At 43.6% G+C, this 72089-nt stretch overlaps 1 protein-coding gene across 1 annotated transcript; it reads right to left on the bottom strand.

Annotated features, from left to right (window-relative positions):
• Window positions 1-12202: 12202 nt before the first annotated feature.
• Window positions 12203-53136, bottom strand: MMRN2 (multimerin 2). Its single transcript, XM_066600454.1, has 7 exons — window positions 52790-53136; window positions 38094-38216; window positions 36397-36503; window positions 33210-33284; window positions 31267-31422; window positions 24241-26136; window positions 12203-16991 (listed from the first exon to the last, which is right to left on the bottom strand). The coding sequence occupies exons 1-7, from the start codon at window positions 53071-53073 to the stop codon at window positions 16609-16611; spliced, it is 3024 nt and encodes a 1007-aa protein (XP_066456551.1). The 5' UTR covers window positions 53074-53136; the 3' UTR covers window positions 12203-16608.
• Between the last annotated feature and the right edge of the window lie 18953 nt (window positions 53137-72089).

Here is a 72089-nt window from a genome sequence, read left to right as displayed (position 1 = left end):
GAGAGGAGGGGGGATACACGGTTTTATTGCCCTATGTGCCCATCCCAACCAGCCTCCATAATTACCCGTCTTTGGAAATACTACACAGTTCACATTATTACTTTTATCTAAGATTTGGGGAACGCCGAAAAGGGCGCGGAGGGTGGGGGGGATTTTAGGGAGTCAATTTTTATTCCGTACAAATGAGCAATGGGGCCTGGGATTTATTCAGTTATGCCCTGCAATCCAACTGGTGTTCCCTCCATTACAGGCCTTGCCATGTTTCCTGTAAGTAGATTAGGGCCACAATGGGTATGTTTTTGAACACGGGACAAACGGGGGTATCCATTTTGGGGTGAACGTCTTCATTCCTATGTAAACTGTACAAAAAAAAAAAGTTTTTAAATTGACAAAATTGCCAAAAAAATGAAAATTGTATTTTTTTTCTTCTGCTTTGCTGAAATTTATTCAAATACTGTGTGGTCAAAATACGCAGTACACCCCTGGATGAATTCGTTAAGGGGTCTAGTTTTTAAAATGGGGATATTTGTGGGGGTCTTTATAGTTTTGGACGCTCAATGACTCTATAAGTGGGCAATGGGGCCTGGAATTTATTCCGTTGTACCCTAAAATCCAACGGGTGCTCCTTCCATTATAGGCCTAGCCATGCGTCCTTTAAGTAGATTAGGGCCACAAGGGGTATGGTTCTGAACACGGGACAAACAGGGGTATCCATTTTGGGGTGAAAGTCTTCATCCCTATGTGTGCTGTACAAAAAAAACAGTTTTAAATTGATAGAACTGCCAAAAAAATGAAAATTGTAATTTTTTTCCTACTGCTTTGCTTAGATTTATTCAAAAATTGTAGGGTAAAAATGCACAGTACACCCCTAGATAAATTCGTTAGGGGGTCTAGTTTTCAAAATTGGATCATTTGTGGGGGTTCTCTGTCGTTTTGGCCGCTCAAGGGCTCTACAAGTGTGCAATGGGGTCTAAATCACCTTCATGCTAAATTTCTGTTCTGAAAGCCACCGACTACTCCTTTCATTTTGCGCCCCGTTGTGCATCCAGACAAAAGATTAGGGCCACAATGGGTATGTCTCTGAACACGGGACAAACGGGTATCCACTTTGGGGTGCAAGTCTTCATTCATGTGTGTGCTGTACCAAAAAAGCAGTTTTTAAAACGACAGAATTGCCAAAAAAACGAAAATCACAATTTTTTCCTTTTGCTTTGCTTCAATTCATTCAAAAACTGTGGGCTCAAAATGGGCAGTACACCCCTAGATAAATTCATTAAGGGGTCTAGTTTTCAAAATGGGGTCACTTGTGGGGGTTCTCTTTGATTTTGGCTGCTCAAGAGCTCTACAAAAGTGCTATGGGCCTAAAACTCCTTCAAGGAAAATCTGTGTTCTTAAAGCCACCGACTACTCCTTTCGTTTTGGGCCCCATTGTGCATCCAGACATAAGATTAGGGCCACAATGGGTATGTCTCTGAACACGGGAGAAACAGGGGTATCCATTTTGGGATGAAAAGCTTCATTCATGCGTGTGCTGTACAAAAAAAGCTGTTTTTAAAATGACAGAATTGACAAAAAAATGAAAATCACAATTTTTTCCTTTTGCTTGGCTTGAATTCATTCAAAAACTGTGTGGTCAAAATGGTCAGTACACCCCTAGATTAATTCGTTAAGGGGTCTAGTTTTCAAAATGGGGTCACTTGTGGGGGTTCTCTTTGGTTTTGGCCACTCAAGAGCTCTACAAAGGTGCTATGGGGCCTAAAACGCCTTCAAGCAAAATTTATGTTCTGAAAGACACCGACTACTCCTTTCGTTTTGGCTCCCGTTATGCATCCAGACATAAGACTAGGGCCACAATGGGTATGTTTCTGAACACGGGAGAAATGGGGGTATCCATTTTGGTGTGTAAATCCTCATTTTCATGGGCTCTATAGGAAAAAAATATGTCTTTAAAATGACATATTTGCAAAAATATGAAATTTTATTTTTTGTCCCCTAAATTGAACTAATTCCTGAAAAGAACTGGTGGGGTCAAAATACTCATGACACCCCTCAGTGAATACACTAAGGGGTGTAGTTTTTAAAATGGGGTCATTTGTGGGTGTATCTATTATTCTGACACTTATGAGCCTCTGCAAACTTGGCTTGGTGCAGGAAAACAAAGTGCTCCTCAAAATGCTAAAAAGTAATGTTAAATTTGTACATCCTCTAAATGGTTAAAAAAAACACAAAAGTTTTTCAAGTGTGCATTCAGAATAAAGTAAACAGATGGAAATACATATCTTATCAAAAATTTGTACAGTATGTTTGGACATATTTGAGATATTACGGTTGAAAATGTGAAAAAATGACAATTTTTTCAAAATGTTTCCAATATTGGTACTTTTAATAAATATACACAAATTATATCGGTCTCTTTTTACAATCTAAATGAAGTACAACATGTGGTGAAAAAACAATGTCAGAATCACTGGGATATGTAAAGCCTTTACGGAGTTATGCCACGTTGAACGACGCATGTCAGATTTCCAAAATTTGGCTCCGTCACTAAGGCGCAAACAGGCTTCGTCACTAAGGGGTTAAGTCTCCTCTCAGCCTTCTTTTTTGAAAGCTAAACATTTCCAGATCCTTTAACCGTTCCTCATATGACATGATTTGCAGACTGCTCACCGTCTTGGTAACTCTTCTCTGAACTTGCTCCAGTTTGTCTATGTCTTTTTTAAAGTGGGTGCCCAGCACTGGACACAGTATTCCAGATGAGGTCTGACTAAGGAAGAGTAGAGGGGGATAATTACCTCAGGTGATCTAGACTATATGCTTCTCTTAATACATCCCAGAATTGTGTTTGCCTTTTTGGCTGCTGCATCACATTGTTGACTACACTCCAAATATAATGGGAACAAACTGAACACTTGTAAAATAGACAGACACCGAAGTCCATTTCATTAATGACAGGGAATGGTTTCTTTTGTGCAGGCACCCTTTACAGTGCTATTTTGGGCAGCTTTACTGGAACTCCTTGATGTAATTCGACAGCATAGAGATAAACGCTGTGGGAACGCTCCCTAAGAACTTCTGCTAGTACTTTTTATGTCCTGTGGCGGGAAGGGGTTAAAAAAAAAAAAAAAAAAGTACATTTGGCTGAAAACATTACATTTTATCTCTGGATAACTTCACACTGGCGAGCGTGATACGGAGCCATGAATCATTACTCCATATCGCTCTCTCTACCATGTGAATTCTCTGAAGAGCTGAGGCGTTTTAAAATCAAAACAGCCCCACATCACTTCAGGGATGCAGCGATCCTCCGCCGCGGCTGACAGCTGCAGTGGAGGATTGTGGAGTTCGTCCTATTGTTTTCAATGGGAGACATCGCCTCACATGCACCTAGCACAGGGCACAATGCTGCCACCCGCCTCATTGAAAGCAATTGACACTGAGATGCGACATCACGCACAAGCTAGAACATGCCGTGATTTATTTCCTGCATAACATCACATCGTGGTGCCATACAGGAAAACATCACTCGTGTATAATTGTGCGTCTCGCCACGCACAAATCACGCATGATTTTCTCGGCTGTGTGAAGGCAGCCTAAAACACACCTGTGACAGGGATTCCGCTTTCCTGCTCGAGGAGCAGGAAATGAGAATCCCTGCGGCCAAACGATTCCATTCCTGGGTGGAACCAAACAGCATTGGGGGGGTCCCCATTAACTATAATGCGGTTCGCCCGCTTTCCATCCAGATGCCTATCTTTTGGATGGAAGAAAAAGTGCTACATGCAATGTGTTTCTTCGGGTATTTTCAGCTGAAGGTTCCAATGGAGATGTGAAACCGGCCTAAATTAGTTAAAGTGTGTTCTGACTCTGAACATGACCTTAGCCTTGCCTCCGGATTTCACCTCCATCTTGGACGCTAGTACTTGTGGTTAAGCCTCTAGGTACTAACCCCTAGTCCATCTTTTGGTTATGGTTTTGTCTCTTATGGTTTTCTGCATCCTGATTTCTATCTGCTGTTGATGGCTTCACTTCTACTCTGATTCTACACCAGTCATCCTCCACAATTGATGACTACTCTGAGGATCATGGCCTGAGAATACAACAGGCAAATACCTTCTTGTGGGGGCTTATAGTTAAGAACAGGGAGATTCTATAGCCTCTGCACCTCAGTTTGCCAAGCATCAAACCAATTGCAATTAAATGGATGGTTGAGCTCTAATTGATTGACCTATCCTCAGGATACCATTGACTGGTGGAGTTCTATGGCGTAGGACCCCCGCCATTCATCTGTTTGTCAGGCCGCTGTGTCAGAGCTGGAAGTGAATGAGCATATAAGCATACATGCATTTCAGTGCCCAGCATAGTATTGCAGGCAGAGTTGTCATTCAATTCAATGGGAGCTATACCTGCAATATGATGCCAGGCCACTGCAGTATGTACGGCACTTTGTGCATTGGTTTGGCAAATGGTTGATTGACAGGAGTCTGCAACAAAGGACCCCCACCAATCAGCTATTGATGTACTACACAGAAAAACGTTTATCAGTCATTTAGAGCTGGACTACCCGATTACGGTTACACAAGAGACCTGCGGATATAGCAAAGTATCCTTTTGACACAGGTTCCTTTCAGGTCATGAATATTGGCTAGGGGTAAATGATAATCTGTTCCACACATCTACATTTGGTGGTTTTTGCTGGATTTGTATGGATTTTGATAAAACCCATTCAGAGGATCTAACAGCCACAGACTTTTCTTTAACACACCGACCATATATGAATGTGCTGTTCCTCTGGGAAGATGCAGGGGTTGAGCCTTTGTAGGGTTAATTAATTTCTACTGCTATAAATCCACTTATTAACATCATTAGACTCTGTGAATTTTGTGACATTTGATTACGTTTTCTTGAATAAAAGAGCGCCATGAAATCTAGACTATTTTCATGTGTGATGTTTTTGCATTTCACCAGTTAGTGGCAGTCTTGAGCCGTGTTAGAGAACCTTTGGAAAATCTTAAATATAACAGCAACTGTATAAAAAAGCCCAGATGTGGGTTTCGGCACGACTTTTCCCATAAAGACTTATGTGGGTCCCTGTTTGAGAGAAATTCTCTATGGGCACCTTCTGGACTATATTTCCAACCGGAAAGCATGTATTTTGGGCTAAAAATCTTTTTTTAATTGAGTTTCAGAAAACATTTTCAAGCATTTGGTATTTATGTATCACAACATGTAGCAATATGCAGAATGCCATTCACTAGGAAATCCATCAGACTAGTTTGACTGCTTTCCCTCTAGCCCCTCTCTATCCAGAAGCATCCTCTAAGATGATTTAAGATTAAATTAAAGTTCATTGTGGATACTAGATGGACCCGATATTCGCTATGCGAACATAAAATGTTTACAAAAATGGTTGCAAATGTTTTAACCCTTTCCAATCCAATGTCGGGCCTGCTCCAACATCATCATTTCCCTCCACAGCTCTGATGTCGGGGCAGGCCTGACACTGCAATGCAGGAGTGCATCTGCACCCGATCATCAGACTCATCGGGTGCAGATGCACTCCTGCACTGGTCCTCATCAAGCACCCCCGAGGAGAAGGCAGAAAGGGTTTTTAACCCTTTCTGCCTTCTCCTTTACACATTACATAGCGCTCAATTAGCGCTATGTAATGCACAGAGATTCCGGCCCGCGGTCATGTGACCGCCGGTGTTACCTGACCCCCAGTGGTTACATGAACGCCGAGCCGGGAGCCTGCACCTTGGGGGGACCTGCTTACCTGACCGACGTCTTCCGCATTCTCCCTTCTGCCTCCCGGCCCGGCGATCGTGTGACCACTGGGTGCTACCTGACCCCAGCGGTCACATGATCGCCGAGCCGGGAGGCAGAAGGGAGAATGCGGAAGACGCCGGACAGGTAAGCAGGTCCCTCCACGGTGCAGTGAGCACCTGCACCATCCTGAACTCTGTCAGTTCAGGAGGGTGCAGGGAAAATGTACTTTTTCTCATCCATTCTCCCCAGCCCCAATTTATTTGCAGCTGGGGAGAATGGATGAGAAAAAATAAATGGATTGGAAAGGGTTAAGAACTGATTACTTTAATTGGCAAGGACTTCAGGATAAACTACATTTCCCCCAGTCGTCTCCACGACAGCACCAATTGAGATTGCCTCCTCCTGATAGGACAGGAACACACTGAGAGATTAAAAGCTCCCCCACTTTCCCCAGTGTCTTCCTGTCCTGCCAGGAGGCAGGATCTCTGAGAGGAGCTGGTGGAGAAGCCAGCCAGGATTATTTACAGGCTGAAGGTTCCAATGGAGATGTGAAACCGGCCTAAATTAGTTAAAGTGTGTTCTGACTCTGAACATGACCTTAGCCTTGCCTCCAGATTTCACCTCCATCTTGGACGCTAGTAGTTGTGGTTAAGCCTCTAGGTACTAACCCCTAGTCCATCTTTTGGTTATGGTTTTGTCTCTTATGGTTTTCTGCATCCTGATTTCTTTCTGCTGTTGATGGCTTCACTTCTACTCTGATTCTACACCAGTCATCCTCCACAATTAATGACTACTCTGAGGATCATGGCCTGAGAATACAACAGGCAAAGACCTTCTTGTGGGGGCTTATAGTTAAGAACAGGGAGATTCTATAGCCTCTGCACCTCAGTTTGCCAAGCATCAAACCAATTGCAATTAAATGGATGGTTGAGCTCTAATTGATTGACCTATCCTCAGGATACCATTGACTGGTGGAGTTCTATGGCGTAGGACCCAGTTTTTGTTCGGACCGGACCTTGACAAGATTCTAGAGAAGGCGGCTGACAAAAAGAAGGGATTCCCGGAAGAAAAGCCACAGAGAGGGAAGACCTTCTTCCGGGCCCCAAGGCAACAGCCAGAGGCCTACCGAGGCAAGGGCAAGACAGGCCGCTGGAGTTACCCCAAGGGGGGCAGAGGAAGGAACATCCTCTTTAACCCCCACCAGGGGGAGCCAAAGCAGAGACCCTGACGCCATCCCCGTAGGGGCAAGGCTGGGGGGGCTTTGTGGATCAAGGGGCTGCGATTTCCGAAGGCCCATGGATCCCAAAGATCTTACAGCAGGGATACCGGATAGAGCTGGTGTCCCTCCCCAGAAGAAAATTCATTATCACGGGAGGCTCCAAACAACAGTTACACCTACTAAGGCAAAGCGTTGGGGACCTGCAACAACTAAATGCAATATCCCCCGTACCGCAAAACGAGGAAACCCAGGGCCATTATTCCAGGCTCTTCCTAGTAAGGAAACCCTGTGGGAAACAGCGGATGATAGTGAACCTGAAACCTCTGAACACCTGCATCAGATACAGAAAATTCAAGATGGAGTCCATCTCCTCAACGATAAAGTTGATTCCCAAAGGAGCCTACATGGCATCCATCGATTTAAAGGATGCTTATTTCCACGTACCGATCCACGAGGGGTCCCGGAAATACCTAAGGTTCGCAGTGGATATGGGCAAAGGAATAGAGCATCAATTCAGATGCCTGCCCTTCGGGATCTCCTCAGCACCCAGGATCTTCACCAAAATTATGGCAGAGGTAGCCGCCCACCTGAGGAAGTAGTCAGTCCTAATAGTACCCTACCTGGACGATATTTTAATAATAGCAGAGTCCAGAGAACTCCTAACGAAACACCAGAGGATAGTGCTAGAACTTCTCCAATCCTTAGGATAGATCATAAACTGGGAAAAATCCAGCCTAGATCCCGACAAACAGAAAACGTTTCTGGGTATAACGCTCGACTCAGAATCGTAATGCTCCTGCCTACCCGAGGAGAAAATACAAAAAATCCGACGGCTAGTCAAAACCTTTTTACGGAGACGATTATGCACAATTCGGGAAGCCATGTCTCTCCTGGGAAGCTTGACGTCATGCATTCCAGGAGTGGCATGGGCCCAGGCTCACACCAGAGCCCTGCAAGCCTCAGTCCTATCCACGTGGGACAAAAGGCAGTCCTCTCTAGGGACAAGAATGTACATTCCAAGCGCGGTGAAAACATGCCTGCATTGGTGGACATCCCCAGAGAACCTGCGGAGAGGGGTTCATTGGCTACAAAACCCAGCCACTCACATCACAACGGATGCAAGCGCCTGGGGATGGGGAGCGCATGTGGGGAACCAGTTCTTTCAGGGCCCATGGCCTCAAAGGACAAAAGAACAGTCCTCAAATTACAGGGAACTACAGGCCGTATGGCAGGTCCTACAGCAGTTAGGGAACTCGCTACGGGACCAGCATATAAAGATACTGTCAGACAATATCACCGCGGTCGCCCACATATGACACCAAGGGGGCACAAGATCTCCCACTCTGCAAAACATTGCACAGAAAATTTTCCACTGGGCAGAGGGCCGGATCCTCTCGATCACGGCAACCTATTTGAAGGGGACGCTAAACCAAAAAGCGGGCTTTCTCAGCAGGAGGCAAATAGACCCAGGAGAATGGTCTCTCTCCCTGAAAACATTCAGAATCCTGATCAACCAGTGGGGGACCCCACAATTGGACCTGTTTACAACCAGGGAAAATGCCAAAGTAAGCAATTTCTTCTCCCTCCGGCCAGGAGATCGTCCGACAGCAGGAGACGCCCTAGGCCAAGACTGGGGAGAGGGGCTGGTGTACGCCTTTCCTCCTATACCAATGATCCCCAGAGTCTTACAACATTTCAGAACCCAGGTATGCATACTAATCCTGGTGACCCCCTTCTGGCCCAAAAGAAGCTGGTTCGGTTTTGTTGCAACATTGAGCGTCCAGGACCCAGTCATCTTCCCTACCTGGACAGATCTTCTATCGCAGGGGCCACTGAGCCATCCGAGCTTAGACAAGCTCCACTTAACAGCATGGCTCTTGAGGAATCCTCACTAAAAGAGAAGGGATTCTCAGAGAGAGTAGTAGAAACGTTAATGTCCAGCAGAAAAAAGACTACCCACCTTATCTACCAGAAAGTTTGGAGAAGGTTTTCCTCATGGAGACAGGGAAGGGATCGCGGGGATTCTATCCCGGACATCCCTCTAATCTTAGAGTTCTTGCAGGAGGGCCTAGAGATGGGCCTCTCTCCAAGCACCCTGAAGGTCCAGGTCGCAGCCCTTAGCGCCATATGTGACACAAAGTTTGCAGACAACAGATGGGTCAACAGGTTCCTAGCAGCAGCAACTAGATTACGGCCTAGGCCCATAAATCTTTTTCCAGACTGGAACCTTAATTGGGCCCTAAGGGCCATGACAACGGTACCATTCGAGCCGATCGAAGCACTACCCATAAAAATGCTTACTATCGAGACCATTCTCTTAGTAGCCATCACCTCCACAAGACGGGTTAGCGAGCTGCAGGCCTTGTCCATTCGCCACCCGTTCCTGAAAATCTCGGACACCAAATTAGTATTTAAAACGGACCTGGCGTTTATGCCAAAAGTAGTATCACATTTTCATAGGTCCCAAGACATAATAATCCCCTCCTTTTTTAGTAAACCTAAAAACGAGGAAGAAAAAACCCTAAGCTGCCTGGACGTTAGGAGAGCAGTCCTAGGCTACATAGAGGCGACAAGCCACTGGAGGCGGGACGACAACTTGTTCGTCCAGTTCAGTGGCCCAAATAAAGGGAACAAAGCAGCGAAAAGCTCCATAGCCAGGTGGATCTGCCTAGCCATCATAGAGTCCTATAAGGCCCTCGGGAAGGAAATCCCTTTAGCTCTTAAAGCCCATTCTACAAGGGCAGTAGCATCCTCATGGGCCGAACATAGCTCAGCTTCAATTGAGCAGATATGCAAAGCCGCAGTCTGGAAGAAACCCCACACGTTTGTTAAACACTATAGGGTAAAAGTGCAGCAGGACGAGGACATGGCCTTCGGCCGCAAAGTCCTCTCGGCAGCAATCCCACCCTAGGGAAACTTTAGTTGGTACGTCTCAATTGGTGCTGTCGTGGAGACGACTGGGGGAAAAAATGGATTATACCTACCTGATAATCAGGTTTCCAGGAGTCTCCACGACAGCACCCGTACCTCCCCCCCCCCTAAATTGATAGAAAAGAAACTATATAATATAATATAATATAAAAAAACATATATATAATATAATTTTATTAAACAAAAACAAAAAACCCCGCTTAAGGGAAAAAATTTAAGTTGAGCTCCTACCCCGGCAATTCGTTAGAATCCGCTGAGGAAAGTGGGGAAGGGGGGGAGCTTTTAATCTCTGTGTGTTCCTGTCCTATCAGGAGGAGGCAATCTCAATTGGTGCTGTCGTGGAGACTCCTGGAAACCTGATTATCAGGTAGGTATAATCCATTTTTTTCAGTGTACCAACTTCCATCTGAGCCTACCCCTTGAACTGTTCGCCATCCACGGCTTGGTCTTCCACGTTTCGGGACGTGGCAACAGTCAAACTAATAAGCACTTGATATGATTGTACCCAAGCAGTATGTAGGATAAATAATTATATATGTACAGCTGGTATAACGTATACATCTCCGTGTATATAGTGATATAGAGCATGCAGGTATAACCTGGGTACTCCCTGTATATAATTATATATGTACTAATGGTATAAGTTATACATCCTGTATATAGTGATATGGGCCTTGCTGGTATAATCTGGGTATCTCCTGTGTATGATTATATATGCACAGCCGGCATAATTTATACATTTCTCGTATATAGTGATATGGAGCATGCTATTATAACCTGGTACCTCCTGTATGTAATTATATATGCACAGCTGGTATAACTTTTATACATCTTCCTGTATCTAGTGATATGGGCAATGCTGGTATAACCTGGGTATCTCCTGTATTAAATTATATATGTACAGTTGGTATAAGTTATGCATCCTGTATATAGTGGTATGGGCCATGCTGGTATAACCTGGGTGTTAGGTGTGTGCTTCTGGGACCTGTTATGTGTTCAGTGTATATGTGTATGAACAGTGTCGTATTCAGTATCTATGCAGGTGGGTGGACATCAGATGTGAACAGGCATGTTCAGTGTTTACCCTTTCCACTCCACTATCTGACGTTTTCAGAATTCTGGTTGAAGGCTGTACAGCTCTAATGTCGGAAGACGTCTGGCAGGGTATTCTTACTGTATATTACTGGCCGCTCTGTTATCAGGGGCCTCTCCAGCATGTTGCATACCACAGTACTGGCTAATGGCAGAAAGAGAAAATCCCCTAGGAAACCCTGAATCCAAAATTAGATTGCAAAGGGTTAGTGGTGTTCTATTTTGCATGCTAGCCCTAGTATTGTTGGTGTGAACTGTGTCCTGTCTTGCTGGATTATGTATCATCTCTGGTCTAGTGAGGCCCTTAGGTTGCAGTGCAGGGCCGCCCTTATCGGGGCGATCACCCTGCTAGCAGGCAGGGTTCTCGTGGATGTTGTCTCATTAGAGTAGGGACCCGCATGACAACAAGGACCCTTTAAATGGCTTGCGGGCTTGAGTGACTTGGCCAATCCACGAACTAATGCCTCATACATTTATAGCAATTCCATCTGTTATGTGTGCAAGTATGCAAGGTGAGTGCTTTGGATTTTTGTCAGTCCTTATGTTATGTCTGTTTGTGAGTCCAGGTCCCAGTATCACTGTCACTTTGGTGTTCCAGCCAGTGCGTCCTGTTTGAATGCGATACCACTCCTGCATCCATGCTGCGGCGAGGTGTTCTCGGCGGATGTAACATTGGGTATCTCTTGTATATAATTATATGCACAGCTGGTATAACTTATACTAGCTATGAATACATGATTACATGCAGTGCATACCTCGTTGCAGTGTATGGTCTGCTGACTTTGCTCCCTGACATGTCAGTGCACAGTCGGCCAGACCAATCACGTGGCCGACAGTACACTGACAGACTGCAGTTGTGACCAATCACAACTGCACTCTCTCAGAGGAAGGGAGGACTGCATGGCCAGGTGAGTTTGCAGCCTGTAATTGGCTGCCGGTTCCCCAGATAACGTCCCTCACTTTCGCTTGTATTTTTGAACAATATAGTTGCATCCAAAAGCCCTTTTACTCAGACGTTATTTGCTTGAAGACCATCTGTAATTATCCAATATGGTTCCAATGTGTATACTAGGAAGAATTGTCCTTCAACCGAGTCCAAGTAGCCACCATGTACCATTCTTGGACAGCACCTCAGTGACCATTAGGGGAGGAGCTTTTTATTCCAAAAATTGAGACTTCTAAGTGATGATGCGGCAGGGTGTTAAGTGCTTCCAGAGCACCTATGTATTATACTTTATTATATTATATAATGTACACCTTTCACCAATACATAGAATATTTCCAGCACACAACAAACATTGTGTTCATCCACTTACATATACAGATTTTCAGCCTAAATTTTAATTTTCATATAACAAAAATAAAGGAAACAATAAAACATTGCATTCAATATTTCTATTCAGCTGCTATCTACATGCAATAAATAAGTGAGGAGGAAAAGAAACCGGTAAATGACTGACACAAAGGGTAGAGGATAGAGAGCAACTATATGTACAGACATCTAACATGATTAGGGACAATGGAGATTTTACTTGTAACTATCATGCTTAGTTAGTTCCAGAAATTTTTGACCTATATAAGTGTCAGTGGAACTAAATAGATTGCCGTTTGTATTCACTAAAGAGGTTTCCCATACATATATGAATTTCCGCTATTCTTATGCACAGCCAAACAGCTGGACCAATCTGCACCAACTTTGCCACATTGGTAAATCAGGTGCTTCAAAGGGTTCTAGACCGGCTTTCAGCTCTCTACCGCTCTCTACATAGGCTTAAAACATCAGAATACAAACATAAATATTAAAGGGGTTTTCTGGCTACCACAGGCCCCCTGTATTAAAATAATAAAGTGAACTATATTAAGAAAAAGAGAAGACAAAAGACACATTGGCTGGACATCATCAAGAAGGACACGGGAATGGACACCAGCCAATTGAAAGCAGCTGTAGAGAATAGAGAAGCATGGAGAGGACTGGCCTATAGAGCATCCAAGAGTCGGACAAGACTGAACGGATAGAATTGAAATATCTACCCTGCTACGGTCACTGGAATGCAGCTATGAAGCACTGCTGTGGTCCTAGTGATTGCTGTGACGGGTGATGTCACAGTAAATCAGATGACAGCTGCAGCATTACATTCCTGAATTCCTGGCATCATAGTGGTCAGGATGTGAGCACCGATGCCAGGAGACCAAGCAGTGATTCTGCAGTGGTCCACTGATTTGATGTTACATCCTCTGTCACAACAATTACCAGGAATAAAATGTGATAAAGACCGAGAGAGGTCGAAACATAGCTTTTTCTTAAAAATATGGAGGAAAAAAGGTTCTTTCATCTGATTTTCACAGTTTGCTGCCACTTTTTTATGTTTTCTATGAGGATTCACCAGGAACACAGCGGGACTGCAGAGCTGGATCCCAGCAGCCATGGAGGAGTAAATATAGTTCACGTAATCATTTTAATACAGGAGGTCCTCTCAAAGTGGGGGTCTCCCCCTAATTTAAACCCCCCTAACTAAAATGCCTTCGGGACACCACTTGCGAGAGTTCAAATTTTTGCACATAGCAACCAGCCATTTTTCTTTACTTGTGGTGGACGGACTGTACTTTATTTTGGTGGCTTCTTATCAGTAGCAAACTAAAGACCCTTTTACACTCAAAGATGATTGTTCGAAAGATGGCTTTTGAGCGATCATTTTGCATAAACTACTAAATGGTACTAATGCCAATTAGTAGCTTATTAATGTGTGTGAGCCGCAGGGAGCTATATTCAGAGTACAGCAAATGGTCTGTTCTCTGAATACATTCCCTTTGTTATACCGCAGGGCTGACAGTTAAGACAATGTTATCAGCGCTCCCCATAGAGAACACAGCGTGAAGTCCGTGCTATCAGCTCTTCTGCTGAACAATGGATTTTATGCTGAACATAAAATCATCGTTTGGCAGAAAAGTAAAAGATGGGCACATTTACACACAACGATTATCGCTCAAAAGATGGCTTTTGAGCAAATCTGAGCAATAATCGTTGTATGTAAAAGGGCCTTAAATTTTTAACAGCAAAAGGTTAGACCAAATAGACCTGTCCGAACCTGGGTTATTCTGCTAGTCCTAAAAGTTATCCCTTAGCAGTCTGTTGTGATCTACTTCTAATGATTGTCAGTGCCTTAATGTGTGTGCAAAGTATTTTATCATTGATTAAATGTTATTACACTATTAGTTGCTAATATATAAAGTGCAGAGTTCATAAGTGAATGCACTAGTGGAGCCCTGAAGGTTATGTACTCCTTTTACATCCATGTTTTATTGCAAAAAATGCATTTAAAATGAATCAATTTTGTAAATAGTCTTGATTCAAACTATCTTTCCCTATGCAGAACTAGAGTAACATATGACAAACATGCCTGGTGTTTAGAGAGTTACTGCAGTCATGAGCCTCACCTTCCTGCTGATCTACAGACACAAAGAGCTTAAACATATGGGTGTGATTTTGTCCAGTTATATGGCCGTGAATTCTCACCCGTTAATACTACATGCGAGAGGGACAGGACCTATCTTTCTGCTTTTTTTTTTTTTTGTGTAAAATTTTGCGTGCACTAGCGTGAAGTTTGAAGTCTGGAAAAAACCCAACCCTTCATGCATAACCATACGCCATAGCGGTGAGTGTAGTTGCACTTACGCCCAACTGAAGAAGCCCTAAAAAAGGAAGGAGCAGTAACACATAACTGCGAGATCACAATACGAAGACTTTTAGTCTGCAGCCATGAAGACGCACAAGTCTGCATAAGAGCTGTAGCCGGACACAAACGGCGCTGGTCTTTGCATGGCGTTATATATGTAATACACACAATTCTCTTGTTTTTCCAGTGTACAGCTGCCTCTGCTCATTGTCTGTAGAGGGCAGCTGAAACCTTCTCACTTTTTAGCACGTGGTGGAAAATAACAGGCAATATGATAATAAAATATACTCAGTCATGTTTAAGAATGGTTATAGCAAGTGATGAAGATGGCGCCCCTACAGTAACCACAGAAAGTCCACTACGGTAATTTTGTTTCCTGTTGTTAACGAAACAGAATTAATGAATGTTTCCGAGTACAGACAATTTCTTTAATGAAATGATTCCCATTTGGGCGCTTTACACGGGACGGAATTGTCCGCAGGACGCAGCACAGATGCAGATTTTGTCAACTAGAGCGGATTTTGTTGCATTTTTAACTATAGAATACGTTCTGCAGAACATGTTGCAGGATTTTTTGCATTCTTTTCTGCAGACTTTAGTATCTTCTGTATGTTAGGAATCGGCTTGAACAATTCCGCAAGACGTCCATAATTTCGCAGCAGAAAGCTCTAGAATTGAATTTTGTGGTTTTGAAGTAAAGATGTGCAGATTTTAACTTGTGAGTAATTCAAGCCCAATAGGGATAACATTGTGACGCAGAAATGTTCGAGCAGACTAATTCCATTCTTAGTGAAAGGTTCCTTAGACTGGCCTGAACCTAAAGAGGATCTATGGGCTCTGCTGACATGTCTGCTTCATTAAAGGAGTTTTGTCATTAGAAAAAAAAAATTCTATGCTTACCTATTCCTCCCCAGCAGACTTCTTTACAGATCTTCTCCTCACCGATCTTCTCCTGGCTCCTGAAGTCTCCGGGTCACCCTTCCTGTTATGGATCTTCTTCTTCCTGTTATATAGCATCAATTCACTACAGTTCACTTCCTGCAGGTCACTAGTGACATAGCGTTCACTGCCTAGTAGGGCAGCTTGCTTTAGCACCTAAGCACGGATTATTGCCGTAACTGCGCATGCGCGGTGTCTCGATGCGATAATTCATATAGTATATAGCATACGAATAGTATATGAACACTCGTGGAGAGGATTCGGCACTTCCTGCTAGACAGTGTAGCGAATGTACGCTACATCAGAGGAAGAAGAGGATCTGGCTTGCTTGCAGTGAGGTAACCTGGGGGACTGGAGGAGCCAGGAGAAGATCGGTGAGGTGAAGATCTGGTAAGAAGACTGTCTGGGGAGGAATAGGTAAGTATAGATTTTTTTTCTAATGACAGAACCCTGTAAATACTTACGCATCAACATTGTCATTTTCTGCAGAATGGGATCATACAGCATTCTCTTATTCCTTCTGGAAAAGTATGAATAAATTGGTTATTACCACTCCTCATCAATAAGGTGTGTCCATGCACATGCTAACACTGTCCACCCAGTCACTGCTGACTATGTAGACTGTGAAGGGACACACCTTATTGACAAGGGAAATGGTAATGCCCAGTTGTCATTTTAGTTCAAACATTTCCAGGAGGCGTAACAGAGGAGTAGCACAACACAAGATGACCCTAAATTATTTAATCAGGAATACCAGTAGACCAAAATAAATGTGTCGGGAAAACTGAAAGATCCTCATTAAGGAGGAACACATGATGAAAGATTTGGACTGGAAAGCATATGAACTGACAACAGCAGAATGTTTACTGCCATCCTTTGTGGAAGCAGGTTTGGTAAAATAAAGCAAACTGCATTCTGTTTTTCAGATTCGATGATCCTTAGAAGCAACTGTGGAAGATTTCTCACGAATGTCTTCTTGCTCTGAGCTCACGTTTTGAATACAAGATAGCCGGACAAAGTAGTTCCCAGCGTGTTCGTCTTAATTGACCCTTGAAGTAGTTCAAACCAAACCTTCTCCCCTTTTTTCAGCTCCACAACTGCAAATTGGTGCTTAATGCTTTCTGCTGGCTCAGTGCTGCTCTTGTGAAGAGCAATTCTGTACCCTCCATTAAAGACCAGATGTCCAAGCCCTTTACCAATACCAAAATCCACACTTATTGAGAAGACGTAAACTCCACTGTATGGAGCCGTGAAGTGGCCATCTTCTGAGGAAAACACATCTCCGTAATTCAGATCAATGGTATTAAATCTAATAATTTTTGCTCCTTCGGCACCAGCAGAAAAACCTGCACGGAATGCAACAAGAGGATCTAAAAGAAAACACACCATGAACAGTTAACTTGCAGACACCATACAATGCACAGCACATTACATTTTAGACATATTATATATAATATAGCTTTCTTAAAGGGTAAATTAACTCAAAGCACAAAGGCACCAAATAAACTGTCTATGTGGTTGCTATTAAGCCTTGGAGAGAGGGAAGCCCATATCAGGTTGGTCTGGCCTCCACTTTAGTGTGTGCTGAAAACCCGCACAAATATGTGCTCTCCAAAAGTGCTTCAATTCTCAATGCCATAAGTAACGGTCGCTTTGATGGTTTTTAACTCAGCTTCACCAGTAAAAAGGTTTCTAGAGGATTTTGCACTTTTTCTTGTAAAATTTCAACAAAAAAGTTGGGCTGCTGTGTAAAATGTAAATAAATGTGAAGGAAAATAGAATGTAATGATTTTGAAATTTCATCTACCCAAATTTTATTCACACTAAAACATAGAACATATATCAGTGGGGGAAGGGAGACATTTTTCCATTTCATAAAAAAAAAACTAATTTCGAAATTGATGGCAGCAACACATCTCACAAAAGTTGGGCCGGGCCATGTCTACCATTGTGTAGCATATCCCCTCTTCTTATAACAGTCTGTAGACGTCTGAGAAGTTAGGAGACCAATTGCTGGAGTTTTGGGAGAGGAATGTTGTCCCGTTCTTGTCTGATGTAGGATTCTAGTCGCTCCACAGTCCTGCGTTTTCTTTGCTGGATTTTTCTTTTTATAATCTGCCAAATGTTTTCTATTGGTGAAAGGTCTGGACTGCAGATGGCCGGTTCATCCCGGACTCTTCTTCTATGAAGCCATGCTGTTGTGATGAATGCAGTATTGGGTTTAGCATTGTCTTGCTGACATATATAAGCCTTCCCTGAAAGAGACATTGTGTGAATGGAGCATATGTTGTTCCAGGATGTGTAAGCTGCCCATACCATAGCACTAATGCCACCCCATACCATCATAGATGCAGTATTTTGAACTGTGCGTTGATAGCAAGCTAGGTGGTCCATCTCTTCTTGAGTCTTGTCTTGATATATGGTTTCTTCTCTGCTTGATACAGCTTTACCTTCCATTTGTAGATCGCTTGAAGAACTGTGTTCACTGACAATGATTTCTGGAAGTATTCCCGAGTACATGCAGTAATGTATATTATAAAATCAGGCCTGTTTTTAATGCATTGATGCCTGTGGGTCCATAGATCTCGACCATCCAATATTGACTATCAGCCTTGTCTCTTCTACACATGAATTTCTTCAAATTCCCTGAATATTTGCATCATAATATGTGCTGTAGATGGTGGGAATATCAAAACGCTTCTCAATTTTACATTGAAGAACATTTTTTTCTGAAATTGATCCACAATTTTAAGACAAAGTTTTTCACAAATTGGTGAACCCCTGAGACTCTGCCTCTCTAACATGCTCTTTTGATACACAATCATGTGATTAAGTAGAAAATTGACCCTCCAGCTGTTTTTCATTAGTACCATTACTTTTTAACCCTGTCCTAATGTTTTTGAGATGTGTTGCTGCCATCAATTTCTATATGAGTTACTTTTTTTAATGAAATGTCAAGAATATTTTCACCTTCTGATATTTTCTGTGTTCTATTGTGAATAAAATTTGGTTAGATGACATTTCCAAATCATTGTATTCTTTTTTTTCTTTTCATTTCTTTACATTTTACACAGCGTCCCAACTTTTTTTTGCTCACTGTAAATACTGGATGCTGAGACTTTTCAAATGCTGATTGAATTCAATAGCTTTGCATACATAATTTACCTTGCAGGAGTATGTAATTTGAGATAAATATGCACTTCTACAGGAATCAGAGATTGAAAGCAAAGCTCCAGCATTTGAAACACTTTACATAATTTATTAAGGAACCGCATAAATAGCAATTTCCTAATATGTCATTATTGGAAATAAATATGGGAGCATTCCTCTAATCTGGAAGAAATTTGAAATACTGCTTTTTACCAACTAAATTATCAGATGACATGATCTTTAGGGTGCATTAAGATGGGCAATTGCGAGATTCTCAGACGTTACTCGTATCGGACAGCACATGGACACATACCGCAGGTAGGGAACTTTGCAAGTCTGATTCTGGTCCATAAATCTTACCAGAAAAGAACATGCAGAAAATGCTCATGTGAATAGCCTAATTGACTGCTATGGGTCTAAGAGCGGTGTGCAAAACATTTGGACAACAGCAATTGGATAGGAGCATTGGCCATTTGAATGGACCCTTATTCTACAGCTCACTGATGGACCACAGGCTGATGTAATGAATTGGCAGATCTAAACGGCAAAGAAGACATTTCTACAGTTCTGTAAGTTGTCAAAAGTTTAAAAGAAATAAAAAGAATGAATTATTAGAGAATTGTTACTTATGAAAGTCTCAAGTAGATTACAAATAACTCCGTCTAGTCATATAGCTTGAAATTATCATGTTCATAAATAATATATGGCTAATGAAAAAGGGAAGAGTAGTTAATAATATACTACATTATGAGAAAGCTGAGTTGTAGGTATGGGAGGGGCATGTGCCCTGGGTATAAGAGGGCATTAACAAATCATTCTGCCTTGGTCAGGGTATATTGATAGAGGGCTAAGACAGCAAACTGACTCTGCCGAAGGTGAAGGGAAACCTAGCTACAACTTTAAGAAAACTCATCATATTTCATATAAAGATCATTGAACAGTGGCTAGACATATGTGGTGACCCGGATGGTCCACTCAGAATACAAGGCCCACGCGAGAGAGCTGGGAGGGTAAAGCCGTCATGGGTCATGGTGGCACCCACCAGTCTCCTTCCCATTGCCAGCGTTCCCTTTTCACCGGAATATGGCTTCGGCAATAATAAGACAAGTCCACACACTGTATATTAGTTAAATGCCTTAGTCCCTGGGAATGGTCAGGGCCTGGTCAAACTTTACAGTAGGTAACTGGAATACTTTACAAAAGCACAACAATACACCAATGCAGTTAACACAGAGAAAGAGGGTCTGGGAGGAACTCAGGATGGTCCCTGGCATAGCATGGTTCAGGGAACAGATCCTCTTCTTCTATTATTCACCACATGGAAGTTGATGGTACCCCCATGTGCCTGGCACTCCACTCAAAATCAAGACAACACCAGACCAGGTCAGAACGGAACCCCACTCTCTGATGAACTCTCTGACTGACTGACCTCCACACCCAAATCACTTATACTTATAATCTCAAGCATACCATATGACAGGGCATGAATTGTTACATCTGCAGACAAATCCCAGACTCATGCAGACATTAACTCTTCATTTGCTGCAGCTGTGCAATATACATAAATGACTAGACGGTTAGCACAGTGCATCTACACAAGATATTACATGCATGACATTTATGGAGGGGCCAGGAATATAGGTTCTGGGCCACTACACATACATTGTCAAATGAGCAGATGAGACAAACCCTCTGATAATACTTTTATAATTAAGGTATACTATGTGTCCCTAGCCGTACCTCTAATGCATTGTATAAGCTGCAAAATCATATTTCTATTTCTCTAGGATATTTTTTTAGGCCTCATGCCCATGGATGTGACAGACTCTGCGCAGCGGAGTCCGACATGGTGCCCCCAAACACCCCTACTCACCTCTCTGGATCCGCTGCGTGTATCTCATCTGCCGTGTCAATGTGTATGTGCAGTATAGCACATGATGCACCGGCAGTGGGTGATGACGTGGCCAGCCATGGGCGGTAACTAGAGATGAGCGAGTATACTCGCTAAAGGCAATTGCTCGAGCGAGCATTGCCTTTAGCGAGTATCTCCCCCGCTCGAGACTGCAGGTTCGGGTGCCGGCGCGGGGGAGCGGTGAGTAGCGGCTATCAGCAGGAGGGAGCGGGGGAGAGAGAGAGATCTCCCCTCCGTTCCGCCCCGCTCTCCCCCGCAGCTCCGTGCCCGCTGCTGGCACCCGAACCTGCAGTCTCGAGCAGGGGAGATACTCGCTAACGCCAATGCTCGCTCGAGCAATTGCCTTTGGCGAGTATACTCGCTCATCTATAGTGGTAACACATAATCACACAATACTTACGCTGTGCTTACAGCAAAATTATCGTGTGACAGATGGCTTCCATTATCTACAATGGAAGCCGGGCGAGCATTTTTCCGCATCATTTAGAGCATGCCGTGATTTCTTTCACGCTGCGGAATTCTGCGGTAGAATTCCACAGCATAAACATTGAGCTATTAGGTTCAATAGAACCTAATAGCTGCGGGATAGTGCTGCAGATTTCCGCTGCATGAAATGGGGCAGAAATCCAACAGTGGGCATTAGCCCTTAATCAAGCATTAGAAAATGGTCAAGAACATTCCAACATATTTACATAAACATTTGTTATGTCCCTTCCAAGTAAAAAAATAAATAAATTTATATAAAGGAGATATTTGAGTTTAAACATGACATGCCATAATTTTGCACCCCCACCCCAATACCTGCCCGGATTGTTTTGTGCCTAGTGCAAGGCTTGTGTGGCTTTTTTTGGAATCTGTGTCATGTACTGCCTCCTCTGACCCAACAGTTTCTAAGTTTTGTCTGTGGTCTTTCTTTAGCAATATAACGTCCTGCATACTTTTCATTGCCATATAATTGCATTTTGACATTATCAGCAGCTTCCTGCCTTTGTTACTTACAGAGTTCTCAGTTACATCTGAAAATAGCAAATCATTTCTCGGCAGAATATGGCAGAACAGTGTTCACCACTATTATTATATGTGATTTAAATAGTACCACCATATTCTATGGCACTATACACAGGCATTCTTGACTAAATAAGAACTTCTTGAATATCTAAAAAAAAAATCAAAATTTCTCACCTAATTGTATTGCTACAAAAATTTGTTCACCCCCTTAGGGTGGATTCACACGAGCGTGTGCGCATGCGTACATAGGTGCGCACCCATGTAGGCGCAAGAACATGCGTGTATGAAGGTCCGTACATTGCCTACAATGGAGCCACGGCTGCTGCCGGTGGCTCCACAGAAGGCAATGGTCTGCCAGCACCCCTGAAGTGATTTAAAGGGAAGAGCTTTACATATAAGCTCTTCCATGAAAATAATCCCTATTAGTGTAAATAAGTAAATAAAAATATATATGTATACTTACCTGTCCACCACTGCCATGTCCCCAGTGGGGATAAAGAACACATCTGCCACATGCGGCAGATGTTTTCTTCCTCTCCAGGGGAATAAAGAATTCCCTGCTGCACATGTCACAGATGTGACAGATGCGGCAAAGTAGTTTGTCATCACGGTGGGGAATAAAGAATTCCCTAGTGCAGCTGTCACAGATGACAGCAGCGGTAGAGGATCCAGCTGCTGGCACCCCTTAATTGTTTTTCAGTGAAGGGCTTTAAATATTAACCCTTCCCTGAAAAACAACCCAAACTGGTGTAAAAAGTAAAAAAAAAAAATCACACTCACCTTTCTTCAGCTGCCGGGGCTCAGCCGCATCCTGTCCCCACTGTCCCCGGCTCTGCACTGAAGTTCTTTCAGCAGGCGGGGAATAAAAATCCCCACCTGCTGAAAGAGCTGCTTCTGATTTGCTAAAGCATAGATGCGGCAAAGGAGTTTGTCATCCCCGTGGGGAATAAATAATTCCCTACCACAGCTGTCATAGATGACAGCTGTGGTGGAGGATCCAGCTGCCGATACCCTTTAATTGTTTTTCGGGGAAGGGCTTTAAATATAAACCCTTTCCTAATAAAAAAAAAAAACTTGAAAAAAAAACAAAAAACTATCTCCGTCGTCCCCAGCTCTGCACTGAAGTTCTTTCAGCAGGCGGGGAATTAAAATCCCCACCTGCTGAAAGAGCTGCTTCTGATGGCCGAGGCGCTCGGCCAATAACAGGCAGCTCTCGAACATTCAAATGTATTTTCTTAAGTTGTTGCATTCAAAGACCCCAAACAGTTTTGTTTTTTTGTCAACTATGCTGTTTGAGGGTTTTATTTTTGTGGAATGAGTTGTACTTTTTAATGATATCATTTGTTCATCCATACTATGTTTTAGCAGCTTTCTATTCCATTTTTTGTAAGGTACGATGGACCAAATCTGCTATTTTCACCATGTTTTTTGCATTAGTTTTCATGGCGTGCACCATGCAGATTAAATAATGCACTAACTTATTATGAATGTAGCGATATCAGATTTGTGATCTTTTTTTTTACTTAGTGAAGGGGAAAACGTGGATTTGACAGTTTTTTTAAATTAAAAAATATATGTATTTTACATTTTTTTATTTTTGTCCCTCTAGGGGACTTGAATATCACCATCTTTTATTATTCTTCTAATACACTACTATACTTCAGGGTGAAGATCCAGAATGTTGCTTTAAGGCTGAGTGCACATGGGACATATTTACAGCCAAAAATCTATAAAGATTCTTACTGCAAAATATAAATGCGTTCCATGGATTTCTGTGTAGCTTTCCAGTGGATATGCTGTGTACTTTTCACTTCGGATTTGCGTATAGAAAATACACACTACATTAGCATGGTGTAATTCGCTGTGGAATTTTCAGCTGCCAATTCTGCATCTAAAAACCGCATCAAAATCTGAGTCTTTCTGATACAGTATGTGCCACTGATCTGCAAGTGGAATTTGCCCTGTCAATGGGCAAAATCCACATGTGGAATTCTGGAACAGAAATTTGTGTTTCCAAGTCAAGAAGAGAGAAGACACAAATTAGATATTAGAAAAAACTCTGACAGTGAGGCTGATCATTGAGTAGAACAGGTCACCATGGAAGGTGGTGAGTTCTCCTTCAATGGAAGTGTTCAAACAAAGGCTGAACAGACATCTAAAGGGGATAACTTAGAGAATTCTGCACTGAGCAGGGGTTGGACCAGATGACTCGGGAGGTCCCTTCCAACTCTACGATTTTATGATTCTTAAGAATTGATATATCACTTCTTGATACAGAAAATTGTGGAAACACTTGTTTTTGCGTTGGAATTCCACACCTGAATTTTGGCCATTGACAGGGCACATTTCATTTGCGTATTGGTGCCAAAAACTGCAGATTTTGACGCAGCTTTTAGAGGCAGAATTTTCTAATTCACTGCCATTTCCACCGTGGGAACATACCCTAATGCACTCCAAATTTTCTGCATGCAAATCTGCAATGGAAAATGCAGAGCATAACATAAAATAGAAAAGTATAAAACAAGAATGGTAAAGCTGAAACTACAAACCTTGATGGGGTAGTGCTGTTTCATCGGATTGCCAATGTTCTTCATTGTCCTTTGTAGCTTGTTTTTTACTTTGTGTATCTCCTCCTTTTTGTCTTTTTTTTATTTTTTTATCAATGAATGATTTGAGCTTTTCAATGTCCAGAGGCACATCTGAGGAAATAAGAGCTTCATAATTTCCAAATATCTTATGGAATAAGTGAATATGTTTATTATAAAGCTCTCTTAAGTTTTCAATGTCCAATGTCATGGAGATAATTGAGCTGTTAAGCGGTTTTAAAGCATCTACAAAGGTGTCATTCTTGGAATTAGGTAAACTGGAGAAAGAAGACTCTAGATCATTCACCTTCACACGCAGATGATCAAGATCCTTTTTCAAGATCATAATATCATTGTATTCAGATTCATTAGCATCATTGTCTCTAGACGCTTCATGATTGGGCTCCATGTGCTCTAAACTGCCTCTCTGGAAGGGACCATCAAGTGTTTTTCCTTCATTAGGTTGCTCAACGTTGAAAATGGTAGAGGAATCAGGAGAATTTTGGTTTCCATAGTGCATCTCCAAGAACTGCAAACGCTCACTTAAGGAGTCTGCATTAAGCAGCTGCTTCTCGAGCATTTGCAAAGTGCTGTTAAGAACTTCATTCATTTTAATAACAGTCATATACATAGCTTCTGGATTATCTTCGGAGAGAAGTTCAAGAGCTTCTTCACCAAGGAGAGCTTCCAACACTCTTTCATGTCTTGTTGCATCTTCTAGAAGAGAACTGAAAGAATTGTCTAGATGATTAATATGGTTGTGGATTAGACCATTTTCCATCTTAATAAGTTTGACATCATCGGTAAGGTTTCTCATTTGGGTTTGCAGCTGAGACATGATCAGCGTTAACTTCCGTCCTTGTTCTTGTTGTGATGCAAGAGATTCACGGTTAAACTGTAGGGCTTGTGATAGGTCTTCTACAGAATATTGCAGATATGTTTTTGAACTTCCTTCCTTCTGTTTGACATCTTCTAGTCGATATAAAATATCTCTTAATTGATTTGAGAAGTTCCGTTGTATTTCCTCAAGAGCAATTATGTCCAAATTCATTTTTTGGCAGTCACAATGGTTGAATAACTCATCACTACCATTTTGTATACTGATAAGAGTGTCATTAAGTTCCATTATTTGTCTCTGTATTAGATCTTTGATTTCTTCCATAATGAGGCTTTTCTCCATGAACTGCATCTGGACTTTCCCAGAGTTCTCATTAAAATCAGTACGGAGTGTCTTTAACCATTTCTCCAGAATATTAATATTTTCAAAAGCTGCCTCTGACTCTGTCAATAAATCCATAATCTGCTTCTCGTGTGCCATGAGGGTTTCATTTACTTGGTAATTTGCAATGCAAGATGCCTCTCCTTGTCTTGAAGAACAAAGTGATGTGATATTTCGAGTCAAATCTACAATATCATCTTGAATTTGCTCCTGTCCTCTATTGAGCTCTCCAATGCTAAAGTTTAAATAGGAATATTGTGACTGTTGGAACTTCAAATTCCTTTTCAATTTTGCATCTGTATCAGCCTTCATCATGGTCAAATTATGCTGTATCCCAGTTTGTTGAGCGTGAAAGTTGTTATCTATCTGTTGTTTCAATTGTTCAAGTTTGTCAACATTTTCTTGAATTTTTGACTCAAATTTAGTCCCTAGCTCATAAAGGTCTTTCTTTGGTACAGAATTCTCCAGGAATATGTTCAATGTTCTTCTGTTAATCTCAACACTTTCAGAAAGGTTCTTGACCATACCAGTAAGATTTTGCAGACTTCTATTAAAGTTGGTCCATATGGGGATGAAATGAGCTTTGAGGAAATTTTCAACGTGTGGTAGTACTAATTCACGGACAAGCCGGTCATTTATTTCTGTAATATAAATATACACTATTGTAATAAATGCACTGCAATGCTTTAACAATATATATTTTTACACCTAGTTCTTGGAGTATACAGTAATGTTTATGCTGACCGTCACATACAATATGTCTAAGCTGTCCTCCACTCACTTTGTTAAATGTTCTGAATAAAAAGTTGGATTTCAACTTGAGATGATAGAAATAAATGATAATATAATCGGAATGATATAATTACCCATTAACATTTGTTGCTTGGCCCTTGGTTTTAATCCCACACCATTGGAAATGTACATTGCAGGAACAGGAGCTTTAATCCCACAATCTAGCTGTCATGTCCAAACTGGACACGCTGGATCCATGACCAGAAATACTCATATAAATGCACACCAAACAATGGTAACCTAAAAATACAACCGCAAAAAAGGGAAACACTGTCCTACCTACTTAGGGAAAGGACCTGCCTATACGCAGGTAACCTGCCCTGAGAAGGGCGAACCTAACCATGTATTTAGGCCACTAGCTGACCCTATGCGGGATAGGAGGATACCGCTGCAAACAAGATTATCCCTTTCCAATCCCCTGTCCGATGTCTAAAGACATTATGATTTAAGGCTGTACAGTTCCGATGTTGGAAGATGGCCGTCGGGGTTGTCTTACTGTATATTACCAGCGTGTCACCTCATGCAGTTCTGGCTTTAGCCAGCATATAGCGCTGTTGTATAACAGCAGAAAAAGAGTAATCCTCCTAGGAAAACCAGGATACAAATTAGATTGGAAAGGGTTAACAAGATAACAACCGCTATTCTTAGCTTTGTCTTTAGACCCAGGCGATCCAATTCCAAGCTCTGGCTTCCTCCACAGTCAGAGGAAGACTAAAATTAAACAGCACTGAAACCAAGCAGCAGGCTAGGCTAAATAGTCCTGAGAAATTACCCACAGGTAAGGCCAAGCATGTCTCACCTAATACCACTCCCACCAGAGCAAGAAGATAGAGAAACACTTACAAAACCTGTACCAGATTACTTTGAAATAAAGCAATCCCAGAACCGCCGCAATACTAGCAGGTTGTGGGATCAGGTTTCTGACTGTCTGTGACTCTGAGAAGACAGAAGCAGTTTATAAACACTTTTATTTTCTCTTTTGCACTCTACAGAGAGCTAAGTAGAAGCCCATTTAGACAGGACGAATGTTGGGCAAACGATGCCCGACATTTGTCCCCGCACATACTCCTTTCATGCTGCTGCACATGAGCTAGTATCACTGTCTCACAGCGGGGAGGCTGAAGGAGATTTCTCTCCTCGGTCTCTCCTGCCCTCTCTACTGACTTAACATAGTGGGCGTTCAATACTGAATGGCTGCTATTTACACTGAACAACATTGTTTAACTCATCGTCCATCGTTTATGCAGTATAAACGATAAACAATGAGCTGACGATAATCGTTAAGTGTAAATAGCAGCTGTTCAGTATTGAACAGCTGCTATGCTAAGTCAATGGAGAGGGGTGGGGTAGAACAAGGAGTGAAATGTCCTGCAGCCTCCTGGCCCCCCTGCTGGCCACTCTGTGAGCGAAACGACGATAGCACGGGAGAGAGTGTATGCGGAGATGGGTGTCGGGCTTTGCTTGCCTGACATTCGTCCCATCTAAATGGGCCTTTAGCTTTAAAAAAAGCCAGCTACCTATATTGGACCCAGAAATCATTTGATCGCTAGGTGCACCTGGCATGGCAGAGTTGCTTCGTCTTAACACACACATATGAACTCTAGAATTAGCTATTGTTATGACAGAGGGTTGTTTGCTCCTGTAAATGGGACTCCTATGGAAGCATCAGTTACAGTAGAAAACTGCAGAATAGAGTGAATGTCCCCAAGAGGTCTGTTAAAACATATGTTAGAAAAATATTTACAAAGATAGGTACAAAAAATTATAAAACGAAATACAAACAAACTGACTGAGACAATATGGGAAACCTATTTTAATACTTTATTTAAGATTGAAAATTAGCAAATTTAAATTACAATTAAAAGAAATAAAGCAAAAAACACAATTCATATTAAGAACCAACTTCTTAAAAAATAGAACTATGAGCCATGAAAGAGTGCTGCCAAAATTATTTTGGTGGCCTAAGAAATAAAATGGTTATGACTAGAAAACCATCACTTGCGCAAAATCTCTAAAATATCTCTGGTCATTTAGGATCAAAGCACTCTTGTTATAAAGGGTTCATTTACCTTAGGGTGGATTCACATGAGTGTATGTGTACATACGTGCGCACAAAACTGTGTGTCCACGTACGTGCAAAAACACGCGTGAATGCAGGTCTGTGCAGCACTGCTTTCAATGGCCCCATTAAACGCAATAGGATGCTGGCAATCCCTGCAATGATTTTCAGGGAAGGGCTTGAAATATAAGTCCTTCCTGAAAATCATCCCTGGTTTGTGTAAAAAACCCCAAAAAAACAAACATATATATATATATATACTCACCTCTCCGCCGCTGCCATGTAAATATTCCCCGTGGGGAGTTCCCTTGTTCAGTGACAAGGGGACTCCCTGCAGGGAGTAAAGAAGTCCCTGCCACAGCTGTGGCAGCTGTGGCAGAGGATCGCGATGCCAGGAGCCCTGCAGCGATTTCAAGGAAGGGCTTTAAATATAAGTCCTTCCCTGAAAATCCTTACTATCTGGTGTTAAAAGAAATAAAATACTTACCTCTCCTCAGCTGTCGGGGTCTGGCGTGTCCAGCCTGTCTTCTCCTGCACTGCTCTGAATCTGTTTCAGCAGACGGGGATTTAAAATCTCCGTCTGCTGAAAGGACTGTATCTGATTGCCTGAGTGCTCAGCCAATCACAGGCAGCACTCAACCATTCATTGAATGACAGGCAGCGCTTGGCCATTCATTGAATTCAAACACATCACAAGAAACCAATGGTTCAATGGTTTGTGCACACATAAGCAAGCTCATCTAAATCAACCTTTAGGGCTCATGTCCACGGGCAAAAGAAGAATTAAAATCCGCAGCAGATTTTAACTCTTCTCCTGCCCGCGGATCCGCACCCCATAGGGATGCATTGACCACCCGCGGGGTAGATAAATACCCGCGGATGGTCAATAAAAGTGATTTTTAAAAAAATGGAGCATGAAAAAATCTGGACCATGCTCCATTTTCGTGCGGGTCTCCCGTGGGGACGGCTCCCGCGGGCTTCTATTGAAGCCTGTGGAAGCCGTCCGGATCCGCGGGAGACCTAAAATAGGAATTTAAAAGAATTTACTCATCCGGAGCGGGCGGGGAAGGTCTTCTCTTCCTCACGGCCGGATCTTTCTTGCTTCAGCTCGGCGGATGTGCCCGGCGCATGCGCGCGGCACGTCGGCGACGTGCCGGCGACGTGCCGCCGGCGTGATGAGTTCATCCGCCGGCCGAAAAAGAAGATCCGGCCGTGAGGAAAAGAAGACCTTCCCCGCCCGCTCCGGATGAGTAAATTCTTTTAAATTCCTATTTTAAGCGCTCATGTCCGCGGGGCAGGAGGGACCCGCTGCAGATTCTACATGTAGAATCCGTAGCGGGCCCGATTTTCCCCGTGGACATGAGGCCTTAGGGTGGCTTCACATGAGCGTGTTTATGTATGAGCACATAAATGCGTGCCATTGTTTTTCTGTGATGTGCTCACATGTCCATGTTTTTGCAGTGTGCAAATGCGCGCACCACAAGAAAAAGGATATACGCAGCTGTAAGGTCCGTACTGTGCAGATCTTTATATTGGCTCCTATGGGACACGCAGCATGCCCCTCCGGCCGTGTGAACGAGCCAATATACTACAATGGGCGTAAATGTTTCCAAGGACCGTGTTTTTTTTTTTTGCTTTCCCTTCGCATTAAACACTTTATACTGTGGGTGCTTGCCCGTAGCAATGAGTACGCAGTTTTTTGGGGTGGGGGGTGGTGGAATGTATGTTCGTGCATGCCTTTTTTTTTTCTTTTACATATAGCAGGTGCATCCGCGGACCTTTCTCTGCCTGTGTTTTTTTTTTTCCAAAACGGTGCCGTGTGCGTGCGGGTGATCACTGTAGAGTTCTCTCTTTTGCTCACAACCAAACACACTGAATGACACAATGTGTTTGGTTTAGTTAACCCAAACAACACTGCGTCGGCCCAATAGGCACAAACATTGCGGTAGCTGGTTTTCAAATGTTTAAAAAAAAGGTCCATGGGGGAGCCTATGTGTATGTGTTCACAACTGGCAATACGCTATGTATTGGTAAATTAATCAAAATGTCACGAGTGCCAAAAACATGCAACAAACATATAAACATGCATTGCTGCAAATAAAGGCGTTTAAGGGTGAAAAACAAAAAAAAATAAGCCACATGCTTATACAAATGGCGTTTTAGAAGTGCCTTAAATTGCATGCTTAAACGCAACAAAGGGACTTAACCCCTTCCAATCCACTGTCTGACGTCTGAAGACATTATGATTTGAGGCTGTACAGCTCCGATGTTGGAAGACGTCCGTCGGGGTTCTCTTACTGTATATTGCCAGCCTTTCTGCTGTCGGAGCCTATCCAATGTGTCACCTCATGCAGTACTGGCTTTAGCCAGCATATAGCGCCATTGTATAACAGCAGAAAAAGAGTAAGCCCCCTAGAAAAACCAAGATACAAATTGGATCGGAAAGGGTTAAAGGCTGGAACATTCATTCACACAGACTGAGGAGGTGGAGAATAGAAAAGAAACCAGATAGGGCATTGGCTCAAATGGTTGTGGTAAAAGGAAAAAATGGAGGATAAAAAGATTCGCTGTCCCGGGAATAAAATCCAGCCGCTCAGAGCATAATGTGCAGCTACTTCCGCCGTCCATATTTGCAGGTGTGCTGATAGACTCGCAAGGTATTGAGCGCATCTATGTGTGCTCGCCTCAACTAAAAATACACGTTCTTACATGCACGGATATAAAAAGCACGGAGCTTCGTTCACGCGTGTTTTTGCACGTATGTGAACGCGCGCTTTTGTGCGCACATGTACGCATGCGCTCGTGTGGAGCCACCTTTAAGCTGTACTTTCTTAAGAAGACAGCATCAGCAGACTGGAAAAAAACTATCCCATATAATTGTTGCCCCACACCGTGAAAAAATGGCCATAAACCAGCATACCTGACTGATTCTGACTGTTCCCTAGTGTGGTGGTTGCATTATTGTCCAGTGCATTCCGAAGATCGTGAAGATGACTAGCAGCCTGATGAATATCATTTTGTATATTTTCCAATAGATTTTCTTGACTTTCAACAGCTTTAATTATTTCAGTCACCTCTGCAGAAAAAAAATTGGAAGTTAACATAGCCAAAAATCCAAAAATAATTGTGATGGTTTAGAAATTGTTATAAATTAAAGGGGTTTTACCAAAATAACAAGTTATTTCCTATCCACAGGTTAGGGGATTCCTTGCTGATTGATGGGGGTCTCACCATTAAGACCCCCACCGATCTCCTGAACGGGACTCCTGTGTCCCGCACTTCTGTCACTGCGGGCATTGCTTCTTCTCCAGCAGTGATGCCACTCTGAATGGAGCAATGGCTGAGCATGCACAGTCACCGCTCCATTCATTTCAGTGAAAGTGATGGAAATACTGGAGCAGAAAAACCGTACAGCTGCATGCAGACATTAGAAGATGGAGTCGCACCGGAGACACCTACACCTATTAGTGAGCTAAATATGTGCATATGTGTTTGTTGAATATTATTGGTTAGGAGATTGTGTGTTAGTATATTTAAATGTAGAAGGTATGTCATGGAGGGAAGCTTGAGAAAGATCACATTGCGTGATCGAAACGTCGTTCACATGGAGGAATAAAGATTTTTTCATTACATCTCTCTGGCACCTGTGTATACTGCTGCAGGACTTTCTTTGATTATATCTCATCTTGGGAGTGAGGGACCGGACTCCCTATCTTTGCGGCTCGTGCATTTTGTTTGTCTTTTCTTATTGTCCTACCCAGTTTGTGTTATATAGTGTGCTGTTGGTTGCCACATTTGTTTGGGATAGAATGCTGTAACAGGTTTTGAATACAACAGAGCCCTTTAAAAATATTAATAAAGTCTTCTAAACAGAAGTTAACTCTTCCCAATCCACTGTCTGACGTCTGAAGACATTATGATTTAAGGCTGTATAGCTCCGATGTTGGAAGACGTCCGTCGGGGTTCTGTTACTGTATATTGCCAGCCTCTCTGCTGTAGGAGCCTATCCAACGTGTCACCTCATGCAGTACTGGCTTTGACCAGCATATAGCGCCGTTGTATAACGGTAGAAAAAGAGTAAGCCCCCTAAGAAAACAAGGATACAAATTGGACTGGAAAGGGTTAAGAAAATCTTTATAGTTTGATCACTGTATGTAGTAACGTCACTACAAAATCTCAGCAACTTCTGATGAGTCAACAGGCTTTCAAATAATGTTAGGATTAGAGATGAGCGAGCATATTCGCTAAGGGCAATTACTCGATCGAGCATTGCCCTTAGCGAGTACCTGCCCGCTCGAGAGAAAAGGTTCGGCTGCCGGCAGCGGGCAGGGAGCGGCAGGGGAGAGCGGGGAGGAACGGAGGGGAGATCTCTCTCTCCCTCTCTCCCCCCCCCGCTCCCCCCTGCTCACTGCCTCAACTCACCTGTCACCCACGCCGGCAGCCGAACCTTTTCTCTCGAGCAGGCAGGTACTCGCTAAGGGCAATGCTCGATCGAGTAATTGCCCTTAGCGAGTATGCTCGCTCATCTCTAGTTAGGATATATTCACATCCTGCCTTGTGTGAAAGTTTGGTATACGCACCTGGAAATACTCAAACTATACAGTTGGCTACCATTAAAATGTATAGTTCGTGGCATACATTGGTTCCTATGGATGATATATGCAACTGCATGCTAACAACATCATTATTTTAAATAGCAGCAAATATATTTTTAAACTAGATTGAAATGTCAACTTCACAAATATTTTGCTACATTCATATTTTCCATTTTTTCCTATTATCCACATATTATAGTATTATTGTAACTCTGCAGCATGTACTATAAAGCCTCTATCAATCATTTGAAGGGAAAAATAATCTTACCTGCATTCCGTGGAGATTCTTCAGCTTTCTCAGAAGTGGACATATGGTCCAGCGGAATGTGAATAGCATTAGGATCTGTAAGTGTGAAGTATAAGTTAATTTTAATATGGTGATGAGTTAGTAAAATTATGTTTTTCATTTTTATTACATTTTGTTTCCAAGGACCAACCTCAGAGGAATGCTCTTATCCATCATGGTAGCCTTGAAAATGTACAACCAGTTTGCATCAGCAGAATTCTGCTTTTATTGTATTATAGTTGCACAGGTTTAACCATAACATTAAAATCAATAAAGTGTAAGGCCACTGTCATACATAGCGTCGGCAAAACACAGCGTTTGATCGCGGCGTTTTGTCGCCATTTTATCACTGCTTTTGGACGCACGTTACTGCCTCCAAGAGCTGGTTTTAACGCACCCCATCAATCTAAGGGGTAATGAGGTGCATTAATTGTGGCAAAATTGAGCAGACAGTGCTCGAAAATTGCCGCATTAGAAAACATTGCGATCGGGCGAAGGTCTGTAAGGCTCTTTGAATTCAATGGAAACTTTGTACCACAATTACCATATCATTAAAAGCGCTGCAGTATTTGCTGCAAAAAGCGGGTGTGTGAGAGTAGCCTTAGTCCTCCCTGTGCCACCTAAACAACTCTGACCTACATGGGCATCCAAAGATCTCTGAAGAGGGTATCTGGAAATAGGACATTAGCAGCAAATCATTTAAAGGGAACCTGCCACGTCCCCACAGAAACAAAGTTACCGTATGCATGGTCTTCCATAGACTTGAAAAGGAGAGCATGCACATGGCATTGTGAAAATAATCAAATTTTGAGTGCAGTTTGTGATCTCCAGTGGTGGGTACTTCAAGAACCAAGGAGTGGGTGAGTGCAAAAAATACCTTACTTGGCTCTCTTTCATGTCCCCTAACAGCACCATAACTTAGTTTATGTGAGAGCGTGACAGGTTCCCTTTAAAGCTTTTTTGTGGGGTCGGACTGACAGACTAGCCTTCAACCCCCTACTTACATCAATAACAATGTTGTTGGACCACTGGTTGACCTTACTTGAACCACTGTTGGCACTGTTACCACTGTATACTAGATACACTGTCAATGCCTGCTTAGAGATGTTCTCACTCAATCGTGTGGTCATTACAATTTGGCTCTTATTAAATTTCATCTGATCCAGCTTCCATTTTTCCAGCTTCCAATATAACTGACTGTTCACTTGCTGCTTAATATATCTCAACCCTTGACACATGCCATTGTAATGAGATAATCTATGTTATTCACTTCATCACTCAGTGGTGTTAATTTAATAGTTGATTAATGGATATTAAAAAATATTTGCATTCAGGCATTAGTCTAAAAGACCTGAACGTACACAGTGAGTAGGGGACACAATAGTAAAGGTTAAAGTAAAACCTCTGTCTGGTAGTGCTTGAAACCAACACAACCCGAACCATGATCAACAAGAGGAATTAGTGCTTCTTTGCTGCTAAAAACCTTTCTATGACTCTTGGGTTGATTCCCCCACCTTGCTTTAGAATGTTGTATACCCCCTGTACAGATTTTAAACCTCATTTCTAATGTTATATTCAATCAAGACTAGACCCTCTGTCTCTGGAGACCCACAGTAGCCTATTAGCTGCCTCTCTTACATGTGAGGGCCCTAATATATGTAATGGTTATCGTTCAAATAGTCACGGAATTGTGCGAAAATTAAGGATAACTGTTCAGTGTAAACACAGCAAACGTCTGAACGATGAACGATAATTTGTTTTCTTATCGTTCATTTTATGAAGGCATAAAAATCATTGTTTATTGTTTGCCAGTCATTGGGATTAACCCATTTAGGACCAAGCACTGTAAATATACAGTGCTTGGTCCCGGGCTTAAAGCCCAACCGTATGTAAAATTATGGCGGGGATTAAAGCCCCTGCTTCTGTAATCAATCAGAAGCAGGACAGGTTGTCAACTGTTAGTCACAGCTGATGACCCGGAGGGGGAGACAGAAGTGGGTTTTATCCCTTTCTGCCTCCTCCTTTCTTCAGAGTGATATGTACTAAAGTGAAAGTGGAAGTGTTTCTTCCACTACGCGAGCCCAGGGGTCACGGGACTGCTGGGATTCCCTGCTACAGGGAGCCCCTGATCAGCTCTGCCAGTGACTAGCAGACCCTGATCAACTTGGCCAGTGACTATTGTCACTACAGGGAATATTTTCTCCTGTGACTGTGGCTCGTATGGATGCCTCAGCTACAGTGGAAAAGTATCAAACTAAAAAAAAAACAAAAACATGTGAATGTCCCCCCCAGAGGTCTTGTATGACGTGATGGGGAACATAGATAGTAAAAAACATAGTTACATACATAGGTAAAAAAAATTACAGAATAATACAACAACTATATATACATAAGAAAGAAAATAACTCAAAGCCAACGCCAACCAAAACCATCACTATATGCGCCCTGTAATCCAAAACCATACATATTACATACCAAATGTCCAAAGCAAAATGAGGAATCTGTTCCCACACTTTATTTTAGCTTAAATATACGAATTAAAAAAAAATAACTAGAAATGTTAAAAAAAATGTTTTTTTTAGTTTTATACCCCCAATAAAACAAAAAAAATGAAAAAAAAAGTTAGTGAAAGAAAAAAACCCAAAAAACCATATATGTCACGAAAAAAAAATGCAGCAAAAATAATTTTGATAGCTAAAGGAGGAAAAATAGAGCAGTAAAAGTACCACATGGCTAAAATCCCTAAAAAGTATCTGGTCCTTAAGGGGTTAAAAGATATTCATTCAGTCGATTGAAAACCATTTCCAGGCATTTCCAGACTCCTCTGATAGACCATTTATGGACCGAATGAGCTGAATGAGAAAATGATGAAAAAATGTAAACGATTATTTAAAAATGAGAGAAAACGACTCGCTAAAAGGGCCCTAAGCATTTGCTGAGAGACCTTCTTTTTTCCTAGAGTTTGCCATAGCAACCAGACACCTTCAGTTTTAATTGAAGAAGCTCAATGACCTCCCAGTCTACTTGCACAATGATGTAATCTTATCTGACGGAACTATTTCTGTTCCAGCGTAAATAGATGATATACTGTGTGAGATCATTGGTGGTTAGCTCAGCCTAAGTATAGTGCACTCTAGGGACCAGAATCCTCAGTCTATTTTGTTCTTACCAGCATATTCACAAGTGGAGCCAGTATATCCCGGACAACATTTCCATTCCAAACTTGTTACGAATTTCCTCTTAAGTTCATATATTGGTTTTTGTGCTAGTCGGTACCTGAAGGGAAAGAAGAATATCTTATCTTGCATGCTTATTGTCTACGATATTTCTCTAATAATAATTCTAATTACTGCAACATTTTACTTGTGATACTAGCAGTACTGTCATTAGCAGGAAAACATTCAGGGTTGGTGATTTATTCTGATTGCCAGACTTGGTGTCAGAAAGGAATTCTTTTCTCTTAAATTAGGAAAAATGGCTTCTACCTCATTATTCAGTTTTTTTTTTACTTTCTCTGGATCAACATTGTTGCGGGTTGGAGGGGAAAATAGGCTGAACTGGATAGACATGTCTTTTTTCGGCTTAACATACTATGTTACTATTAGTAGTGGTATAATCAAACTACTAACGACCACTTGTCTGTATGTTTGTGTGTGAGTGCTTCTCATGCTCCACCTCTGGTAACGTCATCGCTCCGCCCCCTGGTGACGTGATCGAAGGTCCTACAACATATATAAAACACAGATTCTGACCGACAGAAGAACAACACAGTTAGGGCTCTTGGAAGGGGAGGACAAAAATAACAAAATGAGAATACAACTAAGCCGTTATTATCTCAGAAGATGCAACTCAGCAGTCCCGACAGAAGACAATAATCTACCTCCACCACAGAGATCCAGTGGGCTAAAGGACCTGTGGTGATGTCACTGCTGTGGGAGGAACCAGGCTGTGTGTGATGTGTGGGGTGTAGTAGAGCTGTGTGTGTGCATGTACTATGTAGCAGAGCTACCAGAAACACTGGAACTATAATTTCCTACACAACTCAGCAGTCCTGACAGAACACATTGACCTACCACCACCACAGAGATCCGGTGGGCTGAAGGACTTGTGGTGATGTTACTGCTGTGGGAGGAGCCAAGCTGTGTTTGTCTTGTGTGGTAATCAAGCTGTTGTGTGTGTGATGTGCCACCAGAAACACTGCTACTATAATGCCCTAATAATTACTAGTAGTATATCATAAGCAAAATAGAGTGCATGCTTTGGGCACTAAAGCCAAAGTGTGTATTTACAACTTTTAACATTTTCCTTCTGTTAATTTAAAATGGTTCCATTGAATATATGACTAGTTGCATATGTCTGCCAAAAACAGTTGTAGTGAAATGCAGTCAACCTTTTAATAAAGTTGGGGTAACAGGATCTCAGCATAGCCCAGTCAAACATAGGACGAAAGGAAACTATCTTTAGCCATTAAAGACCTGTGTGTGCATCAGTGTAAAATTGATTAAGTGGTAGCCAGAAATCATTGAATGGGGGTCACCGGATCCAGAGGTGAGACCCGCACCTATTCGGCATTTCTGCCATAACCTGTGAGTATGCCATAAATGCTTAGGATGGGAGTACACTTTTAACAGACTGTTAGAAGGGCACAATTGACCAAGTCTTAAAAAAATGCCAAATTCACTTTATGGATATCTTAATACATAAGAAAAGACCTTATTTATATATATTGCTTTAATAGGATTTAAAAACCCCCAGTAAAAGTTCTACCAATAATACAAATTGGACAATGTACAAGAACATTTATATACGGTTATAGGATTTATTTTTGTATAGACATAGGAAGAAAATAATATTCTGCATACTTACATAGTTTTCTGACAATTAGGTGTTCCATGGGGACATGGCTGCTCGGACCTTACCACGTACTTCTCAGTTTTACAAACATCCACATAAGTCACAATTTGTTTGCGCACAAAAGAACACCATTTCCTAAAGATACAAAAGAGATGTGGATGTAGGGAATCTCTTGTATTTGCTTTATGCCACCTTGTTCATTTATTATTATTTGGATACTTATTGTCATTTTATCTATGCCAGTTTAGTTGATTAGTCAGCAAATACCAGGGCCCAGTTACGGAAATGACAGAAAACAGAAAAGGCTAACGTTTCTCCTTAGAGAGAGCATCTATAAGGTGTGTAAAAAGACTTATACGGCCATGCATGCTCCTCTGGGAAATATGCAAATGGAAGATGGAACAATACCTCTTCAGCACCACCTATTGGAAGGCAGTATTCCTGCAAGTCAATGTCAGACTTTTCTTTTTTACTTTTTCTCTCTCTTTTTTTTTTTGTAAATACTTTCTTTATTGAGAATTTAAGAATATATGTCATACATGAAATAAACAGTTAAAGGTAGTCAAAGGGGTTATTAATCATGTACATTTCCAAGAGGTATTAACATTGTCACTGTTTTATCTGTTTAACAATTGAAAAACATTGAAATGATAGAGTTTTATATTGTAAAGGTAGGTAAGGGGGGGGAGGAGGCGGTGGGTGAGGGGGTGAGTGGAGTGGAGCATGTAAAGCTCAGCTCTTCTCTCCGAAAGGGGGAGACGCACAAGTACGGGTGTCAGTATCAGAGAATGTTAACTTCTCTTTTTTTGTTACAAGAAAAAAAAAAAAATATATATATATATATATATCCAGCTAGGGGATAAACGCAGTTAACAAGATTTCCGAATATAACAAAATAACAATTGCACAATAAAATATAAGTCGTAACAATTGAACAATAAAATAGAAGTCGTGGCGGACAAAGAAATATGAAATGGTTCAAATTCCCAGGACTTAAGAGTCTACTTTCAATGGTTATAAAATCCAGGTTTACAATGGGACTTTAAATGTGCCGAAAGGAAAAACTTGATTACTTAATGCGAGAGTTACAATTGTCAGAGAACACATCTAAACCCATAACCCAGACCAAAGGGAAATAGAGGGGGATTCTGTCATAAATCAGAGAAGGTATTATAAAGCGAAACAGAGAGAGAAAGCAAAAGAAAAGGAGAAGAAAGAAACACAATTTTAACAAAAGGGAGGGGGGGGGGGGGGGAGAAGGACTGGAATCCTGACAGGAACATATGGAAGTAGGGCTGACTAGTCAGGCACATACTGAGGGCTCATGAGAGAGTAGCTGGAGAGGTTGCCAATACATGTGTAGTAAACTGTTAGGTCAAAAAATATTGCCTCTGTAGCAGAGAGGTTCCCCTTGGGACTAGATCAGAGACTGGTCAGTGCCGCAGCTGGTTGACCATGGTGGGCGCTAGGACCACATTGTATTGTTTGGGACTGTGTATGTTATGCAAATTTATATCTTCCTATGGAGTGATGACACATGTGAATGGCACAGTTGTGACTTTTGCTGTACTTCTATAGCCTTCATCTGCTTACTGCTGCACCATCCTAATATTCACATCATTCACCTGCTTTCCATACTCCTTACACTATTTTCTTGTAAAATATAGATCTCGGTGGGATTGCCTTGAGGGTCCGTGTCTGCTCATTTACGAACACTCTACACACATCCTATCAGCAGCACGGTGGTACATTATAGTCTATGGATTATTCAGTCTTTCCTTAGGATACATGCAGGTCACTTTCAACACAATCCCTACTAAAAAGCTTGGAGAAGAAGGTTCATGTAATAAATCATTGGACTTCACCAAGTACTAACAGCTATTAAGGAATTGCAGATGCCTGGTCAAAGAACAATGTGAGGAAATGGGGACCTTTTAGAGGTCATTGTATGTTTATGATTGCATTCATGTCTTCGCAGTTCCCAGCAGCCCACCAGAATACGGTGCGGACACAGTGACATAAGAACTTTATTTAAAGTGGATTGTGGGCCAACTCCCACATAAAAAGAACTCACGTCACAACCACATTTCTGGGTTAAATTATTTTCTTTATGTAAGGTGGTACAGGAAGACAGCGACAGTGATTACTCTGGGAAGAGCTAAACAGATATGTTCTTAACTGAAGGAAGAAAGAGTGGACTGACTCTTAATAGGGATATGGTCCAAGTAGAAAGTAATTTTTGTAAGATATTTAATAGGGCGCTGCCAGTCCAAGTACCATCACCGTAGGTGATGGGGCATCAAAATGCTAACCATAGAAAGGAAAATATAATATATCATAGAAGAAACCCTTAGGCAGCCCGTTCACGCAATCTTTTTCAGCATGTCAGCAGTGTAGTTAACACGTTGCTTAGAAAAACAACGTTCATCTGAGTAAGGCCTGAGGCCTTAGTTAGACGGGCGTTTTTTTGCGCGATTTGCGCATGCGTATGCGTCTGGCGATTTTTTAAAACCATTGCTTTGCAATGGTATCGGACACATGAGCGCTTTTTATGCGCTCGTCCGATAAATTATAGAACAGAAATCGCAGATCGCACCTATCTGCGATCTGCGATTCCTGTTCTCTTCTCTATATGCGCTCAATGGGCCAATCAGCTAATCAGGGGGCAGGTCTGACTCTCACCCCCTTCACACCCACTGCAGGCCGGCTGCGCGGAACTCTGGCTGCCGGGAGCAGGTGAGTATGTATATATTTTTTATTTTAACACTTTTCTGGATGAATTGCAGGGAAGGGCTTATATATTTAAGCCCTTCCCGACAATTCATCCCACACTCGCCCGCAGCGCATTGCTTTCAATGGAGTCGGCTGTATTGCCGGCTCCATTGAATGCAATGCGCTGGACAGCTCCAGCCCGTTTCTAATGAAACGCGGCTAGGAGCAGATTTTCGGGCGATTTTCGGGCACCGGTCACGTGATTTGCGGATGCGCATCCGTCATGCGATCTGCAAATCGCGCGAAAAAACGCCCGTCTGACTAAGGCCTTATAGTGTAAAACACATTCAGATAAGTGGATTGACTTGATTCTTCTTTATTGATTAAATGAATTGATTAACAGCCAACACACATAATTTCGGGGACGCAGCCCCTTCCTCAGAAATGGCTGGATAGAGTACTAATGGTACAATATATAAAGAAAGATAAGGAAAATAGCAAATTAAAAAAGAGAAACAAAATTAAAAACAAAGACAAATTAAGCAAAATAATAAACAACGTACATTTTGACTCTTAAGGGCTCAGTCACACGGGCGTTTTTATGTGCGTATGTTACCTGCGTTCTCGATCCGCATTTATATAGAACCAATGCTTTTCAATAGCAGCAGTCAGATGCCCAATATTTACCTGCACACAAAAATGCACAGTGGTAAATATAGGGCAGCGGATTTTAAAACGCAGGTAACAGCAGCATCTGTCTTTTTTGGACGTGAAATCCCTGGATGCTGTCACATCCAGGGGTCTCACCTCGTGCTCAATGGGGCCGGCAGCAGCACCGACCCCATTGGGAACATAAATCGAAGATCACGATCCTCTGGCACAGCTGTGACAGCTGTGGCAGAGGAGTGCGATGTTCTCCCATTGAATTCAATGGAGCTGGTTCTACAGCTGGCTCTATTGAAAGCAATGGGCTGCTGGCAAGCCTTGCAGTGATTTTCAGGGAAGGACTTTAAATATAAGCTCTTCCCTGAATATCATCCCTAAAACATGCAAAAAATAAAATATATATATATACTCACCTCTCTGCAGCTCCAGGGGCTCTTCTCCTGCACTGCTCTGAAGTGCTTTCAGCAGGTGGGGATTTAAAATCGGCGGTCAAGGGGTTAATAAGCAATGTGGAGATCATTTAAATAGTAGAGGCGAAATACGAATGTGTGCATGAGCCCTAAAGGATGGAATTAAAACTGAATTGTGATGTTGGATATTTTCTTTAATTACCTGTCATCGCGAAGATGTTGGTTGACATTTGTATAAAGTCATGTGAGCATATCCGTAGATAGGTAAGAGCTGGGAATGGTGCATCATGGGACATAATTAATATAAAAATAAAGGGATTTATGTATTTTAAAGTCTAGTCATGATCACTACTAGCGTCCTACATGGTATAATCAATGTAAAATCATGCCAGGACTGTGAACTATTATATATACAACTTCCTGTGTATTATAAGGGGTTTGTGGTTTGCTTTGTCTAAGCAATTAAAATACATTTCTGGTTACATACATTCCAATAGCAGCCATTTATTTTACCAGCTTTTTAGATCTTAATGACAGGATATAAGGATACAGAGGGCACGGTTGTTCTGGCATACAAAGAATACAAGTATTTCATTCGATTTTATGCTTAGAGAACGTCATCTGGAAAAATGCATTTATAGATGATGGTGGCAATGAGAGAAAATTAAAACATGACTATTGCTTTCATTCAGTTTAGTTATGTACGGGCTTCAAGTCCTACAAGATAAGTATGACTACTAAGGCCTTAGTCAGACGGGCGTTTTTTCACGCGATTTGCGCATCGCATGACGGATGCGCATGCGCAAATCGCATGACCGGAGGCGAAAAATTGCCGGAAAAATTGCTCCTAGCCGCGTTTCAATAGAAACGGGCCGGAGCTGTTCAGCGCATTGAATTCAATGGAGCCGGCAATACAGCCGGCTCCATTGAAAGCAATGCGCTGCGGGCGATCGCGGGATGAATTGTCGGGAAGGGCTTAAATATATAAGCCCTTCCCTGCAATTCATCCAGAAATGTGTAAAAAAAAATAAATATATATATACTCAACTTGTCCCGGCAGACGGAGTTCAGCGCGGCCGGCCTGCAGTGGGTGTGAGTGAGAGGTGCCCCTGATTGGCTCAGCGCTGAGCCAATCAGAGGCACCTCTCACTCACACCCATTCATGAATTCATGAATTCATGAATGGGTGTGAGTGAGAGGTACCTCTGATTGTACTTTATGGTACACACTGCAAAATATATGGATCACCAGTTAACTGGAAGCTAGTGTGACCTACAGGAAAATCATTCAGATATGCGTAAGACTTTTGCTAAGAAAGAGTAATTACACTACTCCACTCCTGTCCATGGGCTTCATTTGGTAATGTAGCTCAATATGATCTGCTCACATATACTGTACAATATATATCATTTATCAGGTGAGTTAAACTGTTTTTCCTCTTATTACCTTTTTTATATATATAGATCCAACATTTTTGGTATATAGATCCCACATATTCTTAATATATCTTCTAATAAGTATCCTACATAGACAAAAATAAAGCTCTGTCTGTTTTCAGCTGCCACTAAAATCATAGAATGGTAGAGTTGGAAGGGACCTTTCAGGGTCATTGGGTCATTTTTTTGGGTCATTGTCCAGCCTCTGTTGAAGACTTCCATTGAAGGAGAACTCACCACCTCCCGTGGCAATCTGTTCCACTCATTGGTCACCCTCACTGTCTAATATCTAATCTGCCTCCTCCCTTTCAATTTCATCCGATTGATTCTAGTCTTTCCTTGTGCAAATGAGAATAAGGCTGATCCCTCTGCACTATGACAGTCCTTCAGATATTTGTAGACCGCTATTAGGTCTCCTCTCAGCCTTCTTTTTTGCAAGGTAAACATTCCCAGATCCTTTAACTGTTCCTCAGACCACTGGCCATCTTGGTCTCTCTTCTGTGAACTTGCTCAAGTTTGTCTATGTCTTTTTTAAATTGAGGTGCCCAGAACTGAACACATTATTCCAGATGAGGTCTGACTAAGGAAACATAGAGGGGGATAATTACCTCAGGTGATCTAGACTCTATGTTTCTCTTAATACATCCCAGAATTGACTTTTTGCCTTTTTTGCTACTGCATCAGGCCTTAGTCAGACGGGCGTTTTTGCGCGCGATTTGCGCATGCCATTCGCGCATATATAGAACCAATGGTTCGCTATGGTATCGGTCACATGTCCGCTTTTTATGCGGATATGCGATAAATTATAGGACACGACGATTCGCAGATCGCGCCTATCTGCGTTCGGCGTTTTATGTGCGCACCAAAATCATTTACTGCAGCTAGCTGCGTTTTTTCACTGGCGAGCACACCGCACTGTACTACCATCATCTGGCGAGTGCATAGTCTTGTAGGATGTGAGAACTTGAATGAAATGGCAAAGGCTGACAAGGTGGTCGTAATATGGAGGCTAAGTTTCATGCGCATTTTGATGTGCACGGCGAAAAAGGTGCGAAAAAGTCCCGCAAAACAAAGTTCCGGCCAGTCTAAGTTTCATGCGCATTTTGATGCGCACGCCGATTTTACTCCGGTCAGGCGGGCGTTTTGCTGCGACCATAAACGCGGCTAGGTGCTGATTTTCCCGTGATTTTTCGCCCCCGGTCACGTGATTTGCGCATGCGCCTCCGTCATGTGATCCGCAAATCGCGGGAAAAAACGCCCGTCTGACTAAGGCCTCACATTGTTGACAATGTTCAGTCTATGATCTATTAATATACCTAAGTGTTTTTTTAACATGTGCTGCTGCTCAATTCCTCCCATTCTGTATGTACTTTTTTCATTTGTCTTGCACAGATGTAGGACATCATGAGCTCCTTCTGTGATGTCATTGGCCCACTGCTATGTAATCGTGGAGGGCTGATGGGTTGCCATGGCAATCGGCCACCAGACCATGGCGTCCCGATCTGCCATGGTCTGTCATCCCTATTGTAAGTGTTGCAATGCATTACCATAGTGATCATAGTTTTTCTGGTTCATGTTCCCTACAGGAACATAAAAAATGCAAAAAATAAAAACATATAGTAAAAATAGTTTAAAAAAAAATTAATTAAAAAAAGTTTTTAAAAACACCCCTTTTTGTGCACTTTTTGTATAATATTTTTTTTTATTGTAAACCCCCCCCCCCCCGACATAGTAGGTATCAACATATCCATAATGACCTGTACAATAAATTGAACACACTATTAATCCTGCACAGCAGCAAAAACAGCTTGCTCAGGGGAGCGATTTTTTTTTTAGTGCATGAACCAATGCTTTCCAATGCGTTCACATGGCCGATTTTTATAAGTGCTAAATAATTGCACCTGCAAGAGATAGGACAGCATTTAAAAAAGCTGAGCCTTTCTCTCTGTTGCATCACATCGCATGAAAACGTGCATTCCGTGCGATGCAACTTTGACAGTAAAAAATCCTACTGTAAAAGCCCCTAAATAAGCCCTAGCTGCAGAAAAAAAAAAAAAAATGCGACACCTAGAAGAGCTGTCCGACACTGTTCCTCATTTCTTCTGGCCACGGATTGAAAAGTCTCAACCGCCTGGAAGCGCTGCCTCTGATTAACTGAGTGCTGTGACGCTTAGCAAATCACAATCGGCCAATGAACCAATCACAGCCATTCATTGGTTAGGGCTTATTCATTCATCACAGCTAGGGCTTATTTCGGGGGTAGAGCTTATATTTCAAGATCCCCCTTGAAAATCCTTGCAAGTGGTGAGCCTCGCAGCGCTGATCCCATTGAAAACAATGAGGGAAGATTGCGCTCATCTGCCACTGCTGTGACAGCTGTGGCAAGGGATTCCTTCATCCCTGCCAGGAGTCCCCTCATCACTGAATGCTGTGACAGGAGGGAACTCCCCGCGGGGATGAGGGAATTTCCTGCAACAGCTGTCACAGCAGAGGAGAGGGATCTTCTCCCTATGTTTTCAAGGCTGCCACCAACCGCATTGTCGACAGGGTGATACTCCTGGTTGAGACAGCATCCAGGGGTTGCACATCCAAGAAATCCCCTGCTGTATCTGTCACAGCTGCAGCAGGGGATAGCGATCCTTTCCCATTGCTTTCAATGGGGCCGCACTATTTATGTGCGATTTTAGCTTTAGTCGCGCGTTTTATACACATATGTCCAGCGATTTTTTTAGCACGCCTATTCAGGCACTAAAAAAATTGCTCATCTGACCAAGGCCTCAAAGTGATCAAAAAAGTCATATGTACCCCCAATATGATACAAATAAAAACTGCAGCTCATCACGTAAAAAAGAAGCCCTTAGGGCTCAGTCAGATGGGCGTTTTAACGTGCAAATTTTTTGTGTGCAGAATGCAAACACACAAAGATTCGCATAACCGAAGTGGGCAGCACGCAGAAAAAACTGCACTTGTCCACTGTGAAGGCTTGCTGACAGCCCATTGTTTTCAATAAATCTGGCTGTAGTATCAGCTCCATTGAATTCAATGGGAGAACATCGCGATCCTGTGCCACAGCTGTCACAGCTGTGCCAGAGAATCGCAATCTTCACTATATGTTCTCAATAGGGTCGGCGCTGCTGGTGCCGGCCCCATTGAGCACAAGGGGAAACCCCTGGATGCAACGGCATCCAGGGGTTCCACATCCAAAAAAGACGGATGCCGCAGTTACTTGCGTTTTAAAATCCACTGCCCAATATTTACCACTGCGTATTTTTGTGCGCAGGTAAATTTCGGGCATGTGACAGCTGCCATTGAAAAGCAATGGTTCTATATAGATGCGGATCGCAAACGCAGGTAACATGCGCACATAAAAATGCCAGTCTGACTGAGGCCTTACGGAGCTCCGTCCATGGAAAAATAAAAAGGTCATGGGACTTTAAATGCAGCGATAAATAAAAGAAATCCAAACAAAAGGGTATTTATTCTGCAAAAGTGGTAAAATCTAAAAAGTATTATTTTGGTATCGTTATAATTGCACCAACTTGCAGAAAAAAATTATGATGTCATTTATGCTGCATGTTTAATGCTGTAAAAAAACCAATGGCATAATTAATGTGTTTTCTCTCCCTGCCATCCGAAATAGATTAATAAAAATTATACAATACATTATATGTACCCCAAAAAGGTAAAAATTAAAAATACAGTTTGCCACACAAAAAACAATCCCTCATTTGGCCATGTGGATGGAAAAATAAAAAAATTATGTTTTTTGAAAAATGGAGATGAAAATCCCCTCGAAATTGTTTTGTACTTATGGTAAAATAGGCCAGGTCCTTAAGTGGTTAATAATTCTGCTAAACAGAATTATGTAAATTCTTTAAAAATTTGCCTAAAATAGTCTACAGTGTTTAAATTCTTTTCTATTGGTATATGGCCCAACAACTTGGTAGCAGTTGGCTGATCTTTCCATTACTTACCGGCTGATAATACTTTCCAGATTGTGAAAAGTGAAGTAATTAGCTGATCTCATGGAAGGCCAAAGTGCAACCAAAAATACACTGAAGGAAAATCTTCATCATATCTTGAAGCCTTTTCCGGCTAAAGCAATATATTGCAAGCATGTAGAAAATCCTTCATTGTTCTCACTTCCTGTGACTTTTCTGACAAGGGCACGAACACTACATGTTTGATCATCTTCCAGATTTAGCATAGGAAATAACCAACCCGCAATATCAATATATAGTCCAACCAAATAAAACAAACACACGCACACACACATAATGACTTAAACACTTAAAACGTGAGAAAGTGTAAGCATTCACATCACTAGCCGACTTGATTGGGCCAAGGCTATTGCATGTATAGCCTAACATAAGTAATAATTCAGTTGGCCATTTTGGAGTCTGTATCATAGCTGGAAGGAACTTCTAGAGATCTGCATTGAGAAGTTTGGTTCAGTTGAACTGTAGGAGGTTTGGGTCCTGTGACCATATTATAGTCATGTCATACTGCCCAAAATCAGTTTTTTTAGGTTATTGCAATACGGTTCTTCACTTTACACTATAGGGGTCACAGAAGTAGCCATCACACCTGGTGCCATAGGAGCCCCAGTAACTAGAGATGAGCGAGTATACTTGCTTAGGCACTTTACTTGAGCGAGTAGTGCCTTAGCCGAGTATCTCCCTGCTCGTCTCTAAAGATTCAGGGACCGCCGCGGGTGACAGGTGAGTTGCGGCGGGGAGCAGGGGGTGGCGGGGGGGAGAGAGGGAGAGAGAGATCCCCCCTCCGTTCCTCCTCGTTCTCCCCCACCGGCCCCCGAATCTTTAGAGGCGAGCAGGGAGATACTCGGCTAAGGCACTACTCGTTTGAGTAATGTGCCTTAGCGAGTATACTCGCTCATCTCTACCAGTAACCATTCTGCTATGTAAGACAACAACAGTTTTATAAATGACACATGCATAGAGGGGGTCAGTAACAGAGTTTACATTTGAGCCCAGAGTCTCTAAGTTATACCTTACATCCTTAGTGCTGGATATATTTTTTTCACACTACCATTCATAGTTTCTTATTTTTGCGTCCAGCAATACCTTAAATTCCATAGCTACAGGAGATGCCATAGATTGATCGGTTGGGAGCCCTTTCTTTTTTATTTAATTCTTTGTTTATTGAATTTTTTATAAAGAAACAAGTAAATATTAAAGTTTACAGATAGATCTTTTGTTACTAAATATCTACAAAATAAGTGTATATAAGGCATACATTAAAGGGGTTGTCCCGTGAAAGCAAGTGGGGTTATATACTTCTGTATGACCATATTAATGCACTTTGTAATATACATCGTGCATTAATTATGAGCCATACAGAAGTTATTCACTTACCTGCTCCGTTGCTGGCGTCCCCGTCTCCATGGTGCCGTCTAATTTCAGTGTCTAATCTCCTGATTAGACGCGCTTGCGCAGAAGGGTCTTCTGCCATCTCTTCGCTCCGGCACGAGCCGGCATTCTGGCTCCGCCCCCTTGTACGCGTCATCACGTAGCTCCGCCCCCGTCACATGTGCCGATTCCAGCCTCCTGATTGGCTGGACCGCATGAAGGCCTCCTGGAAGCGCGATGCACCGTGGGACGGGACAACACAGGCGCCATCTTAGCTGCTCAACTTTATAAGTTATTATTTCATCTCAACAGTAAGTAGGAAGCGGTTTTTAAACGGTTTAAAGGGCTGCTTTATTCCGGGGGGTGACTGGGGGAATGTGCAGATTTAAAATTTTGCGGGTTTGGCTCGGGACAACCCCTTTAAGGACACATTCACACACAGCAGAAACACTACGAATGCCATGCTGTAGAAAGCCAATGGCAAACATTCAGCAGCCCCACAATAGAAACCTGAAAACAGCTGTGCACCTGCACCCCAGTCTGGTAGACACATCCATCCCACCACCCCCCAGCTCCCTGTGCTATGAGCGCAGCCCTCCCAGCACCCGGCAGGGAGCCTCCAGCTAGTGCTGTGCCGCTACCCAGATGATAAACAGATAGCATCACCTGACTAGATAAGCGACACACTTATCGAAAGGAGCAACAGTGAGACAAATGAGAATAGATAGGTCTCTCCACTCAATCTTTACTGAGATGTATCTGACTCGTCAAGTGGATCTGGAGGATCAGCAACCCTCATTCTCTTGATAGATGAGGGTCTTAGAGGTGGGACTCTTGCCTATCAAACATTTAGGGCACATTTACAGAAATATCTTTTCCTGGAGAAACCCTTTTAATACATAACCCTGAATGTGTGTACTCATAAGTAATGAGCACTCAAAAGTCAAATATTCTGAGAAATTAAACATTATGGACCATAAAATGCAATTACTTATTATTTCATGTATGTTTTGTCTTAGAACTTAAGAAAGATTCGGGGGAACAGATATTCATACCGCAGTCTGTGCACTTCTTCTGCATTCCCTTCTATCTTAAATTGACACTTGAGAAATGAATTGATTTGTAGTTTTACTGAATTGGCCACTATTCTCCTTTGTTAATTGAAATACAGACTGGGCACTACTAATAAAAGAGGAGCTTATTATGGCTGCTAGTGGGGGTCCAACTCCAATAGAGGTGTCAAGCCACCATGGCAACAGAAATACTTCCATGTATCCACAGCAATTTGTGGAGAGTAGAAATAAATAGAAATGGTTTATCGTGGATGGAAAAAAGTTCCAAAATCAAATTTGGGTATCCAAAATATTTATGGATTATCTGTAATTCCCTTTGTTCTAGATCTTTTGTAACACTGACATTAATATAAGACTGAATATGTTTTACAACAACCGGCAATTCACCAAAACTTCGGTGACACATAGTCATTTTTAATAATTTTGAAGTCTTCAATTCTGCTATTTACAATTGTAAGCCATGCATATCTCATAGCAGATGGATGCATATAAGATGTAAATATAGCGAGTGCACCCACTAGCAAGTTAGTAACGGCAAATATCAGTTGACAAATCCATAAATAAGACTGGAAAATAATTATGAGCTAAAGCCGTAGTTTAAACATTAAACATTTCTGATATATCCACAGAATATGGGACTTACAGAAATAAGTGAGCCCAGCAGTCTCTGGAATCTTTCCATTCAGCAGCAGACTGAATGCGGTGGCCAGAGACTGGCAGGATGTGGTCAGATGTCCCCAGTTCTAGGGGTGAGACCCTCATTTGTCAGTTATTTATAGCATATCCTGTAGATATGTCATAAATGTCTAAGATGGGAATATACTTTTAAAGGGATTGTTCCATGAAAAATATTGTTTATAGCTAAAGTCCATAATTATAAACATTTGTCGTACAAAGGGTGGACAAAAATATGGAAACAACATATGAAATGCATGGGATTTTAATAATTAGCACTGAGCTGCCCTTTTGAGCCCTGCTTGGCTAAGAGCTTTCCCGCCAAATTTGTATTTACTTTACCTCTTGCCCTGCTCTGGCTGGTTTTGGAAGCTAACTGGTAACAGCAGCTGAGTGACTCAAACCCCTGACCGATGAAACCTTGTCGCTGGGGCAGATGTTCACTTCTATCTGGTAACATCTGTAATATTACCTCCACTTAAAATTGGTCTCTATATGTTTTATTGAAATATGATTTATAATCCTGTGTACTGTAAGGCATGCATTTCATACAGTGTTTCCATATTTTTGTTCAACCCCCGTATATGCTTTTATTGAAAAATTTTTATATGCTCAGATATTCCAGGACTGATGTTAGCATGGTATAGTGCCACCTGCTGCTTCTGTTGTGTCTCACACAAATATGAACCCCATTCTTTTGAATGGGGTCATACATATGAGCGATGATTTCCTGCATGGCATTGCAATGCGATGTGATACTATGCAGGTAACGGTCCTTTGACAGTCGCATCGGAGGATCGCTGCATCTCCGAAGTGATGTGAGGCTGTTTTGCCATAAAAATGCCTTGCATCCATTGGTATTTCTCATGGATGGTGAGCACGATATGGGGGGCGGAATTCACAGCCCCATGTCGCGCTTGCCCATGTGAAGTTAGCCTGATTGTTCCAAGGCAATTACACATGCTCATTTTTTGCTTCTATCTCTGCTCCACTTGGTACGTAAAGGGATCCATGGTGTGGTAAGCGGCATACACCAATAAAGAACCGTTTTTGCATGCACTGCTTGCAGAGATGAGTCCAACAAATGGACTACCTGCTGAATTCCAGGAGTGATGGTGAGGGTAGGGGAGTCAGTAAGTATAAAAAGTATACTCTGGATTGTTAGTTTATATCCTATAAGCCCATAAACTTAGTTTATGATGCTTATAAGTGATGACTGGTTCCTTTAAAAAATAATGCAGTAGAATCTTCTTAAAAATTCAATCAGTTCCCCCATCATTGTATATTAATTCTACAGTTATCCAATTTTTTTTTAAATGTGACAAATATAGAACTGTAACATAGAGCTCCACCATTAAATTGGCCCCTCTAATTTATTGCACGCACATATCATGGTGGCAGCTATAGTATTAATAAAACACTGTGAGCTTCAGTTATCTGAGAATCATAGAACAATATAGTTGGAAGGGACCTCCAGGGTCATCTGGTCCAACCCCCTGCACAATGCAGGATTCACTAAATCATTCCAGACTGATGTCTGTCCAGGTATTTATTATAGCGCCTGCACCAAAACGTTTGTGCAAATTGCGACTTGACAAAAATTAAAAATGTTGCCAAAAACTGGGCAGATGCATGGTCTTCTGTGGCCTGAGAGATTTACTATAGCTTCTAGAATTCATTTATGATTGACTGAGATGGAAATACCCCTAATGTCCAGTTGATTTCCTTGTCAGCCAATGTAGCACTCATTACATTTCCCACAGTAATTATTCAGCTTCTCTTGCTCTGAAATGGCAGATTTACATAGATTTGGAATATAGGGTAGAGCGATGTGTCATTGCATAAGTTGGCAGCCTTGCTATTTAGCAGATGGGAGCCATTTCCTCTTGGCACTGTAGTACAACTAAACAAATATAACGTATTAATATCAGTATAGAATTACAGTCAACATTTATATGCGCTTTTTTATTTCACTGGACTTGACATTTTATGATATATATATAAAATATAGCATGAAAGTGGAGCACTGGTTATCAACTAATGCAGCAATAATATATACAGCTCTACTCACATGTGTGTCAGAGGCTCAATTCAGAGTGTTAGGCGCAGACTCGGCATGAAATGCCAGATGAAAAAGTCATGGATGCAGGACTTTTTCATCCGATAAAAATGCTGGACAGGTGCAAGAACCAAATTAATCCTATTATAGTCAATGGGGGGCGGTTTGGCACAGTTTTGTTCTGTTATGAGACACATCCATTCATCCAGGGGATTCTATTAGTCTGCTCGCAGAATCCCTAGCACAGATATGAATAAAGCCTAATACTGACCAGACTACACATCATCATTTTTTGGAATTTTACTTACCCTGCTCTTGGTTTTGGGTGCTCTATCTCTGGGGACTGTGTTCCCTCAGTGTCAGATGAAGTAGGCTTTGGTTTCTGTACATGTTTGTGATGTACAGCATTTCCCTTTTCAACTGATTCTTCTTGACCAGGCAATCCATGAGTAAAGGTTGACATCCCATGAACCTCAAAAATAGAGCCTATAGGAGAAGATCCAGCAGAGTAGATATGTGTCCTTACCAAAGTACAAGAGGCCAGAATCATTAGTCCAAGACAGCATATTGTAACATGCAGTTTATCTGCCATAGCTTTCTGCCCTCAACTCACAAACCGACTTGAGCTTCTAAGTGCTAGAACTGAATGACTTTGAAAAACCCCTTTGAACTGCCTTGAAGTTTAAAAGTAGGGGTGGGGGAACTTTTTTAACAAAGAACGGAAAAAACTCACAATCCCTCCCAGCTACTGTGGAAATGTGAAAGGTCAGCAGACAATGTGAAGGCCTGTTCCTGTGTGGTGAGCACAAATCCTCGAGGAGAGCCTGGAGAAGGGAAAAAAGGACTATTTTTTCACGGAAGCTGTGCTGCTAGTTGGCAGCCTCCAATGAGCTACTGCTCTCGGGAACACAGTCTTATCAGAGCCCCTACGCCTGCTCCGTGCAAAACTGGGTTGTTAGTGGGAGGAAAAGGATGTTAGTTCAAGACAGAGTAAATTCTTGTAGTTTACATTAGGTTTCCTCAAACATAGAACATATATATTACCATTCATACTTCACATTAAACTACTTCAGAGAGATACATAAAACTGTTATGTTCTTGATTCATGTCCAGTCATTAGCACTAAATGTATATATGATGAGACGACAAATCAACCAAATCTAAGAACATTTTTGGTATTATGCTTGTATTTTTTATGCTTGTAGTGTGCAGTGAACAGAACCCATTGGTGTCTATGAGTTTATTCACATGTGCAGCATATTTTGTTTCCATAAAAAAACACAGCATGTTCTATCTTTCTACATCTTTCCGCACCAAAATTGCCTCCTGAAGTCAAAAGGTGAAGGTAAAGTCCCCTGGTGCAAGCACTGAGTCGTGACCAACTCCTAGGGTGACGTCACATCGTGACATTTTCTTGGCAGACTGTTTTTGCGGGGTGGTTTGCCATTGCCTTCCCCAGTCATCTTTACCCCCAGCAAGCTGGGTACTCATTTTACCAACCTCAGAAGGATGGAAGGCTGAATCAACCTTGATCCGGCTACCGGAGACATGTGGGGCTTGAACCCTGCAAGCTTCAGGTCGTGAGTGAGAACTGCCTTAACACTCTGCACCACACAAGGCTCTCAGTCTGAAGTTAATGGAGCACCTAAATATGCAGCATATACGCTGCGTATTTACACAGATTGCTAGGCAATTTATAAAGAGTATTAGACAGGAAGTAGTAAGTTTGGCATTTTCTATTGCATGAGCACAGTACAGTATTGCAGAACATCACAGTACAGTATTGCAGCATATCAACATGCCAAAAAATGTGGACATGTAGAGATTAATTTCTACCTCCTGAACTTTGGGAACTAAGTTCTGAAGATTACAAAGATAAGTGTCTAAAAGACCGTTTGTGGGAAGAAGCAGCAAGCGAAGTTTTCAAACAGCTGTGGGAGAATGGTACACCAACTCAAAAGTTTAGCTGACTACACTGTATTTTATGTAGTTTTTTTTAAATAGAAGCATTGCACATAGAGATGAGCGAACGTACTCGTCCGAGCTTGATACTCGTTCGAGTATTAGCGTGTTCGAGATGCTCGTTATTCGAAACGAGCACCACGCGATGTTCGAGTTACTTTCACTTTGATCTCTGAGACGTTAGCGCGCTTTTCTGGCCAATAAAAAGACAGGGAAGGCATTACAACTTCCCCCCTGCGACGTTCAAGCCCTATACCACCCCCCTGCAGTGAGTGGCTGGCGAGATCAGGTGTCACCCGAGTATATAAATCGGCCCCTCCCGCGGCTCGCCAAAGATGCATTCTGACATAGTTCAGGGAAAGTGCTGCTGGTGCTGGAGCTGCTATAGGGAGAGCATTAGGAGTTATTTTAGGCTTCAAGAACCCCAGCGGTCCTTCTTAGGGCCACATCTAACCGTGTGCAGTAGTGTGGAGGCTGCTTTTTGCAGTGTTGCACATTTTGTTTTTTTTGTATATCGGCCGTGCAGAGCATTGCGTCCTGCAGTAATTTTACATTGTCCAGGGCCAGTAGTGGTGAGGCAGGGACAGAAGACATATTTAGAGTATATAGGCAGTGGGCCTTTCCAAAAACATTTGGGAAAAAAAATCTATTTGGGCTGCCTGTGACCGTCCTCAGTGTACTGGGTCTCTGCTGGGGGTAGTTGTCCTAATTCATACGCAGCCAGCTAAGTGTTACAGCAGGCTTGCGCAAAATTCTTTCCTGCCTCTGTGTTGCCTGTTACATCACCGCTGTATTCCTGTCCACAGTAAAACAGTCTGCAGTAATTTTACATTGTCCAGGGCCAGTAGTGGTGAGGCAGGGACAGAAGACATATTTAGTGTATATAGGCAGTGGGCCTTTCCAAAAACATTTGGGAAAAAAAATCTATTTGGGCTGCCTGTGACCGTCCTCAGTGTACTGGGTCTCTGCTGGGGGTAGTTGTCCTAATTCATACGCAGCCAGCTAAGTGTTACAGCAGGCTTGCGCAAAATTCTTTCCTGCCTCTGCTGTGCGTTCCGTAAGCGAAGTCAGCCTCCAACCACAGGCCAATAAGCGGCACATTTAATTACAGCGTTCTGTTTCTGCACTACTGGTAATACACCATGCTGAGGGGTAGGGGTAGGCCTAGAGGACGTGGACGCGGCCGAGGACGCGGAGGCCCAAGTCAGGGTGTGGGCACAGGCCGAGCTCCTGATCCAGGTGTATCGCAGCCGACTGCTGCGGGATTAGGAGAGAGGCACGTTTCTGCCGTCCCCACATTCATCTCACAATTAATGGGTCCACGCGGTAGACCTTTATTAGAAAATGAGCAGTGTGAGCAGGTCCTGTCGTGGATGGCAGAAAGTGCATCCAACAATCTATCGACCACCCAGAGTTCTGCGCCGTCCACTGCTGCAACTCTGTATCCTCTGGCTGCTGCTCCTCCTTCCTCCCAGCCTCCTCACTCCATTACAATGACACATTCTGAGGAGCAGGCAGACTCCCAGTAACTGTTCCCGGGCCCCTGCCCAGAATGGCCAGCAATGGTTCCTCTCCCACCGGAGGAGTTTGTCGTGACCGATGCCCAACCTTTGGAAAGTTCCCGGGGTCCGGGGGATGAGGCTGGGGACTTCCGGCAACTGTCTCAAGAGCTTTCAGTGGGTGAGGAGGACGATGACGATGAGACACAGTTGTCTATCACTCAGGTAGTAGTAATTGGAGTAAGTCCGAGGGAGGAGCGCACAGAGGATTCGGAGGAAGAGCAGCAGGACGATGAGGTGACTGACCCCACCTGGTTTGCTACGCCTCCTGAGGACAGGTCTTCAGAGGGGGAGGCAATTGCAGCAGCAGGGCAGGTTGGAAGAGGCAGTGCGGTGGCCAGGGGTAGAGGCAGGGCCAGACCGAATAATCCACCAACTGTTTCCAAAAGCGCCCCCTCGCGCCATGCCACCCTACAGAGGCCGAGGTGCTCAAAGGTCTGGCAGTTTTTCACTGAGAGTGCAGACGACCGACGAACAGTGGTGTGCAATCTTTGTCGCGCCAAGATCAGCCGGAGAGCCACCACCACCAGCCTCACCACCACCAGCATGCGCAGACATATGATGGCCAAGCACCCCACAAGGTGGGACGAAGGCCGTTCACCGCCTCCGGTTTGCACCGCTGCCTCTCCCCCTGTGCCCCAACCTGCCACTGAGATCCAACCCCCCTCTCAGGACACAGGCACTACCGTCTCCTGGCCTGCACCCACACCCTCACCTCCGCTGTGCTCGGCCCGATCCACCAATGTCTCTCAGCGCACCGTCCAGCCGTCGCTAGCGCAAGTGTTGGAGCGCAAACGTTAAACGTGCACATAGCCAAATTTATCAGCCTGGAGATGCTGCCGTATAGGGTTGTGGAAACGGAGGCTTTCAAAGGTATGATGGCGGCGGCGGCCCCGCGCTACTCAGTTCCCAGTCGCCACTACTTTTCCCGATGTGCCGTCCCAGCCCTGCACGACCATGTCTCCCGCAACATTGTACGCGCCCTCACCAACGCGGTTACTGCCAAGGTCCACTTAACAACAGACACATGGACAAGCACAGGTGGGCAGGGCCACTATATCTCCCTGACGGCACATTGGGTGAATTTAGTGGAGGCTGGGACAGAGTCAGAGCCTGGGACCGCTCACATCCTACCCACCCCCAGAATTGCGGGCCCCAGCTCGGTGGTGGTATCTGCAGCGGTGTATGCTTCCTCCACTAAACCACCCTTCTCCTCCTCCTCCTACGCAACCTCTGTCTCGCAATCAAGATGTGTCAGCAGCAGCAGTCGGTGTCGTGCGGCGTGGCAGCACAGCGGTGGGCAAGCGTCAGCAGGCCGTGCTGAAACTACTCAGCTTAGGAGAGAAGAGGCACACGGCCCATGAACTGCTGCAAGGTTTGTCAGAGCAGACCGACCGCTGGCTTGCGCCGCTGAGCCTCCAACCGGGCATGGTCGTGTGTGACAACAGCCATAACCTGGTGGCGGCTCTGCAGCTCGGCAGCCTCACGCACGTGCCATGCCTGGCCCACGTCTTTAATTTGGTGGTTCAGTGCTTTCTAAAAAGCTACCCACGCTTGTCAGACCTGCTCGGAAAGGTGCGCTCGGAAAGGTGCGCCGATGCTGCCACCCTGCGCACCCTGCAACATCGGTTTCATCTGCCAGTGCACCGACTGCTGTGCGACGTGCCCACACGGTGGAACTCTACGCTCCACATGTTGGCCAGGCTCTATGAGCAGCGTAGAGCTATAGTGGAATACCAACTCCAACATGGGTGGCGCAGTGGGAGTCAGCCTCCTCAATTCTTTACAGAAGAGTGGGCCTGGTTGGCAGACATCTGCCAGGTCCTTGGAAACTTTGAGGAGTCTACCCAGATTGTGAGCGGCGATGCTGCAATCATTAGCGTCACCATTCCTCTGCTATGCCTCTTGAGAAGTTCCCTGCAAAGCATAAAGGCAGACGCTTTGCGCTCAGAAACAGAGGCGGGGGAAGACAGTATGTCGCTGGATAGTCAGAGCACCCTCCTGTCTATATCTCAGCACGTTGAGGAGGAGGAGCATGAGGAGGATGAGGAGGAGGGGGAAGAGACAGCTTGGCCCAATGCTGAGGATACCCATGCTGCTTGCCTGTCATCCTTTCAGCGTGTATGGCCTGAGGAGGAGGAGGAGGATCCTGAAAGTGATCTTCCTAGTGCGGACAGCCATGTGTTGCGTACCTGTACCCTGGCACACATGGCTGACTTCATGTTAGGATGCCTTTCTCGTGACCCTCGCGTTACACGCATTCTGGCCACTACGGATTACTAGGTGTACACACTGCTCAACCCGCGGTATAAGGAGAACCTTTCCACTCTCATACCTGAAGAGGAAAGGGGTTCGAGAGTGATGCTATACCACAGGACCCTGACGGACAAGCTGATGGTAAAATTCCCATCCGACAGCGCTAGGGGCCGAAGGCGCAGTTCCGAGGGCCAGGTAGCAGGGGAGGCGCAGAGATCAGGCAGCATGTACAGCACAGGCAGGGGAACACTCTCTAAGGCCTTTGACAGCTTTCTGGCTCCCCAGCAAGACTGTGTCACCACTCCCCAGTCAAGGCTGAGTCGGCGGGAGCACTGTAAAAGGATGGTGAGGGAGTACGTAGCCGATCGCACGACCGTCCTCCGTGACGCCTCTGCCCCCTACAACTACTGGGTGTCGAAGCTGGACACGTGGCCTGAACTCGCGCTGTATGCCCTGGAGGTGCTTGCTTGTCCTGCGGCTAGCGTCTTGTCAGAGAGGGTGTTTAGTGCGGCTGGGGGAATCATCACGGATAAGCGTACCCACCTGTCAACCGACAGTGCCGACAGGCTTACACTCATCAAGATGAACAAAGCCTGGATTTCCCCAGACTTCTCTTCTCCACCAGCGGACAGCAGCAATACCTAAACAATACGTAGGCTGCACCCGCGGATGGAAGCATTGTTCTCTATCACCATCAAAAACGTGGACCTTTTAGCTTCATCAATCTGTGTATAATATTCATCCTCCTCCTCCTGCTCCTCCTCCTGAAACCTGACGTAATCACGCCGAACGGGCAATTTTTCTTCGGCCCACAAGGCTCAGTCATATAATTTTTGTAAACAATTTTTATACGTTTCAATGCTCATTAAAGCGTTGAAACTTGCACCTGAACCAATTTTTATTTTAACTGGGCTGCCTCCAGGCCTAGTTACAAATTAAGCCACATTAACCAAAGCGATTAATGGGTTTCACCTGCCCTCTTGGTTGGGCATGGGCAATTTTTCTGAGGTACATTAGTACTGTTGGTACACCAATTTTTTGGGGCCCTCGCCTACAGTGTAATCCAATTAATTTTTTGCCCACCTGCATTAAAGCTGACGTTACATCAGCTGTGCTGGGCACTGCAATGGGATATATTTATGTACCGCCGGTGGGTTCCAGGGAGCCACCCATGCTGTGGGTCCCCAGGGAGTTGTAACTGCATGTGTCTACTTCTAAAGAACCCCAGTCTGACTGGGGCATGCAGTGTGGGCCGAAACCCACCTGCATTTAACATGACATTACCTCAGCTGTGATGGGCACTGCAATGGGATATATTTATGTACCGCCAGTGGCTTCCTGGCACCCACCCATGCTGTGGGTCCACAGGGAGTTGTAACTGCATGTGTCCACTTCTAAAGAACCCCAGTCTGACAGGGGCATGCAGTTTGGGCCGAAGCCCACCTGCATTTAATCGAACGTTACCTCAGCTGTGATGGGCACTGCAATGGGATACATTTATGTACAGCCGGTGGGTTCCAGGGAGCCACCCATGCTGTGGGTGCACACGGAATTCCCATTGCGGAGTTGTACCTGCCTGTGACTATTTATTAAAAAACGCGGTCTGACTGGGGCATGCAGACACCTTGACAGAAGAATAGTGTGTGGCACATTGGTTCCCCATTGCTGTGCCCACGTGTGCAGCTCCTGATGGCGGTGGCACAGGATTATATTTCTCTTTGCTTCTGTACAGCATTGTGGGCTATCGCCCCGCCCCTTTTAAAGAGGGTCGCTGCCTAGCCGTGCCAACCCTCTGCAGTGTGTGCCTGCGGTTCCTCCTCATGGCAGATGCACTTATAAATAGACATGACGGTGGTGTGGCATGAGTGCAGCTGAAGGCTGCGCAGGGACACTTTGGTGTGCGCTGTGGACACTGGGTCGTGTGGGGGGGGTTGGGCAGCATGTAACCCAGGAGAAGTGGCAGCGGAGTGTCATGCAGGCAGTGATTGTGCTTTGTTGGAGGTAGTGTGGTGCTTAGCTAAGGTATGCATTGCTAATGAGGGCTTTTCAGAAGTAAAAGTTGTTGGGAGGGGGGGGGGGCACTCTTGCCGCTATTGTGGCTTAATAGTGGGACCTGGGAACTTGAGATGCAGCCCAACATGTAGCCTCTTGCCTGCCCTATCCGTTGCTGTGTCGTTCCCATCACTTTCTTGAATTGCCCAGATTTTCACAAATGAAAACCTTAGCGAGCATCGGCGATATACAAAAATGCTCGGGTCACCCATTGACTTCAATGGGGTTCGTTACTCGAAACGAACCCTCGAGCATCGCGATAATTTTGTCCCGAGTAACGAGCACCCGAGCATTTTGGTGCTCGCTCATCTCTAATTGCACATTAATTAACAGTATAGTAGTATCCGTTGTGTAATTTTGTATAGTACGTATTGGTGTGTGCTTTATTTAAGTAAAACTAAGAAAACGTTTGGTACCGTGAGGAAGAGCCCTGCGTAGGTTCCAAAGCTCGAATAACATCATGTATTTTTGTAAGCCATTAAAAAGTATCATATCTACAAGATTACTTGGTTATTATAGATTATATATGTATATGTGACCTAATGTTATTTTACTTAGTTATTCCTTTCTGTCTGGGGACTTATTTTCATCAGATAGTCATGTGATCTCAGTTCTGACTAGCTCACATTGATTTGACCATGGGCGAGTTCCATATTAGCAATTCTTTTCCTCTCCTCCATGCTATGTTACTCATTTCCTGTTATGTAACACACTCTGCATGAGCTAGTGATAAGAGCAGTGCCGCCAGTGACACTGGGGTCTCAGATTGTCTACACAGTCTCCATAGTTTGGCCGAAACACAACCACAGGCAGTACTTCCCCAAGGGCAGCTGCTTCTGAACATCAAGTGGATGAGCAAGGTGCTGCAGTAACAGAAGTAGAACCACAGGTACCCAGAGCCAGCTTAGCAGTATCCTAACATCGCCCCTCAAGAAGAACGACTCTCGGTAGAGCTTTTGGATTAAAATGTCCTGGATTCTTTGAATACCCATTGTACAATACAGCGTACCCCAAGCACACTTAAGAGGACAAACAAAAGTGGGGTCCGTGCTCATAGATCTATCGGGTTTAAAAGAAGGCAATGGCAAATGATCCTGCAAAAATAGTCTGCCAAGAAAACGTCATGGCTCGATGCTTGCATCAGGAAATTTACCTTACCTATCCTCCAATACACTGGGCAAGTAAACTGCTGTAGACGACCAACCGGTCCATTTAAAAACCCTCTTTCACCGCCCACACAACACCCATCCTATGACTAGCACAGATATCTGGGCGTTGACAGTGGGCAGTCTGCTCCATGTTGCGAGCGTTTATTTCTGTGGTCTTGACTCGAGTGCTTGACCTAATATCCCACCTTTTATTTTAGGCTCTTTTTTTGTATAAGGCTGTGTATTTATTTTTTCACTTTGTACAATGTCTGGATCCAAAAATGTAACTGTGGGTTCTTTCCAACACTTGGTAAATTTCAAACCTTTTTGGTGTAAAAACATTTTAACTGAAAAAAAATGTATGTCAGGTAAGTCAAATACTCACTGAATGCTTTCAAACAATTTTAGTTCGCACCTATCTCAAGCTCATATTGGAGAGCTACCCGATACCTTCTGTAATCCCCATTTCAGAGATCTCACTCATGAACCATTGGATGCCCCATTAGAGGGGCAAATTATAATATGTACGGTATCTTAGCAAACATTCCTATTTTATGAAATCTCCATACATTTAGCATATCTCTTTATGATTTGGCATTTTATGGTCTTGTGAGCAGTTTGATTTCAGAGAAAGTATCATAATGGAAATGAGATGTTCCTTTTAATACATTTAAATGAAATTGTCCACTAACTTTCCCCCCCATAAACAAACCCCAGCTATAGGTGGAGACATAACGAGAACTCTAATCATACCTTCTCTTCACAGTGCTGCTAAGATCCTGAAATTACCATTTTTGTGCAATATGCAAATTAACCACAAATAGTCCAATACCTGGAACCAGTCAGACCTCTGTCCCCATCATTCAACCAAATTGTTGCTGCTTGCTTAACCCATTGACCACTGCCCATACACCTTTGGATGGTGGCCATTAAGGGGCTTTATTCTGATGCAATCGCTTTTTAATGGCTTTGTATCAGACGCCTGGCATGCGTTTTCTCTGCCAGAGAAGATGGGTGCTCAGCTGTTGGATAACTGCCTGGAGCTTGCTCAAACATCAGGGACTGGAGCAACCTCTGATCCTTACTGTTTAACCCTTTTCGTGCTGTGGTCAATGCGACTGCGGCATATAAAAGGGTGCGATTACAGGGTTCCAATGGGTTTCTATGACACCTGGAGGCTTAAAGATGGCCTCCGGGTCTGCCACCTATGGTGGACTATGAGACTCAGCTTCTGACTGAGCTTCGTAAGCATTATAATACACAGATATACTAATGTATAGTATTATAAGAATGATAAAGATGGGGATATTCAAGTCCTCGAATGGGGCAAAAATAAAAAGTTTAACAAGTATAAATAAAAATTATAAAAAAAACCTTAAAACAAAAATGTCAAACGCCACCTTATCCTTTATTATGTAAAAATAAATCACAAATCTGGTATAGTTGCATTTGTAATAACCCATAGAAAAGAGTAAAACATTATTTAACCTGCTTGATGCAAAATAATGCAAAAACACAGACGCCACGTTTTTCCATGGCCCCAGTGCCACAATTTTCAAGCGATCTCTGCTCTATGTTTGGCCATTTAGCGCACCTCATCACTCATCCCAATAATGGTGTGTGCTAAAACACGCTGTCGTGTTCATGTGTGAGGGGACCCTAACTGTTAGGTATGACTGTGTTTTCTACATGAGGGCTTCTTCAAAAGAGGAAACGTAAAAAAGTTGTTCACTGCTAGAGAGCACTTTTGGGCATGAACCTGTTAAAAGTCTTTTTTTCCCCATTTAGGCCTCCTGTCCATGAGCGATATGTCACAGCGTTATCCGTGGTGATAATCCGTCCGCGGGTAATGCAATGAACACTTCCCATAGACTTAACTATGGAAAGCGCAGCCCGACATCTACGAATGGAGAATCATAGCGATTCTCCGCTCGCAGAATTCAAATTGCAGCATGCTGCAATTTGCCGCGATTCTCTGCGCTGAGCCTATCTATCAGATAGGCTCATCGTGGAGACCTGTCAGTTCTCTTCCCTGCTCCCCCGTGCAAAGTATCGCTAGCGATATTCCGTCATGGCTGTGGACAGGAAGCCTTAAACATTGTGCTATTGCGCGCAGAAAAAAACAAAACGGGAAGATAGGTCCTGGTGTATCTTTTCTTGCACCTATAAAAACTATGTACAAGAAAGATAGGTCAATGCCTATCTTTTCTCGCATGAAGTAATATCGCGTGAGAATCACGCTAGTGAAAACAAAACCATTGAAATCAATGGCTTTGTCACATTTTGCGAACGTGATTTTCACGCCTGCAGAACATTCAGAAAACATGGCCATCTGCTTAAAGGGGTTGTCCCGCGCTGAAGCGGGTTTTTTTTTTATTCAATAGGCCCCCCGTTCGGCGTGAGACAAACCCAATGCATGGGTTAAAAAAACAAACCGTTTAGTACTTATCCGAATCCCCGCTCTGCGGCGACTTCTTACTTACCTTACCAAGATGGCCACTGGGATCTTCACCCACGATGCACCGCGGGTCTTCTCCCATGGTGCACCATGGGCTCTGTGCGGTCCATTGCCGATTCCAGCCTCCTGATTGGCTGGAATCGGCACACGTGATGGGGCGGAGCTACGAGGACCAGCTCTCCGGCACGAGCGGCCCCATTCACCAGGGAGAAGACCGGACTGCGCAAGCGCGTCTAATCGGGCGATTAGACGCTGAAATTAGACAGCACCATGGAGACGAGGACGCTAGCAACGGAACAGATAAGTGAATAACTTCTGTATGGCTCATAATTAATGCACAATGTATATTACAAAGTGCATTAATATGGCCATACAGAAGTGTATAACCCCACTTGCTTTCGCGGGACAACCCCTTTAAGCCCTGAGTCTGCCTGGAATTTGCAAGCATCAACCTTTTCTGGACTATTTACATGCAGACCCAGGCTGCCCTATCAAATGTATTCAAATGTCTATTTAGTTTACCTGTAGCACAAAGTGGGGACGCCCCTGATGTATATATTAAAAAAAACAACTTAATTGATTGCATGACTACCCTAGTGGAGAAAACCTCTATATTATTGTGCTTTTTTTTATAGTAACAAAACGTATAGCCATATAAACCGCTTCGCAGAAACAAGAGGAGGGAAACTCCATCACAATACAAATAACAGGTTGATGTTTATGTACATGCACTTCCTCCCGCACATGGTTAGTTAGACCTAATGAACATAGCTGCATTAAGGATTCATCTTGGTATAACATCAATGGCAAGTAGAGCATCACAAGGCATAAAGAGGTTTTTATGAAATGCCTACAAATCTGCAATATTGGTCTATAGACACTCTGCGTACCAGCATACAGGGGATGTGCGCTTGGCTATACTATGGTGTTTGTAAAAGTAACCAATCAGAACACAAATAAGCATTCAACACTTAATAATGTTAAAAAAAATTCAAAAAAATCTGATTTTGAAGGACAGTGGTGAAGTAATAAGGGTATGCTTTTGTTCATATAGAGGGCATACAGAGGAATCCGCCAAAAAAAATGTGTCTTGCTCCACTGGGTGTCATATGTACGGTGGTATGGAGCTTGTATGGCAGTACACAGAGGTTTTGTTACTTATGGTAAAGAGCTATAGGGCCTCTGTACAAACATTCATAATGGTCTGGACTGGCCCACAGGGGAACAGGTGAATCCTCCGATGGGCCCTAAGCCTGGGTACACCCCGACAGGATCTGTATGTATTGGCTAAATGGGAGTCTACCAATTCCTGTCCCCTGCATTCCCCATATACTTCAGTGGAAACAGGGCCACACGCAAACACAAGCACCTTTCCCTTGAAGTATATGGAAAATGCAGTGATGAGGAATTTAAGAATGGGAATCAGGTAATATTTACATGTAGCTGTACAAGGAGCCTCCAGAATGAATATTACTGGTGGTCCCAGGCACCCCAATCCAACACTGGGTACGCAGGCCACATGCATATGGCCTACTTCTTAAAAGCATTCTTTGGGGATTATTTCTACACCAGATGGATCTGAACACTTGTCTAATCACTAGGAAACCATTTTGAGAGGGTCACATTACCATCTCAGAAGGTAAAGTACAAAGCAGTGACATTTACTTGACATGTACACAATCCTTATGAAGGTTTCTAGCCTTTGGTTTTGTATTACTAGGGGTTCATCTTCAGGCTTGAAAAAGTTTTTCTTGGTTATTGTTGCTGGTTAAGAGGCCATTAAGCATATTAATGTCTTCTACTGACCCTTCACTCCTTTGATGTTATCTCATTAAATCGCATTAAAAGACACCTGATCTCTGTGTTACCTTCCCGGATTGTTGGTAGTAGGTGCCTTATGCATCAAATCAAATGATCAATGGAGCCACAAAGCCACAAGCAAGGGTGCTTTTACACGTAGTGAGAAATTGTTCACTAGAGCTAACAAATAAATGATGTCACAGTTTGCTCGTTCGCTCGGGCGTTCAGTGTAAACACACAAATAAATATTTCATCATTTTTATACAGGACCGTTCAGTTCTCTGTATAAGTGAATAAGAACGACTGAATGAGCGGTGCTTTAAACTGAAAGATCAGCAATGGAGCCAACGATGATTTTTATACTTTCATGAAATGAATGATCAACGAACAATTCATCATTCATCGTTCAATCATTTGCTCATGTTTACACTGAACGATTCAAAATCAAAGGAACCAGCAATTTCTTTGGTTTGAATCGTTTAGTGTAAAAGCATTTTAAGACAAAGACAAACCTATAAAGCACACAAGTATTAGTCAGCTTAGTCATCGTAATCTACATCTTGGAATCCTATCTCTGTCAATAAATTTCAAAATATTTTCAGAGAAACCTTGTCCTAGGAGGGTTCAAATCCGTACTTTACCACAACTGAACGCTCAAAAAAGTCTTTGACTAGTCAAACACTATAATAAAAATTTTTCGGAATGCTAACTTTAATGAGTAAATATAATATATACTATATAGGGAATATAGTTAAGATGGCTAAAGGGCAAATTAATAACTATGAATGGATCTGTCAAGAGTCAATACGGAGATCTCTCCCATCATCTATTTATACCCAGGACTGTAACAAGGGGGCGCTCTAATAACTATGTATAGCTATATCAGGGAACAATACAAAGATCTCTCCCATCATCTATTACATTCAGGACTGTAACAAGGGGGCGGGCGCTCTAATAACTATCTCTATATACTATTATGTATATATTATGTAGGGTGTTCTCCAGAGGGACTGAAGACGAGACATATTTGCCTCAAAACTTTATGCATTTTGTGCTTGATTTTATCTAATTTCAATAAAGGAACAAACATTTTTCTAAAAAAGGTTGCGCCAATGTATCAGTTTTTGTCCTCTTTCCTTCATTCTATGTATAAATATATCAGAGGACAATACAGAGATCTCTTTCACCATCTATTATACCCAGGACTGTAACAAGGGGGCGTTATAATAACTATGTACAAATATATCATAGGTCAGTACAGACATCTCTTCCAGTATCTATTTATACCCAGGACTGTAACAAGGGGGCGCTCTAATTACTATGTATAGATAAATCAGGGTTCAGTACAGAGATCTCTCCCATGATCTATTTATACCCAGGACTGTAACAAGTGGGCGCTCTAATAACTATGTATAAATATATCAGAGGTAAGTACAGAGATCTCTTCCATCATCTATTCTACCCAGGACTGCAACAAGGGGGCTGGAGTAGGTTGGGTGTAGGTGGAGCCTTGCAGTCTGAGCAGAGCTGAGCTACTGAGCAGACATGTCTGGAGCCCTTTCCCTCTCCCTGGAGAGGTAAGAGGGCCTCCATGAGTGTGCAGTCTAGCACATCTTCCACCGTTCCCTGGATGAGACCAGCGATGAATGATGGTGTGTTACTGGTCTCAGGAGGAGAGAGACTTAGAAGATCCCAGATTTAAAGAAAAAGCAACCAAGAGAGATTCAACAGCATGACGAACCTCTCTGGGAAGGAGTTAGCAATAACCTCGGTGTCTGACAGTGAGGAGGATGAGGCAGGTGTAATGGAATCTCCAAGAGTGATGTCCTCCAGGGTGTCTCCAGATCTATCACTTGGGGAGATTTCCCAGCCCACCCCCCCCCCCTCCCCGGCAGCCCAGCCCAAGGCTGAGTGCTTCTTACTCCTCAGATGAGGAGGAAAGGGAGGGAGAAGGTGGTTATTTAATGGCAGAAATTAAAAAAATGGAATCCTCTACTAATATGTCTAATCTTTCTTTTGGGGACGACCTACCTGAGGAGTGCAAAGAAAGATCAGGAAAATACAAGCAGAAGAAGAACAACAAGAAGAAGCAATTACAGGTCGTATGCACCCATTTTGTACCATTTCCTAGCCCCTCTGGTCAAACAGACTTGGTATCTGAGGTGGTTCTGGGAATGGATCAGAGGGAGAGAATCTTTCCCAGCGGCACCCAGGGGGAGGATGGGAAAGACCCCCCTGCTCAGCCAACCCCGGTACCAGAAATGGTGTTAGATGCTGAGCAGGGAGGGAAAGGTATGACATCCGTTTTTAGTCAGGCACCTGCGGTGGGTGTTGAAACTTCCATGGACTAGTGTCAACAGGGATGCAGGTGGTGGGACGTGGAAGTGTAAAGGAGGTCCAGGGGAAGGGGCTACATGAGGGTGGGTGTAGCATATCTACTGTGGTTGCAGAGGAGGAGGGTGGTAGTAGGAATGCTGGTAGGAGCACTGGGGATGGTAATGGATCCGGAGTCACAGGAGGGGAGGAGAGGATGTCTGGGATGGTAGTGGCAGATGCAGTGGGAAGGGAAACCGTGAGTGATGTAAAAAGTGTGAGTGATTTAAAGAGTGTTTCTTCTGGATTAGGAAAGTCAGGAGGGTGTCCGGCTGTGCAGGCTAGCCCGGCCATTATAATGGTGACCAAGGGATCCATGCAGGGTCCTAGATTGTGGGGGGAGGCTTAAAACCTGGTCACCTCCTCTGCCGAGGTACAAAGGCAGGAGTCTAGGGATGGGAGGGCGATTTGTCCAGAAAGGGATGCTGTGGGGATGATTGCCCACCCATCTGGTGCTATGGTTAGTGGTGCTGCGTCTTCAGATGGTTTTGGTGGAGATGCTGCATTATCTACAGATAATAGGACTGGTGCCCAGGAACAGGCCAGGGCTGATGTTGTAGTGGTGGGGGGTGCGGTGGGGGCTGTGTCTGACCCATCTCCCCTCTCGGTGGTGCCTGGCCCCAAAAGTTATGCTGGAGTGGTTACCGGGGGGGCAGAGAGGCCTTTTTCCCATGGGGCTGGGCAGGGAAATTTACAGCGGCATCTCTTGGAGGCCCTGAGGCAGGGAGAAAAGATGGCCAATATAGAGGGTGAGCAGGTTAACCTCGAGTTCTGGATCCAGCAGCATGGACTTGGGGCTTTCCGAGAGAATAGAGGGAACTGGTTGCTCCCAACAAGCGGGCCACCGGGGCCAGAAGGAATGTAGTCCGTCTTCGGCATATAGGTAGCAGAGATACATGCCCAAAACGGGGGAAGGTGGTTGAGCTCCTGCTGAATATGGGCTTCAGGGCATATGACATCTTTACCCTGATCCATCCATTTGGCACCTCGGAGTTTGATATCAGCTTTGTTCGGTCAGAAGGTCTTGAACTTTTCTGGTCGAATTATGAGCTGGTTCAGACTAGGCCCGACTGGCGGGATTTCGAGGTGATTCCCGTTTCCCGCCAGGACATGGTGAAGTCAGTGACTGTTTTAACCCGTAATGAGTCACTGCCGTTCATTGACATCATGACCTGGATATCTCGTTATGGGGAGGTGCAGGGCAACCCCACAAAGAACCGTGACGAGTACGGCATCTGGTCTGGAGCCTGGACTTTCCTGGTGAAATTGAGGCGGTCCGGAAACTCTGTCACATTCCCTCCTCTGCTTTCTTGGGAAAAGATAGGATCCTGGCCTTTTACCAGGGGCAGCCGAAGGTCTGTCACAAGTGCGGTGACCCCACACATTTCAGTGCGGCATGTACCAAACTGATGTGTACATTGTGTGGGGGAGAGGGTCACTATGCCGCCTCATGTACAGACATTTGCCGCAACCTGTGTGGTGTCCTCGGACACCCCTTCAGTCGCTGTCCTCAGCGTGCCCGTGCTGATGTTGCTCCTGATCCGACTGGGGTACCCTGGGCCTCAGCTGGAGAGGGGGTGGGCGGAAGTAGGGGGTCTGGAGGTCCGGTGATGGAAAAAGGTGGAAGAGTGAGTAAGACCAGACAGCAGATGTCCCAAAAGGAGGCAGGGAAAGGGGGAGAATCCAGTAGGATGACCCTGGTGCCTGTTTCCCAAGGGCAAGTGACTACCTCTGAGGACATAAGGGGCAGCGATTTGGAGGAAGAGGTCAGGAGACTGGCGAGAGAGGAGGAGGAAAGGTCTAGTTCCCTATCAAGTTCCCATCCAGAAGACAGTGTGGATGAGGAGAGTAGGGAATGGCAAAAAGAAAAACGTAAGAAGGGTAAACAGAATAAAAAGAAGAGGAAAAAGAAATCTTCTCCCCCTCCAGGTCAGATGTTAAAGGAGGGCCAAACCAGCTCCCCTCTGGTCATCTTAACAAACCGCTTTCAGACTCTGGAAGGAGGCGACCCTGAATCCTCCTCATTAGAGGAGGAGGGGGAGCCAAGGAATAGAGTAGTGCCAGTGGGGGTCGTCGCTCCCCTCCCCCCTGGGGGGCCACAAGTTCCTCCGGGGGTTAGGGGAGACTCAGTGCCACGGGACAAAGGTGAGGGCTCCTCTCCGAATCTGGAGGGGGGTTCGCAAAAAGAAATAAACAATCATGTAAAAAATATAAATATTGTAGAAATGGACATGTCGGAGTGTTTAAAAAGGGGTGGTAGGGATTCTGGTGGGGAATCGGGTAATGTAAAGAAGAGAGCTGTCCAACTCGATCACCCTTGATGGCGGCCCTCACCCCATTGACGTTGGCTACCATTAATGTCGCTAGCATTAAGTCTGATATGGCTCGCTTTATGGCCTTTGATTTTTTCAGCCGGAATGAAGCTGATATTTTGTTTTTGCAAGAGACCAGGCTAACAGATCTGGCCAGTATCCATAAAGCAAAGAGGGAGTGGACGCATGGGCCCTCCTATTGGTCTCTTGTGGCCGAGCCATATAGCGGGGTGGCGGTTCTTTTTAAAACCGCAGCGGTTGAATGCAGACGGGTAATCGAGGTGGAAATGGGGAGGTGCTTGGTCTTGGACGTCCTTACGAGAGGTCAAGAGCTTCGGCTCATAAATATTTATGGTCCTTAGAGCAAGAATGAGAGGAAGGATCTCTTCATAAGGATCAAGCCCTTTCTTTTTACGAGCCGACTGGTGATCTTTGGCAGAGACTTCAATAATGTCTCGAGGCTCTGTGATAGGGGAGGTGCCAGAGACAAGTTGGCTTACGACAGCGTCGCTTTGAATAATATAGTGAGTGAGGCTCGCCTGGTGGATGTCCACGTTCGGCACACCACAGGCGACACAGGGTTCACCTTTTATCGAGGTAGTTGTAGATCCAGAATAGATAGGTTTTATTTAAAGGAGGAGGCTGTCTCCTCACCAATTCTGATGGTGGAGGTGGAATTCTCCGATCACTGTTTAATTATGTTTCCTCTGAATGTTTCAGATACCCCTCGGATGGGAAGAGGTTTTTGGAAGTTAAATTCGGCACTCTTGGAGGAGGTGGAAATAAGACAGTCCTTTGAGGATTTTCTGCAGAGCCAGCTTCCACTGATGGGCCTTTGTAACAGTAAGTCAGAGTGGTGAGAGATCTTCAAGAAACGGGTTGCAAAATATTTCCGTAAGCTCTCAAACCTCAGAAGTTTGACCCAGTACCGTTTATATCAAGCTTTGAGAAGGAAACCCGAGCAAATTGTCTCGACTGGGGGCAGCCGTGAGGAGACCTCCAGGGTGAAAGCCTTGCTGAAGGGATGTCAGTATGATAGGCACACATCTTTAGTTTTTGAGAGGGATTTCGGGAAATTCCGATCGCCCGACCCCTACAGAAACTGTAACTTGTCTGTGAATAGTAGGTTGGTAACGGGTCTGGTTGATAGTACAGGATCTCTGAAAAGGTCCAGTTCAGGGATCCTGGAGGTTGTCAGATCTTTCTACTCACACCTTTTGGCAAGGAAGGATCTAGATCGAGTTAAAATGTCGGCTTTCCTGGCTGATACCATCCCTGAGCAGGGGGTGGCGTCGTTGCTTGACATTTTGACAGAACCGATCAGGGAAGAGGAAGTGAGACTGGCCTTTGATGGGCTTGCGCTCAAGAAAATGCCAGGTCCAGATGGCCTAACATCCGAGTTTTATAAGACCTTTAAGGAGCTGTTGGCTCCCCTGTTGACCGAGATATTTAATAATTGTCTATCCTCGGGCATTCTGACAGAGTCAATGAGGAGGTCGGCCCTGATCATTTTGTCAAAGGGTAAAGATCCATCCCAGGTTGAGAATTGGTGTCCCATAGCGCTTCTCAATACGGACTGGAAGATCATTTTTAACAGGCTGGTGCATTTTGCACCCGAACTACTTTTGGGGGACCAGCACTGCTCTGTTCCTGGCAGAAGTACTTTTAGTGCTGTACTGGGCGTCCAG

The sequence above is a fragment of the Eleutherodactylus coqui genome, chromosome 4, assembly GCF_035609145.1.
Source record: "Eleutherodactylus coqui strain aEleCoq1 chromosome 4, aEleCoq1.hap1, whole genome shotgun sequence".
Taxonomy (NCBI): domain Eukaryota; kingdom Metazoa; phylum Chordata; class Amphibia; order Anura; family Eleutherodactylidae; genus Eleutherodactylus; species Eleutherodactylus coqui.
Note: the sequence above shows the minus strand (reverse complement) of the source record. Positions and strands in the feature narration are given on the sequence as shown.

Excerpts from the sequence above, each read along its gene's own strand:
- MMRN2 (XM_066600454.1), bottom strand. The coding sequence starts at position 53,073 with ATGGCAGATAAACTGCATGTTACAATATGCTGTCTTGGACTAATGATT. Across the intron at positions 36,504-38,093 it reads CCTAATTGTCAGAAAACTAT|GTACCGACTAGCACAAAAAC; the intron begins GTAAGTATGCAG and ends CTTTCCCTTCAG. Across the intron at positions 26,137-31,266 it reads GAACAGTCAGAATCAGTCAG|AAATAAATGACCGGCTTGTC; the intron begins GTATGCTGGTTT and ends TTTATATTACAG.